This window comes from Helianthus annuus, chromosome 4 (assembly GCF_002127325.2).
Source record: "Helianthus annuus cultivar XRQ/B chromosome 4, HanXRQr2.0-SUNRISE, whole genome shotgun sequence".
NCBI lineage: Eukaryota > Viridiplantae > Streptophyta > Magnoliopsida > Asterales > Asteraceae > Helianthus > Helianthus annuus.
Genome location: NC_035436.2, coordinates 100,778,490 through 100,850,578, shown reverse-complemented (window position 1 = coordinate 100,850,578; position 72,089 = coordinate 100,778,490). Strand labels below are relative to the sequence as shown.

General features: G+C 38.5%; 2 long non-coding RNA genes across 2 annotated transcripts; both read right to left on the bottom strand.

Annotated features, from left to right (window-relative positions):
* Nucleotides 1-29,451: 29,451 nt before the first annotated feature.
* Nucleotides 29,452-32,371, bottom strand: LOC118491322. The gene is made up of 3 exons (XR_004891275.1): nucleotides 31,947-32,371; nucleotides 30,055-30,121; nucleotides 29,452-29,491 (listed from the first exon to the last, which is right to left on the bottom strand). It is a non-coding gene; the product is annotated as an uncharacterized LOC118491322 (long non-coding RNA).
* Nucleotides 32,372-39,407: 7,036 nt separating this feature from the next.
* LOC118491368 lies at nucleotides 39,408-42,025 on the bottom strand. Its single transcript, XR_004891486.1, has 3 exons — nucleotides 41,904-42,025; nucleotides 40,011-40,077; nucleotides 39,408-39,447 (listed from the first exon to the last, which is right to left on the bottom strand). It is a non-coding gene; the product is annotated as an uncharacterized LOC118491368 (long non-coding RNA).
* Between the last annotated feature and the right edge of the window lie 30,064 nt (nucleotides 42,026-72,089).

The window sequence follows — 72,089 nt, the reverse complement described above, 5'->3', positions numbered from 1 at the left end:
ACTACACTCTTACCATTAGCTAACTCTACGACATGTTTGGTGTTTAGGGGTGTTGGTGTACGTTTTAACATTTTACTCACTTTTAACGATATATAACTTGTATCAGCACCCGAATCAAATAAGACAGTAACATAAATATCATCGAGAAGAAACTTACCCATAACCACATTGGGATCATTCATTGCATCTCCTCGACCCAGCACAAAAACACGACCCCGAGCTTCGTTGCCATTGTTGTTGTTGTTTCCCCCGTTGTTGTTGTTCCCATTGCCCTGGTTGTTGTTGTTGTTATTGTTATTGCGATTCTGGTTCTGGTTCAACTGGGAACAATCACGCTTGAAATGCCCTTCAGCCCCACACTGAAAACATCCCTTGTTACCCCGCTGTTGCTGCTGCTGATGCTGGTTCTGTGGAGCTGGTGGTGGGTGTTGCTGATTCTGATTCGCAGGCCGTGGACTCCTACAGTATTTGGCCTCGTGACCCATCTTGAGACACCTTTGGCAACGACCCTTGTTGCACTGGCCGCTGTGATGCCTGTTGCAGTTGTGACACTTGGGGTGAAATCCTTGATACCTTTTCTGCCTGTGACCACCAGAAGATTGCTGACTAGGACTCTGGTAGTGATCAATCTTCTGCTGTTGAACCTGAGACTGAACTGAAGCTGATCCCTTGCTGGAATCCCCATCCCACTTTCTTTTGTTGTCACTGGGAGTAGCAGAAGTAGTGACAGCAGTAGTGGTAGCACCGATGCGTTTAGGCAGCCTGTTCTGATCCACTGCCTGATCTGTGAGACGATGAGCGAGGCGTTAAATAGCCTGAATGTTGTCAAGATTAGCCGATGTCACATGGCTCTGAATCTCTGGCGCTAATCCCTTGAGGTACAACTCAATGCGCTTGATTGGAGGGTCCACCATAGTTGGGCACAACACGGCCAGCTCGTTCCACCGTTTAGTATAAGCTTCGATCTCTGACCCAACCATTTTCAGATGATACAACTCGTCTTCCAACTTGTGAATGTCTTCACGTGTGCAGTATTCCCTTTTTATCAGTTCCTTGAAATCATTCCAAGGGGTGGCGTTAGCAGCTGCCAACCCTAGGATCTGCACTTGTGCGTTCCACCAAGTTAACGCAATCCCCTCTAAAGTACTAGTGGCATACTTGACCTTGCGAGCCTCAGGGCATTCACACATTTCGAATACTGATTCTAGCTTCTCAAACCAATGGAGGAGTCCCACTCCCCCTCGGTGCCACTTAATGTGCTTGGACGACAGTCCATGAAGTTCTTGAAAGTACAAACTGGCTGATGAGCGTGTTGACCTAATGTGTACGAACAGCACGAGGTTAAACATAAGAGTTGTTTAGGAACGTAGGATCTAAAGATCCTAGAATGAGTTACGACTGCAGGGTATACCTCCTGCGTTTGCAGCTGCAAGTGCCGCAGCAACTTGTTCATTGATAAGGGTCGTCAACTGGGCTTGAGTCAAATTGATACGTCCGGCCATTGATCTTCACATCAAAGGCAACATAAGTGAGAAAAGTTCGCGAATAGTGCGATGACAGAAGAGTGTAAGCACATAGGTGTTCTCATGCAATAGCAAGTAATGAGCAGTGTAATCTAAGCATACTACGAGCAAAGTTCTATGCAATTCTAGCATGTAGGCAATAAATATAAACCTTATTACCTAGGATGTTGAGTCTTGCACGTGGAGCAAAGCGTCGTTGTGGATCGTTGAGAGCACTGTACTGGTTATAGTCTGGTTTTAATAAAAACGTTTTCCCATATTAAAACCAAGTTCTCTATAACCAATGGCTCTGATACCAATCTGTCACACCCCCAAAATCCGCCTGCGGAATATCACCGCTTGGGAGCGTGACTGACCAGGATCAAGCCACCAATCATATTGAACAAGTAATTAATATCAAGTAAAAATAAATGCAAACCAATCATTCAATACGATAGGTGTTCAAAACATTATTATGGTTTCAAGTGTAGCGGAAGCATAAGTAAGATAGTCCAAAATATATCGTAGTTCAAATGTTTAAATGTTTAAATGTTTTAACATGGCATCCACGATCCATGCTCCACAACGACCTGCTCCTCCCTGTGCAAGCTCCATGTACCTAACGACCTGCAAGGCATGCAGCAAAGAGTCAACAACTAGTTGAGCGAGTTCACAGAAAGTAAGTTCGTAGCATTAATACGTATGTTCATTTGGTGGGGGCTTCCCACGTTTACATTTATTTCCAGTGGGGGATTCCCACGTTTAACCTTACTAATGGGGGCTTCCCATGTTTATACTTACTAGACTATTTGCAACCATGTGTTCTACTTAATCCGAGAACAGGAATACGTACAAGGTCACGTAGGATTTACGTGAGTGCCCTTCCCCGAGGACAGTGGTACGTGTGGGGTTTACGTAGGATTTACGTAAGTGTCCTTCCGACCCGGAAGACAGTAGTAGGTATAAGTTTACGTAGGTTTTACGTAAGTGTCCTCCCGACCCGGGAGACAATGGTAGATACTAGTTTACGTAGGATTTACGTAAGTGTCCTGACTAACCTGAGGACGATGCTCTATAGTCTAGCAATAGTGTAAGTACGAGTAATTATCCAATTCAATTCTTCCAACCCAATTCCCACCCGGGAATCCCATGCCTTGGCTGTGTGAACTCACCTTGGTTTGCTCGGTATGTTAAACTATGTGCTCACGAATAATCAATCACGTCCTATAGTATGCATGTATACACAATCAGTTAAGTTCTCAAGGATTTCGCATGCAATATATGTCACGAAGTGTCTTTAAGCAATCATCGTCATGCAACACATAACAGTTATATTTCACGTTCATCCAATTATGCATCATATGGCGGAGTTCTTGGTCAATTCTAACGTAGTTAATCAATAACACACTTTACGGATCATCAGGCTAAACAACAGTTGCATGCTTAACATATCTGATGAATATAACACAGTTAACACTTAACAGATTCAATCATGCAATAACATACATTCAGCTTCACTTTAACATCACACAAAGACAGACAGACAGGCCTTGCCCTATCTAAAACTCGGACAAAGAGTGAGGGGGGGTTTCCCCTGTTCAAAACTCGGACAGGAGTCCATTGGCACAAACTCGGATAGAATCAAGGGGCTTCCCCTTCTTAAAGCTCGGACATAAGTGTTGGGGGTAACCCCTTTTTAAAGATCGGACAGTGTAAAGCATGAGAAAGTCGGACCCCCTACCTTTTTAAAAGTCGGACAAGTACTCACTAACAAACTCGGACAAGCTAGCACAATCTATGAAGTTCGGACCCTTACATCAATGATAAAACTCGGATCCTTAGGCAACATAAAACTCGGATACAATGCATCATATTATAAAGGTCGGACATGATGATTGTATTAGAAAACTCGGAACATAGGTGTATTCATCATGAAACTCGGACAGATGCTTCTTGTATTAAAACTCGGATCAAGGCCCTCCCTTTTGTTAAAACTCAGACATCACAAACATTAAGAATTCGGACCCCCCTTAACATACAAAAGTCAGACTCTATGTCTTATATATAATTCGGACCATGCATAAAATTATAAAACTCAGACATTGTTTAACAAGAAGAAAGGTCGGACAACATTATCACTTAAAACTCAGACCATTAAAATCAAAGGTCGGACTAACAACAAACGTGATTATCCAAGACAAATTCACAGAATTCAACAACAGTTACACTTCAACATTCGTACGATCAAAACCCTAATCAACCTTACATATTGCAGAAGTCATAAGAAATCAATCGATGATTACAACAATCATTATGTGAACAACCTTATCGGCATACAACTAATCATTCATCATAATCACAATAATCCAGAATCAAATCAAAATCACAGAATATTATATGAAGAACTAGGGTTTTCATGAACACATAATCAAGAATCAAGAATTGATGCAATCAGTTAATCAATAATCATTTACCTTGTGTTGATTCTAGAGAAAATGCGGAATCGAAAGTGATGAATAGCTTGCCAATGATGATGGTGATGATTGCTAGAGAGAACCAAAGAAGTGAAAGTACGTGCTTGGATTTTTGTGTGAGGTTTAGTGAATGATTTAGGGTTAAGTATCATATAAGTTTCACTAATAACTCTACACACCCTTAATTATTATATTTTACAATAGTACACCATCTCAAACAGTTTCACAGTTTCACCACCAAGTTTAATCTACTGTTTTATTGATTTATCAACGTTTACAGCTCAAACGTCACACCGGCAGCACCTCGGTATGGAATCCGTCAAACTTCTTAATGTTTCGCTTATGAGACAGCTATATATAGGTGTGAGGATTTCGATTATACATACATGTCCACACAAGCGGAACCACTTGTGCACATATAAGCGGAACCATCATGTCTGTTCAAGCGAAACCTTTATACCATGACCTTATAAGCGAAACCTGTTCACTCAACATGTATATTTTCCTATTTTCTCGTATATTGAGCCCTAATCTATACAATGCAATATTTGACTCGATCCAAGACGAAATCAACAGATGTAGTGCACCAACATCCTCTAGTTAAAATTTCGGGACGAAATTTCCTAAAGTAGGGGAGACTGTGACAACTGTGTTCTGTAATCGATGTACAATGTAAACAATGTTAATTATTAATAAAAAAATGTGTTTTAGTGTTATTATGTGTGTATTTGTGTTTGATGATTTTGCTATTTGATTCGATTCCGATTTCAAGCTTTAAATCGCTTTCTGGAAGGTTATACGCAAACTGGTGCGTAAACGCAGTCAGTTTAAAGCGACAAACACTCCGGAATAGTGACATAGGCTTAACATACCTAAAATAACCTTCACATAACTTAGAAATAAGTTTTGGATGGTTTGGTGTGTCAAAATCAAGTTTGTTCGATCGCAGGGACTATTGGTGTCAAACTGCGAAACTATACCGATTTGTATAGAAATGAACATTCCAAAACTTGATCATAAGTTAAACATACCCTAAATATCCTTTACATAGCTTAGAAATAGTCTTTGAAGGGTTTGGTATGCTAAAACAAACTTTATTGATCAATAGGGACTAAAAGCGTTAAAAAGTGCATAAGTTTGCATTTTTGCGCATATCTTACGTTCTGGATATATCCAGACATCCAAAAATTTATGTAATCATTAAAATATTTTATTTTAGTGATTGGCATGAAAAAAATTCATTAGTCGCTTAATTTGGATCGTTTTTGCGTTCGTTACGATTTCCGTCGTAATTAACCGAACAACGTAATCGTACGACCAAACGAGCCGACATCCGAGATGTTTTTGAGCATATTTTAAGTTCCCTATACTTTAACTTCATTTTAGAGCTTTGAAATAGGGTTAACGGGGCTTAAACGTGTCAAAAATGCATCGAAAACCAAGTTTGGGGCTTCAGGGACTAAATCTGCAAGGTCCTTACAGACCGTATGGACATATGCTTACGGTCCATAAGCAGTCCCCAGATCAGCAGAAATGCAGAAACATTAAATCTGGTCTATACCACTTGCTCTAATGGTTTTTAACCCCTGATTTGGATGCTATGGGCTGGTTTGTGTGATGAACAAGTCCTCCAATCATTCCCTAACAATTGTATGGCTTAGATCTTTCCCTCTTTAGTAAGGAATGATCTAAACGGTTTTGCGAAAACTATATAAAGCCATGCTCTTCATTCATTTCTGCTCACCCTTGATCTGAATTACACTCTAAGTTGGAGCCTTTGCTTCATACCTGAGTGTTATAGATCAAGTTCTCCCTAGCAAGGACCCTTTGTAAGCTTCCTTCGTTCTTTTATCGCTTTTCGAGCGTGAAAGTCAAACAGTGTTTGACTTTATGATTTGACCATGAGTTGGTCAACACGAAGTTCGTTTGAACTTCGCAACGTGAGCGTAATCACGATGGTTATAGTCCCTAGTGACTATACCTACTGATTACCACGTTGACTAGGCGTAGTGACGAGTCGTAGTTTCGGTCAAAATGCGCATTTAAGCGTATTTTGCAACCAAACTACTCTTGGTATCAAAACACTTTGTTTTGATATCAAAACCTATTTTCTAACTTAGTTAAGCATGTTTTATGTCACACCCCGGCCGCGTATAACATGCAACCGCGGCGGAAACGCCGGGGAGTGTTGTGGACAGAATTAATTGTTATACAACCATGGAAATTAAAGTTACATTTTATTTATTAAACAAGGGTAGTACATTGTCTTAAACAGGAAAACAAAGAGTTTATAACATAGTTAACTAAGTCTATCTTCAGTTTTAGTCTCTAAGGCACAGGTCCGCCCTAGTATCGTGATCAACATCCTATGCAACAGCTCCTGAAAACACATGTGAAAGTAGGTACGTCAGCATAAAAATGCCTGTGAGATACATAGGTTTTGTGAAAATGGGATTCATGACTTGAGTTTAAAGAATGTTTAATAACAGTCAGTCATGAACCTTGTAATTTGTCTTGCTTTGTAAACCATTTGAAAAACGATAACATCAGATGATATGTATAGATAAGTGTAAGGTTAAACGGTTAAACGAGTAACCAAGTAAAATGAGTTGAATAAGATAAGTTGTTTGTGAAAATAATGTCTTGCGAAGAATATGTTATTTGTGTAAAATGTAATGAGTCAAAACTGAAATGACTTAGATAACGCTACGATATGTAATACTATACAAGCATTTATATATAGGAAGTACCAGCGGCGTATCCACCATGTTTGTATCATATTACGTACGGCACGTTACTCAAACCATTTACCCAAACCAATCCACCATGTAAATTGTTCATGTATAAACCAAATGTCAAGTGTTATTGTGTAAACCATGTCAAATGTTATTGTGTAAACCATGTCAAATGTTTATGTTCAATGTAAACCACCAAATGTGTATGCCAATGTCAACGTGTTTATGTTCAATGTAAATCATGTAATGTGTATCCCAAAATGTATCATGTATGGTAAGCGAAATGTATCAACTTAAACCATATGTAAAATGCACAAAACAAGTCGTTGAAGTAAAACGTGGTTTAAATCAACGTTATGTTCTGTGGAAAAATGCATGCTCTATTGATATTAACATTTATGCGGTATTGTAAACTATGCATACATCCAAGCCTTGAGACTGTTGTGACATCTGTGCCTTCAAGACCATCGAACAAATACCAAAACAATGAAATATTGTATTTCATACTTGGAAATTGTATAAATATGTGTATCATTTACACATATCAATTCTCGTTCGATTTCAAGCTCTAAATCGCTTTCTGGAAGGTTATACGCAATCTGATGCGTAAATATAACCAGTTTAATGCAACAAACACTCCGGAATAGTGACATAGGCTTAACATACCTTAAATAACCTTTACATAACTTAGAAATAAGTTGTGGATGGTTTGGTATGCCGAAATCAAGTTTATTCGATCGCAGGGACTATTTGCGTCAAACTGCGAAACTATACCGATTCGTATGGTGTCGAACAGTCCGGAACTTGATCATAAGTTAAACATACCATATATAACCTAATCATAGCTTAGAAACAAGCTTTGAGTGGTTCGGTGTGCGAAAACATGCTTATATGATCATTCAGGGACTAAAAGTGTCAAAAATGGCGTAAGTTTGCATTTTCGCGCGTATCTTACGTTCTGGACACATCTGGACATCCAAAATTTTTGTACACACTAAAATATTTTTATTTTAGTGATCGCCATGCAAAAATTCCATTCATAGCTTAATTTTGGTTCGTTTTCGCATCCGTTTGAATTTCGTCGTAAATAACCGAACAACGCGATCGTACGACCAAACGAGCCGACATCCGTGATGTTTTCGAGCATATTTCAGGTCCCCTATGCTTTAACTTCATTTTGGAGCCTTGAAATGAGGTTAACGGGGTTTAAACGCATCGAAAAAGGCTTTAAACACGTGCAGGGACCATTTCTGCAAATTTTGAAACTTTGCTGAACCTGTTGCACGCTAGCGTAGCGCGAGCCCTAAGGCTTATGCACTAGCGCTACGCGAGTGCCTCATCTGGGCAGAAACATCATTTTCAGCAACAGTTTGTAATTTCAGGGGCCAAACTTGCAATTTCTTTGTGTGGTAACCAAGTTACCACCTCTCCAAGGCATGCTAGCTGTCCCTAAACACATGTATGGTTGTGATTTAATGCTTAATGACCAAGAAAACCACTTGTAATGATCCTAGAGCATTACCACAACTATAAATAGCAAGGCCTTTCACTCATTTCTTTGCTCATTCACTCATTCCTCTCTTCTAATCTGCTTTGGAGCTCTCTTCTAAGCAATTGGGACTTGTCTTCTTTGTAGAAAAGATAGCAAGGACTTGGGTGAGCCTTCTTTCATTCTTTTAGTTTCCTTTTTCCTTTTGTAGTGCAGAAAGTCAAACGTTTGGCCAACAGTTTGACTTTCGGTTTTGACCATCAATTGGTCAAGTCAAAGTTCAATTGAACTTTGACACGTGATTGTAATCACGATAGTTATAATCCTTCGCGATTATAACCGCTGATTACCACGTTATCTAGTTGTAGTGTCGAGTCAAAGTTTCGGTCAAAATGCGTTTTAGCACGCATTTTGCAACGGAACTACTTTAGGGTATCAAAACACTTTGTTTTGATACCAAATCAGTAGGTTAGACATGTTTTGACATGTCTAACTCGACACTATTAGTTTGTGCTTGTTTAGGGTCGTAAGATAAGCGGTCTAAACAACCGCTTATACTTCCGAACCCGACCCGTTTGGTCGATCTTTGGATCCGACCAAGCTTAGTTAGTGATCATAATTACATAGGGAATAACCACTGAGGTTATACCTTATGATCACGTAGGATCGGTTAGTCATTTGCTAGTTAGCTTGTATGCCCATAGTAAATGACCAAAATGCCCTTTTGAAGCTAGAATCCGTAATTTGACTATGTGAACATATTTTTGACAAGTAATCTGATTTAGTAACATGTTTAGGGATAATTGGGCATGTAAGACTTGGCATAGCACATAGATTACCATCCGAACATAGTTTTACGCTAACGACGCATTATAGTGGCTTATGTTACCATAATGGGTCGAAACGGGTCAAAAGCACTTAGGTAGGCCTTTCAATCAGAATGTTGGGACTATTAAATCATACCATATGAGTTCAAATACTCATTTGATTTATAGAACCTCATTCTATCCTATCTCCCGATTTAGGTGTCGATTTATTTATCTAGCAATCCGATACTAGGTACCACTTGATTCCTTGATTGCCCGTGCATCGATAGTTCACAAAATCAAGGATACCCTACAATCTCAAGTGAGTACATAGTTCCCCTATTTTACTGTTTTCGATTGTTTTGGGGTGATCCATATGTGTTAAATGATTTCGATGTTTAAACAATGGTTTATATTAAATTAATAACGATTTTGATAAGGTGAACAAGACTTGTTGGTTGTAATTACATAACGAATAACATTCATTAATTTGGCCAAACCGACCAGTATTAGGTTATGGTACCATAGGATCTGACAAATCCCGTTATCAGACTGCACCCATGGTTATGTGTGGGTTAGGTGGGTAGCGACCGAACCTGATGATTTTTAACTTACCCTTTGGTGGTTAGTTAATGCGAGATTGTTAACTTACCCTTTGGTGGTTTGTTAATGCGAGATAGGCGAGTCACGAAGGTTTGAATGTTATTAGCGAGCGACCAAAAGTATTTTCACTATTAAAACGAGTTAAACGATTTTGGGATGAGTTACACGATTTGAAACAAATTAAACGAGATAAACGATTTGGTTAAACGATTGGTTTTGGGATGTGAATAAATCATGGGACAGGTGTAGTATGATAGAAGCATGGTTGATACGCCGCTGGTACATCTTATATATAAATGCTCTTATCATACTACATTTTGTGTCATTATTTAGTTCACTGGGGAAACGATTTTAAAACGATGTCACACAACGAGGTTTTTGAAATGATATAAACCATACGAGTTTTATTAACGAGCTTTTACGAGATGTTTCCAAATTATTTTACTAAAACAAATGTTTTGGGTTAAGAATCATGGCTACGAGATTTTATAACAAACTATAACCAATTTGATTTGAGTTGGTTATTTATGTTGCAATACATTTTTCAAAACAAGGTTTGTATTTTGACTCTTGTAGTCTAACAAGGTACTGCAACATATAAACTAGCCATGAATCCGACACTCTCATAAAACCTATGTACTCGCCAGCATTCTTTGCTGACTTTGTTTTCACATATGTTTCAGGTATTGTTGATTGATGTCGATTGCTAGAATGCACACTCATATAGGACTGGACGAGGCCTTAGTGACTTAATAACAATGATAGACTATGTTTAACTTGTTTGTTAGATTTCAAGACGATGTAAACGTTTAATGTTTAATAAAACAAAACTTCAATATTCCGTGTGTTTTGAAACAATGATTCTGTTACAACACTCCCCGACGTTTCCGCCACGGTTTGTTGTTTTAACGTGGTCGGGGTGTGACAGAAAAGTTGGTATCAGAGCTCATGGTTATAGGGAATTAGGTTATTAGTAATGCTTTGACCTAGTCTATAACCTTCCTAGGACCCTAACGCGAGTTTACTTGCGTTTAGTCATAAAACAATACCGTCACTTATCCTTAAGTGACAACCACAATAAGAGCATAACTTTCGAATCCGCTTCGAAAATTAATCATCTGTTCTAGGATGATTGATTACTAGGTTTTGAACCCTCTGTTATACGATTTTGAACCCTTCCGGTTTGATTCATCTTTGGCTTTATGCCTTTTGAGTTTTCAAAATCTCGTCAAAGTTCGGGTCTAAATAATGTGAACACGTGCAAACTGGAAGAGTGAATGCCTGTACCCTGAGTTTTCTGTCTAAGGCTAGAGTGTTCGTACAAATCCGCAGTATCGGACCAGTCACTCTTACCTGGGAACTCTTGGGGTGAGTGTTCACTTATAGGCGAGCATGTCTTCAGTGATACATTAATATGACCCATTTACTTTGATTAGTCACCGTCTCATTTGTTTGCCTTAGGTAACAAACAAATGATCGCAATTTCTATGCATTGCCATTCTATTTTGATTACCCGGTAGCCTTTCATTCATTTCCCCCTTTGTCTTTCCTTCCTTCAAAATGTCAGTTCATCGCAACGACGCTCAGATGTCCGAACAGGCTACTAAAGTTGCCCAACGAGTAGGCGAAGTAATCTTGAAGACTGCTGAATTAGCTATTGCCATGTTCCGTCTCCAGGATGAAACCACCCGAGAAGCATCAAAGGAAGCAAAAGCCAAGCCTTCAAAAAGGTCAAAGAAGCGTAAGACCTTAAAGAATCCTCCAGCCGTTGCACCAAATCAAGCAGGACCTGGTCAGGTGGCAACACCACCAGCCAAGAAGCGGTACTTGGGAACTGCTCCTTTCTGCAATCAATGCAATAGCCATCATCCGAATCAAGAACCTTGTTTCAAATGTACCCACTGTGGGCGATGGGGACATTTGGTTAACATTTGCCGTTTTGTCATCCAAAACAAAGCTGTTGCAGGTCCTACTGTTACACGAGCACCATACAAAGGAACAGCCCCTTTGTGCCATCAGTGTAACCTCCATCACCATGCTAGTGTCAAATGCCAAATATGCTTCAAATGTGGACTTGTTGGTCATTTGGCAAGAAACTGTCGTTCAGTTGCTACATTAAACCAAACTATTCAGAACCCTATTCAACTTCAAGCAAATCCAGCACAAGCTCGTTTTCCTCCTGGAACTTGCTACTTCTATGACGAGACGAGTCATTTCAGGGACGAATACCCAAAGTTTGTCAATGCAAATCTGACCCACGGATAAGCACTAGGCTGATTAGAAGAAGCTGATGCTTGAAATAATTAGAAACTTATGCTTTTGTTTCTTTTGTTGAACTCTGAAACAACCTGTTTGGTTTATAAATAAATCGTTGATCACAATTCTGATGTACAAGTGTAGTTACACGTGTGTATGGCATACCCCTATAATACCTACACCAAAGAATTATGTTATTTACAAACTACTCTTGTAGTTCTTCCATTCATGTGATCGCTCATGATTTCCTCGAAAATTCTAAATACTCGTTTCAAGAAACGAAGTACCGAATACAAGTGACATTTGGAGTAATCACTTTAAATCCTTGGTCAGATAACTAAGGGTATTACTTTTTCAATCTTGTACCCAACCTCCAAATTCTGCTTCATATGTCGCCTTGGCATAGCTAGCACCTCAAATTCATGAGGATTCTTCCTCGTGTGTCGACCTAAGCACGTCTAGTGCAAGGTTTCGAAGCATCCCCTGCTATTCGAATTCCGAAATCCATATAGGATCTTATTATCTTTGCAATTAGATCCTTGTGGATGATTATCGCTCTAATCGGAACCTTTGATTGGATTCTTTGTACGCCTTAATACGTACATTAAAATTCAATAAGGACAAACCGAATTCCTATTAAGATCTTCCTATCTTCATAGTTAGACTCTTGGAAATATTTAAAGTGCCAAATAAAATCCACGGATTGGATTCCTAGTGTACTTTAAATACCCTATAACAAATTAAAGGTCGAATTAATCAATTATGCGATTTTGTGATTATGTGTTTATGTGTTCTCCTTTGTGTTTTGTGTGATTCGATTTTGTTTTCGAAATCCTCATAGAATCTTCCATATCTTCATATGAGGGATTCATAGTAGGATATTCAAAGGTACTACCTTAAATCCTTAATGGGCTTCTACGTGGTAGTTAAGACCCTTGGATTATATAAGTGCCATTTCATATTTCGAAAAAGACCCCTTGAGTGGTCTAGTTAAAGATTGATTCAACATCTGGTCAAGAATGATATGTGATATAGCTGGAAAGACTTCTAGGTAGTCTGTTTTAAAAGATCATTTATTGATCTAAAGGACTCAATGATGGTCTAGTCACGCTCATCACAGGTTCGTTCATTTGGTTCCTCCCTACACATTATCAAATACACTGTGTGGACTATGCAAGGAATTACGTAATTATGGACGCGTACATAATTATGAAATTCAGTGCACAGAAACCACAGTAAGATTTATCATGTGTAAGAACTGATAGTGGCAACAATGACGGAATGTGAACGATGTAATGAGGTACGGTGGACGCACCAATGACACTTCATATACTTGTATATAAGTGTCCCTCTCACACTGCAAGCATAATGTTATTAAAGTTACTAGAAGTTCAGAACCCAACCAGTATTGTCTTATCTTTCCGACTTCATGTTTCGAGCTCTCACAAGTTTCCTCTGATTAAATTTCGGGACGAAATTTCCTGAAGTAGGGGAGACTGTGACATCTGTGCCTTCAAGACCATCGAACAAATACCAAAACAATGAAATATTGTATTTCATACTTGGAAATTGTATAAATATGTGTATCATTTACACATATCAATTCTCGTTCGATTTCAAGCTCTAAATCGCTTTCTGGAAGGTTATACGCAATCTGATGCGTAAATATAACCAGTTTAATGCAACAAACACTCCGGAATAGTGACATAGGCTTAACATACCTTAAATAACCTTTACATAACTTAGAAATAAGTTGTGGATGGTTTGGTATGCCGAAATCAAGTTTATTCGATCGCAGGGACTATTTGCGTCAAACTGCGAAACTATACCGATTCGTATGGTGTCGAACAGTCCGGAACTTGATCATAAGTTAAACATACCATATATAACCTAATCATAGCTTAGAAACAAGCTTTGAGTGGTTCGGTGTGCGAAAACATGCTTATATGATCATTCAGGGACTAAAAGTGTCAAAAATGGCGTAAGTTTGCATTTTCGCGCGTATCTTACGTTCTGGACACATCTGGACATCCAAAATTTTTGTACACACTAAAATATTTTTATTTTAGTGATCGCCATGCAAAAATTCCATTCATAGCTTAATTTTGGTTCGTTTTCGCATCCGTTTGAATTTCGTCGTAAATAACCGAACAACGCGATCGTACGACCAAACGAGCCGACATCCGTGATGTTTTCGAGCATATTTCAGGTCCCCTATGCTTTAACTTCATTTTGGAGCCTTGAAATGAGGTTAACGGGGTTTAAACGCATCGAAAAAGGCTTTAAACACGTGCAGGGACCATTTCTGCAAATTTTGAAACTTTGCTGAACCTGTTGCACGCTAGCGTAGCGCGAGCCCTAAGGCTTATGCACTAGCGCTACGCGAGTGCCTCATCTGGGCAGAAACATCATTTTCAGCAACAGTTTGTAATTTCAGGGGCCAAACTTGCAATTTCTTTGTGTGGTAACCAAGTTACCACCTCTCCAAGGCATGCTAGCTGTCCCTAAACACATGTATGGTTGTGATTTAATGCTTAATGACCAAGAAAACCACTTGTAATGATCCTAGAGCATTACCACAACTATAAATAGCAAGGCCTTTCACTTATTTCTTTGCTCATTCACTCATTCCTCTCTTCTAATCTGCTTTGGAGCTCTCTTCTAAGCAATTGGGACTTGTCTTCTTTGTAGAAAAGATAGCAAGGACTTGGGTGAGCCTTCTTTCATTCTTTTAGTTTCCTTTTTCCTTTTGTAGTGCAGAAAGTCAAACGTTTGGCCAACAGTTTGACTTTCGGTTTTGACCATCAATTGGTCAAGTCAAAGTTCAATTGAACTTTGACACGTGATTGTAATCACGATAGTTATAATCCTTCGCGATTATAACCGCTGATTACCACGTTATCTAGTTGTAGTGTCGAGTCAAAGTTTCGGTCAAAATGCGTTTTAGCACGCATTTTGCAACGGAACTACTTTAGGGTATCAAAACACTTTGTTTTGATACCAAATCAGTAGGTTAGACATGTTTTGACATGTCTAACTCGACACTATTAGTTTGTGCTTGTTTAGGGTCGTAAGATAAGCGGTCTAAACAACCGCTTATACTTCCGAACCCGACCCGTTTGGTCGATCTTTGGATCCGACCAAGCTTAGTTAGTGATCATAATTACATAGGGAATAACCACTGAGGTTATACCTTATGATCACGTAGGATCGGTTAGTCATTTGCTAGTTAGCTTGTATGCCCATAGTAAATGACCAAAATGCCCTTTTGAAGCTAGAATCCGTAATTTGACTATGTGAACATATTTTTGACAAGTAATCTGATTTAGTAACATGTTTAGGGATAATTGGGCATGTAAGACTTGGCATAGCACATAGATTACCATCCGAACATAGTTTTACGCTAACGACGCATTATAGTGGCTTATGTTACCATAATGGGTCGAAACGGGTCAAAAGCACTTAGGTAGGCCTTTCAATCAGAATGTTGGGACTATTAAATCATACCATATGAGTTCAAATACTCATTTGATTTATAGAACCTCATTCTATCCTATCTCCCGATTTAGGTGTCGATTTATTTATCTAGCAATCCGATACTAGGTACCACTTGATTCCTTGATTGCCCGTGCATCGATAGTTCACAAAATCAAGGATACCCTACAATCTCAAGTGAGTACATAGTTCCCCTATTTTACTGTTTTCGATTGTTTTGGGGTGATCCATATGTGTTAAATGATTTCGATGTTTAAACAATGGTTTATATTAAATTAATAACGATTTTGATAAGGTGAACAAGACTTGTTGGTTGTAATTACATAACGAATAACATTCATTAATTTGGCCAAACCGACCAGTATTAGGTTATGGTACCATAGGATCTGACAAATCCCGTTATCAGACTGCACCCATGGTTATGTGTGGGTTAGGTGGGTAGCGACCGAACCTGATGATTTTTAACTTACCCTTTGGTGGTTAGTTAATGCGAGATTGTTAACTTACCCTTTGGTGGTTTGTTAATGCGAGATAGGCGAGTCACGAAGGTTTGAATGTTATTAGCGAGCGACCAAAAGTATTTTCACTATTAAAACGAGTTAAACGATTTTGGGATGAGTTACACGATTTGAAACAAATTAAACGAGATAAACGATTTGGTTAAACGATTGGTTTTGGGATGTGAATAAATCATGGGACAGGTGTAGTATGATAGAAGCATGGTAGATACGCCGCTGGTACATCTTATATATAAATGCTCTTATCATACTACATTTTGTGTCATTATTTAGTTCACTGGGGAAACGATTTTAAAACGATGTCACACAACGAGGTTTTTGAAATGATATAAACCATACGAGTTTTATTAACGAGCTTTTACGAGATGTTTCCAAATTATTTTACTAAAACAAATGTTTTGGGTTAAGAATCATGGCTACGAGATTTTATAACAAACTATAACCAATTTGATTTGAGTTGGTTATTTATGTTGCAATACATTTTTCAAAACAAGGTTTGTATTTTGACTCTTGTAGTCTAACAAGGTACTGCAACATATAAACTAGCCATGAATCCGACACTCTCATAAAACCTATGTACTCGCCAGCATTCTTTGCTGACTTTGTTTTCACATATGTTTCACGTATTGTTGATTGATGTCGATTGCTAGAATGCACACTCATATAGGACTGGACGAGGCCTTAGTGACTTAATAACAATGATAGACTATGTTTAACTTGTTTGTTAGATTTCAAGACGATGTAAACGTTTAATGTTTAATAAAACAAAACTTCAATATTCCGTGTGTTTTGAAACAATGATTCTGTTACAACACTCCCCGACGTTTCCGCCACGGTTTGTTGTTTTAACGTGGTCGGGGTGTAACAACTGTGGCGATAAACCCTTAAACAAATTAAAGGTTCATCTAAGTTATGTATATCGAATTCGGTCACTCCTTCCAGTCCTATCAAACCCAGGACTTCAGGAATGGGAGTTGTCAATTCCTATGGTACCACTACCTACTAACGAACGACGTAGCTAATGTTAATGAATGTATTGTCCCATGTTAAACAAACCAAATATCATAACAAAATGAGAGCATGTGATGTAAACAATTGTACTAAGTATGCTAAGTAAACATACGAAGCAGAAATGTTCATGTAAATCAATGTGTCCATATGCTGAGTAAACATATGCAACAGAAATGTTCATGTAAATCAATGTGTCCATATGCTGAGTAAACATATGCAACAGAAATGTTCATGTAAATCAATGTGTCCATATGCTGAGTAAACATATGCAACAGAAATGTTCATGTAAATCAATGTGTCCATATGCTGAGTAAACATATGCAACAGAAATGTTCATGTAAATCAATGTGTCCATATGCTGAGTAAACATATGCAACAGAAATGTAATGTAAATCAAATGTACTAAGTACGCACACAATGGGCATACATAGCATGAAATGTAATGAAATCGTGTACTATAATGTACTAACAACATAGCAGGCATATGATGTGAAAACATGGAAAGCATGAAAGTAACAGATAGGCACATGTGTTTCACCCCAAAACAGTTTGGAAAACAGTAAAAGATGGGGTTCTATGTACTCACCTGAGATTGCTTTGAGTTCTTGTATAATAACCAGATAATGCTAAAGATCACGGGATATCAAACGGCACCTAATAGGTAGCTATGTTAATATACCGGACCAAATCGGAAGGATCGGATAGTACGCGGGTTCGTAAACCAAACGAGTATGGATACTCGTGTAATATGGTTTAACAAAGCCTACATACCAAAATGAAACTTAACCTAAGTGCTTACGGCCCATCACGACCCGTTTAGGTAGCTTATGCTACCCTAACGCGTCGTTCGCGTAGAACGCGTTCGGAACGCCTAACATCGCGACCACAAGGTATAACCTCGGAAGGTTATAGCTATGGTCACCTAAGGTGTTTGGTCGGATCCTAATGATCGACCAAATGGGTCGGGTTCGAAAGTATAAGCGATGGTTTAGATCGCTTACCTTACGACCCTATATAAGCACTAAACTAAAAGTGACGAGCTAAGCATGTTAGAACATGCTTAACTAAGTTTAGAAAACAGGTTTGGCATCAAAACAAACGGCTTTGATGCTCGCGAGTAGTTTGGTTACAAAATACGCAAGAATGCGCATTTTGGCCGAAACTACGACTCGTCACTGAGCCTAGGTAACGTGGTGATCAGTAGGTATAGTCACTACGGGCTATAACCATCGTGATCACGCTCACGTTATGAAGTTCCATGAACTTCGCATCGACCATAAGCTGGTCAATGCAGAAAGTCAACAAAACGTTGACTTTCGGACTCGAAAAGCGAATAAAAGAGCGAAAGAAGACTTACGGAGGGTCCCCGAGTGCTAATCTAGATCAAATAGCTCAGGTATGAAACAATGGTTCCAACTTAGAGCCTTAAGATCAGATTGTGTAGGTTTTTGGAACAAAGGGGGGAGGGGGGTATTTATAGGAAAAGTGGAACCGTTAGGATCGTTTATCGAATATCGTGCCACGATCTCGTGCGTACACTTGTCGCAATGTTGTGGTAAGTCAGAAAATGCCCCTTGGCTCTTGATTGGGTGAAAGGGCATTGCCCCTTGATCGATCGAAAGGCCAAACTGCATTAAATGCAACATTTATTCTGTCTGACAGTCTCACGCGGCCCGCCTTAACATTCAGGCAAAACTCACGCGGGCCGCCTGAGGCTTCTGATCTGCACCACTTGCAGAATTTACACTTTTGGTCCCTGTTGCGTATTTAAGCCATTTTCAGCCCTTCTAAGGCCTGTAAAGCCAACTTTAAGGCCCTAAAATGATGCCTAAACATTGTGGACATGAAACATGCTCAAAAATGTGTCGGATGTTGGTTCGTTTGGCCGTACGATCGCGATGTTCGGTTAATTACGACGGAATGCGCATAAGCGCGAAAAATGATCCAAATGACGCGACGAATGGATTTTTCTTATGCCAAACACTATGGCATAATATAAGGATGCTTACATAAATTTTTGGATGTCCGGATGTATTCAGAACGTAAGTTATGCGCGAAAGTGCAAACTTGTGCACTTTTTGACACTTTTAGTCCCTGAATGATCCAAAAGTTTGTTTTAGCATACCAAACACCTCAAAGCCTATTTCTAAGCTATGTAAAGGATATTTATGGTATGTTTAACTTATGGACATGTTCCGGAATGTTCGTCACGGTTCAAATTGGCATACTTTCGCAGTTTGTCAAGTTTAGTCCCTGTAAGCGAATTAACTTGTTTTTGCCATACCAAAGCCTTCAAAACTTATTTCTAAGTTATGTAAATGTTATTTAAGGTATGTTGAGTATATGTTGATGTTCCGGAGTATTTGTCGCATTAAACTGAGTACGTTTAAGCACCAGATAGCGTATAACTCTCCAGAAAGCGATGTAGAGTTTGAAATTGAACAAAAGTCAAAATATGAAAAATGTAAAACACAACCAAACAAACATTGGGATCAAATAACATTATTTTATTGATAATAGAACTGTTCATGATGATTACAAGCACAAATGTTACAGTCTCCCCTACTTGTGGAAATTTCGTCCCGAAATTTATTTAGAGGAGACTCGTGGAAAGAGATGCGGATATTTTGCCTTCATTTGATCTTCGCGTTCCCAAGTAAACTCGGGTCCACGTTTAGCTTCCCACCGAACCTTGACCAAAGGAATGCGCTTACGTTTAAGCCACTTGACTTCACGTTCCATGATTTCCACCGGTTTCTCAACAAATTTCAGTGTTTTATCCACACGAATTTCGTCAAGCGGTATGTGGAGGTTCTCATAAGCTAAACACCTCTTGAGATTGGACACGTGAAAAGTTGGATGAACATTTCCAAGTTCAGGAGGTAACTCAAGTCTGTAGGCTACCTTGCCGATTCTTTCGACGATCTTGAATGGTCCAACGTATCTAGGTGCAAGTTTTCCTTTCTTTCCGAATCTGATCACACCTTTCCAAGGTGAGACCTTAAGTAATACACGATCACCGACTTGAAAATCCAAGGGCTTGCGTTTTAAGTCCGCGTAATTCTTCTAACGGCTTCTAGCTATCTAAAGGTTCTCACGAACTCTCTTAACCTTATCTGTTGTCTCTAAAATGAGGGCAGGTCCAGTAAGTTGAGCCTCGCCAATCTCATTCTAGCAGACTGGTGAACGACATTTTCGACCATAGAGAGCCTTGAAAGGAGCCATGTTGATGCTGGAGTGATAACTGTTGTTGTAGGAGAATTCAATCAATGGAAGATGCGAATCCCAACTACCACCAAAATCGATCACACAAGCTCTAAGCATATCCTCCAGTGTCTGGATTGTTCTTTCAGATTGACCATCCGTTTGCGGATGATAAGCTGTGCTCAAATTGAGTTGAGACCCCATAGCAGATTGCATGGTTCTCCAAAAATGAGAAGTGAAACGAGCATCTCTGTCAGAAATGATGTTCAAAGGAACACCATGTCGTGCTACAATTTCATCCACGTAGATTTGAGCAAGTTTGTCAGCCGAAAAATCCTCACGGATTGGCAAGAAATGCGCTGACTTGGTAAGACGATCAACGACTACCCAGATGGCATCATGACCTTTCTTTGTGCGCGGGAGTTTAGTAATGAGATCCATAGTAATGTTTTCCCATTTCCAAACTGGGATTTCTGGTTGCTCCAATAAACCAGAAGGACGCTGATGTTCAGCCTTAACCTTAAGACAAGTAAGGCATTTTGATACGTATAAGGCAATGTCTTTCTTCATACCAGGCCACCAATACTGTATACGAAGATCCTTATACATCTTATCTGAGCCAGGATGAATAGAATAACGAGACTTATGGGCTTCATCCATAAGCAAGGTACGAAGATTATCTTGGCTCGGGACCCACAAACGGTCCATGAAGTAATATGATCCATTGTCCTTCAGTTCAAGAGCAGGTGTTATGTGATAAGGAAATTCCTTATCCATCAAGCCTTGTGAAACACAAGCTTGTTGAGCCTGAGAAATACGGGCTTGTATATCAGTTTGAATAACAGATTGGACACGTACACAATGAAGCTTAGTACGTTCCTTGCGACTCAATGCATCGGCTACGACATTCGCCTTACCAGGATGGTAGCGGATCTCGCAGTCGTAGTCGTTTAGAAGTTCAACCCAACGTCTTTGCCTCATGTTGAGTTCCTTTTGATTAAAGATATGTTGAAGACTTTTGTGGTCCGTGAAGACCACACATTTTGTACCGTACAAGTAGTGTCTCCAAATCTTAAGAGCGAAGACAACTGCACCCAACTCAAGATCATGAGTGGTGTAGTTCTTCTCATGTATCTTCAACTGTCTTGATGCGTATGCTACGACTTTGTTTCTTTGCATCAGGACGCAGCCAAGACCTAATTTAGATGCGTCGCAATAAACGACGAAATCATCATTGCCCTCAGGCAATGTTAGGACAGGCGCGTCGCAAAGCTTTTGTTTCAAAGTCAGAAATGCTTCCTCTTGTTTGACTCCCCACTCAAATGGCTTGTTCTTCTGAGTTAGAGCAGTTAGAGGAACTGTAATCTTCGAGAAATTCTCAATGAAGCGACGATAATAACCCGCTAGACCAAGAAAAGAACGAACCTCAGTAGGAGTAGTAGGCGTATCCCAATCCTTAATCGCACTGATCTTGGAGGGATCTACATGAATACCTTGTTCGTTGACAATATGTCCTAAGAATTGAACTTCTTTAAGCCAGAATTCACACTTGGAGAATTTGGCGAAAAGTTGTTCTTTCTTTAGGAGTTCCAAAGTAAGACGAAGGTGTTGTTCATGATCAGCTCGCGTCTTGGAATATATTAAGATGTCATCAATGAAAACGATGATGAACTTATCTAAATAAGGCTTGCAGACCCTATTCATCAAGTCCATGAAAACAGCAGGAGCATTAGTCAAACCGAATGGCATGACTGTGAACTCATAATGTCCATAACGAGTACGGAACGCTGTCTTGGGAATGTCTTCTTCATGCACCCGAAGCTGATGATATCCAGATCGTACATCAATCTTTGAAAAATATGAAGCGCCTTGCAATTGATCAAAGAGATCATCAATGCGAGGTAGGGGATATCGATTCTTGATGGTAAGCTTGTTAAGCTCACGATAATCGATACACATCCTGAAAGATCCATCCTTCTTCTTTACAAAGAGAACGGGAGCACCCCAAGGTGAAAAGCTAGGACGGATAAAACCTTTGTCGGAGAGCTCCTAAAGCTGTTTAGATAATTCTTGCATCTCTGATGGTGCAAGACGGTATGGAGCTCTGGCAATGGGATTTGCACCAGGTACGAGATCAATACGGAACTCGACTTGGCGTGCTGGAGGTAGACCGGGTAACTCTTCAGGGAAAACTTCGGAATAATCCCGAACGACAGGAATATCTGAAATAGTCTTACCCTTGCCTTTATCTGCTGTAACATGTGCTAAGAAAGCCACATAGTGCTTTCACAGATATTTCCGAGCTTTAAAACAAGACATGAGTTTGAGACCACCGGCAGGCTTCTCACCACGAACCTGTAGGATCTCGCCTGTCGACAGCGGTACACGAACAATCTTCTCAGAACAAACTATCTCTGCGCGATGCTTGGATAACCAATCCATTCCCACTATAACGTCGAAGCTTCCAAGTTGCATTGGCGTGAGGTCAATAGGAAAAATATGGTCGTTAAGGTTTACCTGGCAGTTGCGTAGAACAGAATTTAGAACAATGGGTTCACCACTGGCAACCTCTACTGTCAAAGGTTTACCTAGTTTCGTTCTAGACACGCGAAGCATTGTCTCAAAAGACAATGACACAAAGCTCTTGTCGGCACCCGAATCAAAAAGAACAGATGCTGGCTGATTATTAATAAAGAACGTACCGTTCACCACCTCGTTGTCTGCTTGTGCTTCTTGTGCATTCATGTTGAAGACTCGGCCTCGAGCCTGAGCCTAATTCTGGTTTGCATTCTGGTTCTGGTTGGCTAGCCTTGGACACCGATTTCTGTAGTGGGTCAGATCCCCACAGTTATAACAAGCACCTGGTGGGTAGTTTGGTCATGCAGCCTGACCCTGTTGCTGAGCAACTTGTTGAGCAGGGTTCTGAGCTGCGCGATTCTGAGCAAACCGACAAACATCGGCAAGATGACCCGACTTCCCACAGTTAGTACAGAAACGGCACTGATATTGCGGCTGATGGTGACTGTTGCATTGATTGCACAAAGGTGCACTCCCTGAATAGGGCTTCTTTGCTGGAGGCTGGTTGGGAGCTGCCTGGTTAGCTTGGGCAGTGACAGCATAGTTTTGGGAAGCCTTACGCTTCCTTGACCCCCTTGAGGAACCAGAATCCTTTCCCTTCTTGTTTTGACCTTTCTTGTTATCTTCCTTGTCAGCCGACTGCTTCTTGCCCTTGTCACCCTTCCTGTGTAGCTTATTCTTTCGAATCTGCGACTCAGTCAGTGTCGCTGATAACTCGATTGCCTGACGAAGTGTGGTAGGGTTGCTACCAGTAAGGATGTCTTGTACTGAGTCAGGTAGGCCGTCGATGTACCTTTCGATGGCCTTATCGAGTGGGGTAACCATAGTCGGGCAAAGCAGACTCAACTCCTCAAACCTATCCGTATAAGCCCTGTGCTAGCCACTATCTTGCTTCAAAACATCAAATTCTTTCTCCAACGCTCGTTGCTCATGACGAGGACAAAACTCCCTCATCATAAGAGCTCTCAGTTCAGCCCATGTCTGAGCTAGAGCAACTTCTGCACCTTGATCTCTCATAACCCCATTCCACCATGTAAGAGCCCTCTTCTGAAACACGCTTGAAGAAAACTCGACCTTGCGATTATCCGGACACTGCACGTGGCGAAAAGTGTTCTCGATGCTCTCGAACCACTAAAGAAGCCCAGTTGCTCCCTCAGAACCACTAAACTTGAGTGGCTTAGCCGAATTAAAATCCTTGTATTTGCATGTACCATTGTTGTTGTTGTTGGCTTGGTTCCATTGAGCGAAGAGATTTGGGAATTGAGCAGCCATCTGCTGCGCAATAATCTGCGCCAGCTCGGCAGTAGCTATCTGGTTGTCGCGTCGAGGAGGCATTCTAGAAGAGAAAAACATGAAATGAAACGAGTGAGATGATTGGATGAAGAGAATGAGATGAAGCAAAATCAACAAAAGCAAAGATGGCGGTTATGCATCGCAAAGCAAATAAGTGACATGAAATGTCTAGTCAAAGTAAATGGGTCAGAATTAGTGTATCGCGAAGACATGCTCGCCTATAAGTGAACACTCACCCCAAGAGTTCCCAGGTAAGAGTGACTGGTCCGATTATGTGGATTTGTACGAACACTCTAGCCTTAGACAGAAAACTCAGGGTACAGGCATTCACTCTTCCAGTTCGCACGTGTTCACACTATTAAAGCCCCAAAACCTTGACGAGATTTTTGAGCATCCAAAGGGTTCAAAACCATATAACAGAGGGTTCAAAACCTTATAATAGAGGGTTCAAAACCTTATAACAGAGGGTTCAAAACCTAGCAATCAATCATCCTAGAACAGATGATTAATTTTCAAAGCGGATTCGGAACCGAAGTTCCCCTTGTGGTTATCACCTAAGGATAGGTAATGTGCATGTTTTAAACTCTAAACACAAGATAACTTGTGTTAGGGTCCTAGAAAGTTATAGTCTAGGTCAAAGCATTACTAATAACCTAATTCCCTATAACCAATGGCTCTGATACCAACTCTTCTGTCACACCCCGGCCGCGTATAACATGCAACCGCGGCGGATACGCCGGGGAGTGTTGTGGACAGAATTAATTGTTATACAACCATGGAAATTAAAGTTACATTTTATTTATTAAACAAGGGTAGTACATTGTCTTAAACATGAAAACAAAGAGTTTATAACATAGTTAACTAAGTCTATCTTCAGTTTTAGTCTCTAAGGCACAGGTCCGCCCTAGTATCGTGATCAACATCCTATGGAACAGCTCCTGAAAACACATGTGAAAGTAGGTACGTCAGCATAAAAATGCCTGTGAGATACATAGGTTTTGTGAAAATGGGATTCATGACTTGAGTTTAAAGAATGTTTAATAACAGTCAGTCATGAACCTTGTAATTTGTCTTGCTTTTTAAACCATTTGAAAAACGATAACATCAGATGATATGTATAGATAAGTGTAAGGTTAAACGGTTAAATGAGTAACCAAGTAAAATGAGTTGAATAAGATAAGTTGTTTGTGAAAATAATGTCTTGCGAAGAATATGTTATTTGTGTAAAATGTAATGAGTCAAAACTGAAATGACTTAGATAACGCTACGATATGTAATACTATACAAGCATTTATATATAGCAAGTACCAGCGGCGTATCCACCATGTTTGTATCATATTACGTACGGCACGTTACTCAAACCATTTACCCAAACCAATCCACCATGTAAATTGTTCATGTATAAACCAAATGTCAGGTGTTATTGTGTAAACCATGTCAAATGTTTATGTTCAATGTAAACCACCAAATGTGTATGTCAATGTCAACGTGTTTATGTTCAATGTAAATCATGTAATGTGTATCCCAAAATGTATCATGTATGGTAAGCGAAATGTATCAACTTATACCATATGTAAAATGCACAAAACAAGTCGTTGAAGTAAAACGTGGTTTAAATCAACGTTATGTTCTGTGGAAAAATGCATGCTCTATTGATATTAACATTTATGCGGTATTGTAAACTATGCATACATCCAAACCTTGAGACTGTGGCGATAAACCCTTAAACAAATTAAAGGTTCATCTAAGTTATGTATATCGAATTCGGTCACTCCTTCCAGTCCTATCAAACCCAGGACTCCAGGAATGGGAGTTGTCAATTCCTATGGTACCACTACCTACTAACGAACGGCGTAGCTAATGTTAACGAATGTATTGTCCCATGTTAAACAAACCAAATGTCATAACAAAATGAAGGCATGTGATGTAAACAATTGTACTAAGTATGCTAAGTAAACATACGAAGCAGAAATGTTCATGTAAATCAATGTGTCCATATGTTGAGTAAACATATGCAACAGAAATGTTCATGTAAATCAATGTGTCCATATGCTGAGTAAACATATGCAACAGAAATGTAATGTAAATCAAATGTACTAAGTACGCACACAATGGGCATACATAGCATGAAATGTAATGAAATCGTGTACTATAATGTACTAACAACATAGCAGGCATATGATGTGAAAACATGGAAAGCATGAAAGTAACAGATAGGCACATGTGTTTCACCCCAAAACAGTTTGGAAAACAGTAAAAGATGGGGTTCTATGTACTCACCTGAGATTGCTTTGAGTTCTTGTATAATAACCAGATAATGCTAAAGATCACGGGATATCAAACGGCACCTAATAGGTAGCTATGTTAATATACCGGACCAAATCGGAAGGATCGGATAGTACGCGGGTTCGTAAACCAAACGAGTATGGATACTCGTGTAATATGGTTTAACAAAGCCTACATACCAAAATGAAACTTAACCTAAGTGCTTACGGCCCATCACGACCCGTTTAGGTAGCTTATGCTACCCTAACGCGTCGTTCGCGTAGAACGCGTTCGGAACGCCTAACATCGCGACCACAAGGTATAACCTCGGAAGGTTATAGCTATGGTCACCTAAGGTGTTTGGTCGGATCCTAATGATCGACCAAATGGGTCGGGTTCGAAAGTATAAGCGATGGTTTAGATCGCTTACCTTACGACCCTATATAAGCACTAAACTAAAAGTGACGAGCTAAGCATGTTAGAACATGCTTAACTAAGTTTAGAAAACAGGTTTGGCATCAAAACAAACGGCTTTGATGCTCGCGAGTAGTTTGGTTACAAAATACGCAAGAATGCGCATTTTGGCCGAAACTACGACTCGTCACTGAGCCTAGGTAACGTGGTGATCAGTAGGTATAGTCACTACGGGCTATAACCATCGTGATCACGCTCACGTTATGAAGTTCCATGAACTTCGCATCGACCATAAGCTGGTCAATGCAGAAAGTCAACAAAACGTTGACTTTCGGACTCGAAAAGCGAATAAAAGAGCGAAAGAAGACTTACGGAGGGTCCCCGAGTGCTAATCTAGATCAAATAGCTCAGGTATGAAACAATGGTTCCAACTTAGAGCCTTAAGATCAGATTGTGTGGGTTTTTGGAACAAAGGGGGGAGGGGGGTATTTATAGGAAAAGTGGAACCGTTAGGATCGTTTATCGAATATCGTGCCACGATCTCGTGCGTACACTTGTCGCAATGTTGTGGTAAGTCAGAAAATGCCCCTTGGCTCTTGATTGGGTGAAAGGGCATTGCCCCTTGATCGATCGAAAGGCCAAACTGCATTAAATGCAACATTTATTCTGTCTGACAGTCTCATGCGGCCCGCCTTAACATTCAGGCAAAACTCACGCGGGCCGCCTGAGGCTTCTGATCTGCACCACTTGCAGAATTTACACTTTTGGTCCCTGTTGCGTATTTAAGCCATTTTCAGCCCTTCTAAGGCCTGTAAAGCCAACTTTAAGGCCCTAAAATGATGCCTAAACATTGTGGACATGAAACATGCTCAAAAATGTGTCGGATGTTGGTTCGTTTGGCCGTACGATCGCGATGTTCGGTTAATTACGACGGAATGCGCATAAGCGCGAAAAATGATCCAAATGACGCGACGAATGGATTTTTCTTATGCCAAACACTAAGTCATAATATAAGGATGCTTACATAAATTTTTGGATGTCCGGATGTATTCAGAACGTAAGTTATGCGCGAAAGTGCAAACTTGTGCACTTTTTGACACTTTTAGTCCCTGAATGATCCAAAAGTTTGTTTTAGCATACCAAACACCTCAAAGCCTATTTCTAAGCTATGTAAAGGATATTTATGGTATGTTTAACTTATGGACATGTTCCGGAATGTTCGTCACAGTTCAAATTGGCATACTTTCGTAGTTTGTCAAGTTTAGTCCCTGTAAGCGAATTAACTTGTTTTTGCCATACCAAAGCCTTCAAAACTTATTTCTAAGTTATGTAAATGTTATTTAAGGTATGTTGAGTATATGTTGATGTTCCGGAGTATTTGTCGCATTAAACTGAGTACGTTTAAGCACCAGTTAGCGTATAACTCTTCAGAAAGCGATGTAGAGTTTGAAATTGAACAAAAGTCAAAATATGAAAAATGTAAAACACAACCAAACAAACATTGGGATCAAATAACATTATTTTATTGATAATAGAACTGTTCATGATGATTACAAGCACAAATGTTACATTTTAACATGCTTAGCTCGTCACTTTTAGTTTAGTGCTTGTTTAGGTTAGGTTCCGATTTAGAATGTAGGCTGTGTTAAACCATATCACATGAGTTCCAATACTCATTTGGTTTACAAGACCTCATTCTATCCGATCTTTCGATTTAGGTGTCGATTTATTTACTAGTGATTCGATTATTAGGTGCTGCTTGAGTTTCCCTGGTTTGATTGAGCTTGTTGAGTTCTTTAGATTGAGGATACTTTGCACTTCGATGTGAGTACATAGATCCCCTGTTTTACTATTTTCAATTGTTTTGGGGTGATTCATATGTATTAAAATGATTTCGATATTTAAACAATGGTTTCAAAAATGATTAAGAAGGTTTATATTAAACTAATAACGATTTCGATAATGTGAACGAACTTGTTGGTTGTAGTTACATAATGAATGACATTCATTAATTTTGGCCGAACCGACCAGTATTAGGTTATGGAACCATAGGATCTGACAAATCCCGTTATCAGACTACACCCATGGTTATGTGTGGGCGTTATGTAGGTAACGACCGAATCTGATGATTGTTAACTTACCCTTTGCTGGTTTGTTAATGCGAGAAACGAGATAGACGAGTCACGAAGGTTTGAATGTTATTAGCGAGACGACCATAAGTAGTTTCACAATTAAAACGAATACGATTTTGGGACAAGTTAAACGATTTGAAACGACTTAAACGAGATAAACGATTCAATTAAACGATTGGTTTTGGGTTGTGATTAGATAATGGGACGGGTGTAGCATGATAAAAGCATGGTAGATACGCCACTGGTACATCTTATATATAAGTGCTTTTATCATGTTATACTCTGTGGCATTATTTAGTTCACTTGGGAAAGATTTGAAACGATGTCACACAACGAGATTTTCGAAATGATATAAACCATACGAATTTTATTAATGTCACACCCGCTCATAGCGGAAGCGCGAGGTGTGATCTGATCGGTTCTCATTGCATAACAATATAAGTGAACATACTAAATGAATAAAAACAAGCTCCAATGCCATTGTCATAATCGTTTCAAAAGAACGCAACATAAGTTAAACGTATTGGTTACAAACCATCAAATGAAAATAAGTTGTCATTGTTTTATACATCAAAATGTAAGTCTTAAAATGTTAAGGCTTTGACCACTATATCACCGCAAAGAGGCGGTATATAACGGGCAAACCCTTCAAATGGTGGCATGGAGTCTTGATACTTGCTTTCCTTGATTGAAATGTCTGCATGGTCCACTAATTTCCTGAAATACATGTTAAGTTTGAAAACATCAACAAAAGTTGGCGAGTTCATGCAGTTTAGTTGTATGAGATGTATCTGTAAAATGTGAGTTGTATAAAATGTATCTGTAAAATGTGAGTTGTATAAAATGTATCCATAAAATGTGAGTTGTATAAAATGTATCCATAAAATGTGAGTTGTATAAAATGTATCTGTATGTAATGATGTAGTATGTAAAGCGTCAATGAAATCGTTGATCATTAATGTTTCGCGAGGACATTAATATGTGTGACGAAAAAGGAAGCAATCCAACCCTAGACGATTTTATGCCGATTCCTATCGACTGGGACACAAAAGCACTCTTCCGTATGGGTCCACGACCAAGAGTGGGGCTCGCCAAAACCCATTAGATCTAACCACTTGTACCTAGGTCCAAACTGGATTAATGGTGCTTAGATGTATAACCCTAATTCGCACATGATCTAAGGTGTTTCATTCCCTAACTTTAACATACGTTGAACATGTATTTTCCCCGATAGTTGTAAAGTTGTAAAACATTTAAATGAACAGGGGACATGAACTCACAGAATTGCGTCCGTGAATGGTAAGTAACTGTGATCTGACGTACGGTCGTCCTGAATAGTATCACCACCTACAAACGTTCTATATTTGTTAGACACTTCGGTCTTGTAATGACTTGAGTACAAGTCTTTTATCTTGAATATGTGTTAAGAATTGTATGTCTTTGTTATTCATTGAACTGTGTCTTAGATGTATTAATTGATAACTGTTTAGTGTATATATTTCGCCAAATATATATTCTTGTATCTCGTGAGTTGTATCATCGGGTCTTGTCCTCTTGATTTCATGTCTTGTATGAATAAATTGTATAATTGTATTTTTACCAATTTATATGTCATTGGGCTTAGCCCAAGAATTCATGTTATTGGGCCAAAATAGTGTTGGGCTTCAATAGTGTTGGGCCTAAATAGTGTTGGGCCTAAATAGTGTTGGGCCTCAATAGTGTTGGGCCTCAATAGTGTTGGGCCTAAATAGTGTTGGGCCTCAATAGTGTTGGGCCTCAATAGTGTTGGGCCTAAATGTTATTGGGCTTAATGTTATTGGGCCTTGGCCCATATGTTGGGTTTTGGGCTTAGCCCATGAGTCTTGATATTGGGCTTAGCCCATGTATTTATGTTAAGCCCAATTAGGATGATAAGCTCTTTTGTAAAATAGCCCATTTGTATCATAAATAAGCCCATTTATATAAAATAGGCCCATATGTAAAATAATCCCATTTGTTATAAAATAAGCCCATGTGTTAAAAATACATTCTTTCATTTTTTATAAAAGTTACTAAGTATAGGCTTTTTAGTTAAAAGAATACATAATAGTTTTTGTAAGTTTCAAAACATCCGGATTTTGTTGTCGGTGATTTGTATGTATTCGCGTCGAAAGATCGCCTAAACGTCGTAGTAACTCCCTCGGAATGGCGATATGTTCATAGATTCGCCCGTCGTCCGTTTTGACCATAAGTTGTGTTCGAAAGCTTGGAATGTCCGTAAGGTGTTTTATAAGATGTATTTAAATGTAGTCTTGTAAGACTTTAGTCAAAATGTACATTGTGTTCATTTGTATCATTGTATTCAAGTTTCTAGTTATCATAAATATAACTAATACAAACAAATAACACATAGCACATAAGTTGTTAAGTTAACTAAATATATATTTTCTCAAAATATATATTTATATCAAACTTTGCTTTTATAAAAACTATTCTTTAGAATCTTTTAATCTAATAAAGATTTTGTCAAAAATAATAGTTTTTATAACTTATGATTTTTAAGAGAAAAAAAAATTACCATATTTTATTAGAAATATGAACTTTTCCATGTTTAATAAAAACATATCTTTTTCTTATAAAATCACCACTAATCTTCTCATAGTTTTCTTAATAAAAACTTATGAGATTTATAACATAAACTTATCAAGATGAACTCTTAATTATGTAGGGTTTTCGGTATGATCATTTCATATGTTTACTAGATTAAAATCCACGTTTACTTCTAGTTTCATCAAGTTTTATAAAAATCTCAACTTGTATGTTACTTTTCATAATCTTGTAAAAGTATTATTTTTAGTTAAAAACTTTATATACTTTAACAAAAACACAGATCATGATCATCCATCTAATCTTTTATGTTTAACAAAACCCTTAAACATTTTCATGTACACTTGTTAGATTATGTTTTTAAACATCATCTAACAAGTTATTGGTATGCTAATCATCAAAACTAGAGCAAATATGCAAGTAATCATCAATAAATCACAACATAAACACCCTTTTATATCATGATTATTATTTTGCTTCTTTATATCTTCATATTATTATGTATGATTATTTAGTTTTTTTTTTACTAGTTATAAAACAATCATAATCATAAATAAGTATGAAAAAAATAGATTTAGAAGCTTACTTCTAGCACTAGGCTAGGGATGATCTAGAGGATGATTAAGAACTAAGAAGATGATGATCTTGATGGTAGAATGCTCTTGAATGGATGAAAATACTTGCTTTAGCTTGTAAGTGCTTTAGATCATCTTTGGTTCCATAGAAAATCATCTTGATCATCAAAGAAATGACTAAAGTGAAGTGGGTTTTTATGGTGTTCTTGGTGAAATGGATGAAGATGATGAGAGAGTTTGTGTGTGAAAATGGATGGTTTAAAAGTTGTGATGAAATGGTTAGAAAATGAAGTAACTAGTTGTTAGTAATGATCATCTTTCACCACTTGCATCAACTTGCAACATGGAGTAAAAATATCTAGATATTTGTGGTAACTAGTTGAAAAAAAAGAGTAGGGAAGGGTGTGGGACCCACTTAAAAACGTTCACAACATGGGGGGGGGGGTCTTGAATTGTTGAAATGTTATTAAGTGTTTAAAGTGTTAGAAACTTTTAGCAAAGTTTAGGTGTTTTGGTGTTTAAATGTTTCAAGTGTATAAATGTGTTAAGAAGGTGTTAAGTGACCATTACTAGTCCATAATGATCCAATTAACACTAGATGGTAATTAAAAAAAAGATTTGGTATTGTTCGGGTATTCGTTTCGAATTGTTTCGGTTAGACGTTATTTGAACGCTAAGTTGTGTAACTTGTGTGAATTGATGTAGTTATTGGCTCGGATGATACCCGAATGTATCCTCACATGAATTCTATGTTAAATAATATTTTTACATGTCGTAAAAATATTAGAAAGCTGATTTCTGCGTAATTTCTGCGGAAAAGCGTTGAAATCGTCGCTTTTAGTGCTTTTCGGGCAATTTTTAGTGTAATCGGACTTCGGAAAGGTTTTAAATCAAACCCTTTCATTCCTAATTATGGTTTAATATATATTAGATGTTGGACTTTCGTCTGAGTCCTAAAGATGTCGTTTAGATGGTTTTTTTTTTTTTTTTTGCGGATCCTGCGTTTTCGTCAGAATACTAGTTTACTAGGTGCTTTTCTAGTAGTTTCGATGCATTGTTTAAACTGTGTCAAATGTACTTAATAAAAATGAATCATATGCATCCTAAGTAAGTATTCCATGAGTATTCTAAGTGTATGTCACGAAATACGCAGTTCGAGTGTAAAAAAAAATGCATAAAAATGTAACTAAAATGAGTACTTTAAGTGTAAGAAAGGTACCGAAAAGTGGCAGTTGTCACATTCTCCCCCTGTTATTGAGAATTTCGTCCCGAAATTCTAGCTGAGTCATCCTTTGCAGGAGTATTCTCGAACAGGCGGGGGTATTTTGGTTTTGATTTGATCTGCACGTTCCCAAGTATATTCAGTTCTGTGTCGAGAGTTCCAACGAATTTTTACTAATATGTTACGACTCCTTCATATTTTCTGGACCTTCCGGTCCATGACCTTAACAGGTGCTTTATGAATTGGAGTTTGTCATCAATGTGAACTTCATCCGCCGAGATGATAATTGTTTCTTGCGTTGGACTTTTCTTGAGATTCGACACATGAAACGTGTTGTGCACACTACTAAGTTCTTATGGTAACTTCAGCTTTGTAGGCAACGGTGTCGATCTTTTCTAGGATTATAAATGGTCCTACATATCGAGGGTTAAGCTTTCCAAGCTTACCAAACCTTGCTACGCCCTTCCAAGGTGAGACTTTCAAGAAGACTTTGTCTCCGACCTTGAAAGATAATGGCTTCCATCTCTTGTCTGCGTAGTCCTCTTGTCGATCCCGAGCCGCCTTGATACGGTCTCTGATCTGAAATATTTTCGTCGTAGTCTCTTGGACTAATTCCGGACCAATTAGTTGTTTATCGCCCGCTTCTGCCCAACATAGCGGAGAACGACACTTTCGACTGTAAAGAGTTCCAAACGATGCAACCTGTACACTTGTGTTGTAGTTGTTGTAGTAGGAAAGCTCAACCAACGGTAAGTGAGTATCCCAGTTGCCGCCCAAATCCATAACACACGCACGAAGCATGTCTTCGAGTGTTTGGATTATCCGTTCGCCCTGGCCTTTATTTTGTGGATGAAAGGCCGTGCTTAGATTTAAATGAGATCCAAAGGCCTCTTGAAATGACTTCCAAATTCTTGAAATAAAGCGACCGTCTCGGTCTGAGATGATTGAAATAGGCACTCCAAGACGAGCCACTATTTCCTTGAGATAGAGTTCCTCTAGTGTCTCTGTGCTATCCTTCTCCCGAATCGGCAAGAAGTGTGCGGACTTTGTCAGTCTATCAACGATTACCCATATCATGTCATGGCCTCTTGAGGTCTGGGGTAATTTCGTAATGAAGTCCATCAATATTCGTTCCCATTTCTAACAAAAAATATCGGGTTGTTGTAGCGAGCCCGAGGGTTTCTGATATTCGGCCTTGCCCTTCGCGCAAGTCAAGCATCTCAAAGGCCGCCAAAGAGTGGAACCCAAATTCTACCCATAAAGTATAAAGTTCGATCTTCTTTCAGCATGAATTGTTTTTATGTGACTCAAAGTGTTTCTGCTCGAATATGTTCTTCCTTGAGCGCTTCTTGTTGTGCATCATGAATTCGTGTGGTATGATCCGTGTGAATCGTCATCTCTAATGCTCGAACTCTCAAAGTTCTAACTCATTCCTTGCGGTTCAAGGCTTCAGCTACAACGTTTGCCTTGCCCGGATGGTACTTTATTCCACATTCATAGTCGTTCAACAATTCAATCCAACGTCGTTGACGCATATTTAGTTCTTTTTGATTGAATATGTGCTGAAGACTTTTATGATCCGTGAAAATCGTACACTGAGTACCATATAAGTAATGTCGCCATATTTTCAAAGCGAATACCACTGTGCCTAACTCGAGGTCATGAATGGTATAGTTTTTTTTTTTCATGAACTTTCAGTTGACGCGATGCGTATGCGATAACTTTCTCCCGTTGCATAAGTACGCAACCCAATCCTTGATGCAAAGCATCACAGTAAACTACGAAGTCATCGGTACCATCGGGTAGTGATAAGATTGGTGCATCGCACAACTTATCCTTGAGAAGTTGAAATGTTTCTTCTTGTTTCCCGATTGGGTGAGGGAGGTTAGCGGTTGAGAAAGTTTTAGAAAAATTCTCTATAAATCTCCGATAGTACCCTGCTAATCCTAAGAATTGTCGGACTTCCGTTGGAGTCTTGGGTGCTTCCCAGCTCTTAATTGCTTCGATCTTCGAGGTGTCTACTTGAATGCCTTTCTCGTTCACTATATGCCTGAGAAATTGTACTTCATAAATCCAAAACTCATATTTGGAAAATTTTGGGTATAGTGTCTCCTTCTTCGTGTAGTTGTAAAATGGTTCTCAAATGTTGTTCGTGCTCGTCTGCCGATCGTGAGTATATCAAAATGTCGTCAATGAACACTATGACGAATTTGTCGAAGTATGGATTGCACACGCGGTTCATTAAGTCAATGAAGACTGCAGGCGCGTTCGTTAAACTAAAAGGCACAACGAGAAACTCGTAATGACCATAACGAGTTCGAAAGGCCGTTTTCGGTGTGCTTTCCTCTTGAATTTGTAACTGGTGATACCCAGATCGTAAGTCTATCTTAGAGTAGAAGCTTGAACTTTGAAATTGATTGAATAAGTTATCAATCCTCGGTAGTGGATACCGATCCTGATGGTAAGTTTATTCAACTCTATGTACTCTATGCACATTCTGAACGTTTCGTCCTTCTTCTTCACAAATAGAACTGGAGCTCCCCAAGGTGAGTAGTTTGGCCTAGTGAATACTTTATCCAACAACTCTTGAAGTTTTGTGGATAACTCTTGCATTTCAGAAGGTGCTAATCGATATGGATATTTGGCTACGGGTGCGGTTCCCGGTACCAAGTCGATATGAAGCTCGACTTGTCGATATGGTTATAGTCTCGGCAAGTATTCAGGAAATATTTCAGGAAACTCTTTTACCACCGGAATATCTGTCAGTTGTGGCCCAACGACCTTCTTGTCGACAACATGTGCTAGAAAGGGAATACAACCTTTCCGTAAGCACTTCTGTGCCTTTTAGTATTTAGTGATCCTCAGTGGTGTGTCGTGCTTCTCTCCGTGAACAACAAGTGTCTCTTTGTTCAGTGGTGGTAGGCTAATGACCTTCTCATGACAAAGACTTCGGCTTGGTTATCGGATAACCAATCCATGCCAACCACTACGTCGAAACCACCCAACTCAACGGGTAAGAGATCGATACTGAATCTTCGCTCGCGAAGTTCCAAGGAACATCCTCTAACAACTTTCCCTGACTCGACTAGTTTATCGTATGTCGATTCTATAGAATGAGGGGACGTCAAGCTTACTTGGCTCTAGGCCAAGTACATTTTAAATTCTGTGTGGCGACGACTTCACTATAAAGTTTTAGGAACCCTATGTTTTAATGTAGGATAACCCAATCCATATGTTTAGATGTAGGATAACCCAATCCCTAATTGTAGCTAGGACATTCCCGTCCCTAGCCATGAAACTCATGTGTGTGAAATGTTGAGATGAAGCTAAAATTGGCACCAGTATCAAATAACATGGATGTGAAATGTTGGTTGATTGGAAACGTGTCGAGTAACTACTGTTTGAGTGATCGAGGTAGGGTGGGATAATGCGGTCATGCCTCGGATCTCTGGGGCTAAATCCCATATGTAACGCGCAATGCGTTTGAATTCGAGTGTTACGTAGTATGGAAACAACCCTTGAGATATCATGAAAGCCTCGAGTGTAACCAACAACATTGGCTCTAATCATAATCGAGTTCTAGAATTTTGTTTCCAACCTTTGAATTTAGATCTGCAAGCAATACTCCACTTGCATAAGATCTTTGAGTTCTTCCTCCAACAACCTCTTCACAGTATCACTTCCTAGCGTTTGCACTTGGAGATTCCACCAAGTTAAGGCTGCATTCAGCAGGAGACTCTCTGTGTATCTAATTATCTACTTAGGAGTACGTTTCCTAGTATGACTAACTGACTTCATTGTCTTTATTTGGCTGACAGAACCTACCGCACCTCTCATATTAATGAGGTCTTGCAGCTTACAGCCCGAAAAAGGCTTAAAATTAAGGCCTTGTGTGGTCGCATCTTCCGGCGTGGCATTGCCACTCGTTCCCAATCCATCGGGATTTGAACCACTTGAACTACCAGTACCACCAGTACCGTCACTAGTTTCGTCTCAATTAATCTCATGTTGTGCAATTTCTACACCCTTGTGTTGTTCCATAAGAACTTTAGTTTGACTGCGAGATGTTGATTAGTTAACCCCTTTTTGGGTGTAGACCATCCTCCTGGAGCCATGATCTTTTTAATATACAACATTAAAAGAATCTAGACATATATTCGGACAATATAGTCTATCATGCGCCCAAGAATGAAGAATGCAGTCGGTCATGGAAACCTCAAGATCGCATTGTTCAAACCTGTTTTGAATAAGTGATAATGTGGATAACCGCAACCAAAAATGCGTAGTGCCTCTTGCGTGTAATGGTCATATGTCTACGTGGAAAACGAAATAATTCGTTGAGGAGGGGAAACCAACCAGTGGCCTCCGTCCCTATAGTATGCATTCCATACTACATCGGCTTTGATCATCCGAAGTAGAGAAATTCCTTTTCGTACTTGTCCATGTGACGAATATGGTAATAGTGCTTGAGCTTCACGAGCTCCAACAAGATCATTAAGATCTTCATAGATGTCGAATGAAATGAGGGAGTTGTAGCAAGGCTCATGCCATACTATCCCTTTGGATATGACAAATGTCAAATGACGGAATTTGTTGTATTCATTTCAAATAAGTAAGATAAGGTGCCATAGACACCAAGGAACCAACTCATGTACAAGAATTCTAGAATGTTGAGGAAAGATCCTCCATGAGTGGTTAACAAGTTTTGTTTGTTTAGATGACTAGTCTCGAACAACTCGTATTATGGATCAAATGTTTAGACGCGAATGAATACGTATCATCTTCCTGTATTGTATTGTAGGGTGTTATAGTAACCATCTCGGTTAGTGTCCTACTGGATAGAAACTTGAACACTTAAGAATTTTGAATGGATAGTGATCATTAGCTTGACCCGCAGAGTCCACCAGAATTTCCATGCACTACAAGTTGTTATTACGTGGGCCCCCGTAATAATAAATTGTCTTGCATGGTCACCCTAGCATTCTCTCGTTCAAGGCAGAAAATCAGTCAGAGAGAGGACACTATTGTCTATGTTTAACACAGGAGGGAACTTCATGATAGTTCATGTGTCAACGTCCGTTGTCATTAATCGGAATGACACGACGTTAGATGAAATAAAAATAGAGAGATTTTGTAAAAATAACAACTGGAGGGGCACCTTCAAGATGAGTACTTCATCTTCCTTAACTGGACAAGAGTATCGTCAATCATGATTTGTATGAGCCATAGGGACCTCGTCCCACTAACGGAGTTGTTGTCCAAAGCTACCACCTCTGCCTCATCGTCACTACTGAAGTCAGGCATCTCAGCATCCGCGGGAAAGCAACCATCTTCCACGGGGTTAATGCTTTATGGTCTCACATAGGAGCCACGTACGCCACCATAATAGACATGAGGTCAACGTTCTCATAGAAGATGTATTGTATAGAATATGTCATGTTTCGAAATAGAGCATCATATCTTGTGTAAAAGATGTCATGGCTTAACCATGTTATGCGTGTCAAGGATGACAATGGAATTCGAAGTCGAAGGCATTTTGTTTTTGCCAAATATTTCATGCAACATATATATGAACAACCTATATATATAATCATGTAAAATCCTATCAATCAAGGATCTCTATCTTGTATAAGCTGAACTTGTAAACTGTTTATAATGTGTAAGCTGATAATGTAGTGTATTATAGGCACATAGTCTATTAATGTATTGTGTCTATTTCTCATAGACTTCACCCATGGAAATGTCCTCGCTTGATTTATATGAAGTGAATTTTTGTTGTAGTGGACTTTGAAAAATGTTTATGCAATGAAAACCTTTTGACCTGTCCAATTTTATTTATAATCTGTTCAACATGAACAAGAGGTTTTCGTGAGAGGTCCCTAGTGATTGTAGACTTAGACTCGAGAAAGAATCCTGGTTCACTACAATCGATGCTCTGATACCAATCTGTCACACCCGCTCATAGCGGAAGCGCGAGGTGTGATCTGATCGGTTCTCATTGCATAACAATATAAGTGAACATACTAAATGAATAAAAACAAGCTCCAATGCCATTGTCATAATCGTTTCAAAAGAACGCAACATAAGTTAAACGTATTGGTTACAAACCATCAAATGAAAATAAGTTGTCATTGTTTTATACATCAAAATGTAAGTCTTAAAATGTTAAGGCTTTGACCACTATATCACCGCAAAGAGGCGGTATATAACGGGCAAACCCTTCAAATGGTGGCATGGAGTCTTGATACTTGCTTTCCTTGATTGAAATGTCTGCATGGTCCACTAATTTCCTGAAATACATGTTAAGTTTGAAAACATCAACAAAAGTTGGCGAGTTCATGCAGTTTAGTTGTATGAGATGTATCTGTAAAATGTGAGTTGTATAAAATGTATCTGTAAAATGTGAGTTGTATAAAATGTATCCATAAAATGTGAGTTGTATAAAATGTATCCATAAAATGTGAGTTGTATAAAATGTATCTGTATGTAATGATGTAGTATGTAAAGCGTCAATGAAATCGTTGATCATTAATGTTTCGCGAGGACATTAATATGTGTGACGAAAAAGGAAGCAATCCAACCCTAGACGATTTTATGCCGATTCCTATCGACTGGGACACAAAAGCACTCTTCCGTATGGGTCCACGACCAAGAGTGGGGCTCGCCAAAACCCATTAGATCTAACCACTTGTACCTAGGTCCAAACTGGATTAATGGTGCTTAGATGTATAACCCTAATTCGCACATGATCTAAGGTGTTTCATTCCCTAACTTTAACATACGTTGAACATGTATTTTCCCCGATAGTTGTAAAGTTGTAAAACATTTAAATGAACAGGGGACATGAACTCACAGAATTGCGTCCGTGAATGGTAAGTAACTGTGATCTGACGTACGGTCGTCCTGAATAGTATCACCACCTACAAACGTTCTATATTTGTTAGACACTTCGGTCTTGTAATGACTTGAGTACAAGTCTTTTATCTTGAATATGTGTTAAGAATTGTATGTCTTTGTTATTCATTGAACTGTGTCTTAGATGTATTAATTGATAACTGTTTAGTGTATATATTTCGCCAAATATATATTCTTGTATCTCGTGAGTTGTATCATCGGGTCTTGTCCTCTTGATTTCATGTCTTGTATGAATAAATTGTATAATTGTATTTTTACCAATTTATATGTCATTGGGCTTAGCCCAAGAATTCATGTTATTGGGCCAAAATAGTGTTGGGCTTCAATAGTGTTGGGCCTAAATAGTGTTGGGCCTAAATAGTGTTGGGCCTCAATAGTGTTGGGCCTCAATAGTGTTGGGCCTAAATAGTGTTGGGCCTCAATAGTGTTGGGCCTCAATAGTGTTGGGCCTAAATGTTATTGGGCTTAATGTTATTGGGCCTTGGCCCATATGTTGGGTTTTGGGCTTAGCCCATGAGTCTTGATATTGGGCTTAGCCCATGTATTTATGTTAAGCCCAATTAGGATGATAAGCTCTTTTGTAAAATAGCCCATTTGTATCATAAATAAGCCCATTTATATAAAATAGGCCCATATGTAAAATAATCCCATTTGTTATAAAATAAGCCCATGTGTTAAAAATACATTCTTTCATTTTTTATAAAAGTTACTAAGTATAGGCTTTTTAGTTAAAAGAATACATAATAGTTTTTGTAAGTTTCAAAACATCCGGATTTTGTTGTCGGTGATTTGTATGTATTCGCGTCGAAAGATCGCCTAAACGTCGTAGTAACTCCCTCGGAATGGCGATATGTTCATAGATTCGCCCGTCGTCCGTTTTGACCATAAGTTGTGTTCGAAAGCTTGGAATGTCCGTAAGGTGTTTTATAAGATGTATTTAAATGTAGTCTTGTAAGACTTTAGTCAAAATGTACATTGTGTTCATTTGTATCATTGTATTCAAGTTTCTAGTTATCATAAATATAACTAATACAAACAAATAACACATAGCACATAAGTTGTTAAGTTAACTAAATATATATTTTCTCAAAATATATATTTATATCAAACTTTGCTTTTATAAAAACTATTCTTTAGAATCTTTTAATCTAATAAAGATTTTGTCAAAAATAATAGTTTTTATAACTTATGATTTTTAAGAGAAAAAAAAATTACCATATTTTATTAGAAATATGAACTTTTCCATGTTTAATAAAAACATATCTTTTTCTTATAAAATCACCACTAATCTTCTCATAGTTTTCTTAATAAAAACTTATGAGATTTATAACATAAACTTATCAAGATGAACTCTTAATTATGTAGGGTTTTCGGTATGATCATTTCATATGTTTACTAGATTAAAATCCACGTTTACTTCTAGTTTCATCAAGTTTTATAAAAATCTCAACTTGTATGTTACTTTTCATAATCTTGTAAAAGTATTATTTTTAGTTAAAAACTTTATATACTTTAACAAAAACACAGATCATGATCATCCATCTAATCTTTTATGTTTAACAAAACCCTTAAACATTTTCATGTACACTTGTTAGATTATGTTTTTAAACATCATCTAACAAGTTATTGGTATGCTAATCATCAAAACTAGAGCAAATATGCAAGTAATCATCAATAAATCACAACATAAACACCCTTTTATATCATGATTATTATTTTGCTTCTTTATATCTTCATATTATTATGTATGATTATTTAGTTTTTTTTTTACTAGTTATAAAACAATCATAATCATAAATAAGTATGAAAAAAAATAGATTTAGAAGCTTACTTCTAGCACTAGGCTAGGGATGATCTAGAGGATGATTAAGAACTAAGAAGATGATGATCTTGATGGTAGAATGCTCTTGAATGGATGAAAATACTTGCTTTAGCTTGTAAGTGCTTTAGATCATCTTTGGTTCCATGGAAAATCATCTTGATCATCAAAGAAATGACTAAAGTGAAGTGGGTTTTTATGGTGTTCTTGGTGAAATGGATGAAGATGATGAGAGAGTTTGTGTGTGAAAATGGATGGTTTAAAAGTTGTGATGAAATGGTTAGAAAATGAAGTAACTAGTTGTTAGTAATGATCATCTTTCACCACTTGCATCAACTTGCAACATGGAGTAAAAATATCTAGATATTTGTGGTAACTAGTTGAAAAAAAAGAGTAGGGAAGGGTGTGGGACCCACTTAAAAACGTTCACAACATGGGGGGGGGGGTCTTGAATTGTTGAAATGTTATTAAGTGTTTAAAGTGTTAGAAACTTTTAGCAAAGTTTAGGTGTTTTGGTGTTTAAATGTTTCAAGTGTATAAATGTGTTAAGAAGGTGTTAAGTGACCATTACTAGTCCATAATGATCCAATTAACACTAGATGGTAATTAAAAAAAAGATTTGGTATTGTTCGGGTATTCGTTTCGAATTGTTTCGGTTAGACGTTATTTGAACGCTAAGTTGTGTAACTTGTGTGAATTGATGTAGTTATTGGCTCGGATGATACCCGAATGTATCCTCACATGAATTCTATGTTAAATAATATTTTTACATGTCGTAAAAATATTAGAAAGCTGATTTCTGCGTAATTTCTGCGGAAAAGCGTTGAAATCGTCGCTTTTAGTGCTTTTCGGGCAATTTTTAGTGTAATCGGACTTCGGAAAGGTTTTAAATCAAACCCTTTCATTCCTAATTATGGTTTAATATATATTAGATGTTGGACTTTCGTCTGAGTCCTAAAGATGTCGTTTAGATGGTTTTTTTTTTTTTTTTTGCGGATCCTGCGTTTTCGTCAGAATACTAGTTTACTAGGTGCTTTTCTAGTAGTTTCGATGCATTGTTTAAACTGTGTCAAATGTACTTAATAAAAATGAATCATATGCATCCTAAGTAAGTATTCCATGAGTATTCTAAGTGTATGTCACGAAATACGCAGTTCGAGTGTAAAAAAAAATGCATAAAAATGTAACTAAAATGAGTACTTTAAGTGTAAGAAAGGTACCGAAAAGTGGCAGTTGTCACAATTAACGAGTTTTAACGAGATGTTTTACAAATCGGTTTACTAAAACAAATGTTTTGGGGTTAAGAATCATGGCTATGAGATTTTATAAACTATAACCAACTTGATTTGAGTTGGTTAATTATGTTGCAATACACTTTTCAAAACGAGGTTTGTACTTTTGACTCTTGTAGTCTAATGAGGTACTGCGACATATAAACGAGCCATGAATCCAATACTCTCATAAAACCTATGTGCTAGCCAGCATTTCTTTGCTGACTTTGTTTTTACATATGTTTCAGGTGGTGTTGCATGATGTTGATTGCTAGGAAGTGTGTTCACTTAGGACCTGGACGTGGCCTTAGTGACATAAAAACAATGATAGACGATATGTATCTTGTTTGTGTTGGTTTAAAGACAATGGACATTACTTAATAATTCAATAAAACGAAACTTTTAATTACCATGGTTGTGAAACGATAATTCTGTTACAACACTCCCCGACGTTTCCGCCGCGGTTTCGTTGTTTTAACGCGGTCGGGGTGTGACACATGGGGCTGTGGTCAGCCTTCTGTTTCTTGTTTTTGCTTGGGAAGATGTTGTCGAGGGGTCGGGCATGCCACGTTTATTCCTTTTCTTTGTATTTATGTTAGTTTTTGTTGCATATTTGTTTCTTTTGTTCATTAAGCTCTTTTGGTCCTGAAAATACAAAAGGAAGACAAAAGCACACTTTTTCCAACATCAGTACTAAAAAAGGGTTAGTTTTATGCCTCATTTGATGTAATTTATATGTTGCATTTTACACACATCAGTAGTCACTTACTAATGATATTTAAGTCTGTTAATTTTAATATTCCAATTAACTCATGACTAGTTGACTCTAGTTCCATACGTTTCCTTACCAGAATTAAATAAATAACTAACATGAGAGTTAGTGACAAAATTAAACGTTGAGGCTCGAAGAACTATCAAAGCTTTTCGATACCTTACATATTCTGAAGATTAGTCAGAATATATTATCATAATTAAGCTATGTTATGAAGGATGTGACGTTTGCATAGTCAACATAAAGTCACACTTACCTTAAACTCTCATATCTGGATAGAAACGTTAATAAGATGAAACTAGATGATACCTTACATTTTCACAACTTTTGTTATCATGCAAATGAGAATTTGACAAAAGGAAAATGAGACCTATAAATTTCATCCATTATAACCGAAATTCATGAGAAATCATGACATGGTTAATGAGGATGATAATCCAATTAATCTCATTCTAAATGATTTTAAATAATGATGTTAAAAGCCCTAAAATATGACTTGGCTTAAGGAATAAGTATGAGTCCATCATAAGTTATTCGTGGAACTTATTCCAAATGGAATATTCAGACATAATTCATTTATCATTTAAAAGACTATCAACTTGTATCTAAATTTTGTTGTATGTGGCCCACGGTCTTAGAAGAAGTCTATTCATATATATATGCTTAATAAGATTTCTATTAGATATGTCCCTGAGTATTCTTATGACATCTGGACACTAAAGAAATCAAATTAAGTCTAACGTATATGTGATAGGTTCCCACGTCACGTAGATCATTGAAACTTCTCTTGTAGCATTCTAGAGATATTAAAGATCAGTGAGAGCATTAAGTGTCTTAATAATAAATTGCAATAGTTGCAAGAGGTAGGGGAGTGAAAATTTTACATTACCTAAATTTACACCTCTTGTACAAGACACTGCTCCATCTTGACACTGTTCTATCATAACTTGTCTCCTTAAAATCTAATGCCACACTTACAAAAAATTTCATTGTTGCTTAATTGTGGGCGCACTTAGATTTCTTACCTAAACTAACATAATCCTCAACAAGAGAAACTACAACGACTAACGTCATTAATTTGTGTTTCTCTATCAGAATTTGTTGGTTGTTACATATTGACTCTAAGCATGCTAAGTTCCTAAAGATTTCTAAGGTCAGTGGGAGTAGTCAAAGTCCTTATCATGACTTGCAAGTAATACAAGAGGCGGGGGGAAGAGTGTCATTAAATTTCACTCTGAATTTAACTCCGATTACACCTCTTGTACACCATACTGCATCAACTCTTACAAACTTAGAATCCGGAGAATGATAGCAACCTAACCAAGAGCTAATCCATAAAACTGAAACTTTTAATAAACCCAATAATCAGCTTTGTGACAACTGTGCTCAGTAATCGATGTATAATATAAAACAATGTCAAATATCAATAAAACAATGTGCTTTGGTGTTATTATATGTGTATCTGTGTTTGATGATTTTATGATTTGATTCGATTCCGATTTCAAGCTTTAAATCGCTTTCTGGAAGGTTATATGCAAATTAGTGCGTAAACGCAGTTAGTTTAACACAACAAACACTCCGGAATAGTAACATACGCTTAACATACCTTAAATACCCTTTACATAACTTAGAAATAAGTTTCGAAGGATTTGGTATGGCAAAAACATGTTTATTCGAACTTTAGAACTAATTACGACAAAAGTACGAAACGAACGTTGGTCACCGCCCGGATAATATTTAAATCCTAAAAAAAATATTATGTTATGATTAAAATTTTATTTAATTAGGTTCGTGTTGAAAAATAAATTAAAACGCTTAAAAACGTTATTTTTCAAGTATAAGCGTGTACCGCGTGTTACTGCGCAACACAGTGCATATACTGCAAAACGCATACAACACAGCCAGTCTCGGCAACTGAAATTTATTTCAGTAATATTTTGGCGAGTTTATTTTTATAGAATAATAAAAATAATTTAGAACGCCATAAACCGGGACTTAAACGCTAGCTAAAATACCCGGTACCCAGTTAAATACCTGTTTTTATCTATTTTACCATTCAAAAATTTACACTTTACCCCCCCCCCCCTCTTTGGAATTCACGGTCACAATAATGTGGCCCCCACCAAATATATTTACTAGATCTTACATGATTCACTTTGATATTTCTTGGATTTTTTTGATATTATGCAATCTTTTCAAATCTTCCATATCTCTTATAAATCTCTACTATGTCTTTATATATCATCCATAATCTTTCAAAGATCACACCATATCTCCAAGATTTGATTTTTTTACTATTTTTATTAGATCTTGCAAATCCTATTTGATCTTTCTTGTGTACATCAAGATATTATAAGATTATGTAATCTATGGAGATTCACTAGAAGATCTTGGCCTATATATACACCATACTTCACACTTCACTTCACTCAACACTCCAAATCCTCACTCTCTCTCTCCCAAAATCGTAAGCACCCACCACCACTCCCATATTCATTCTTGCAACTTTGTTCTTCAAGTTTAAACCCCATTCCAAGCTATTTTCAAGTTGGTGTGAAGATCCAAAAGAGTTTCCAAGGTGATTTCAAGTGATTTCAAGCTCCATCTCATCAAAAACTCACTTGATTCTTGAAGGTATAAAGTTTATGTTTAAATCATATACTTGATTCTTGGTTGTTCTTGATGATTGGAAGTTTCTCTTGAATCTTGGAATTTTTCACAAACTTGAAATCTAAAAAGAAATGGGTCTTGATACAAAATAAAAATGGTGATGTATATGGGTGTAATTAACCGTACATATATATATATATATGTATGTATGTATGTATGAGCTTTGAAGTTTGATTTCTTGATAAGTACTTGTTAGGATGGTTGCTTGTTCTTGAATGATTGTTAAAATGCAAGTGTTGAATGATTTGTGCATGATATGATAAATGTTCAAATACATTAGCAGATAAACATGAATAAGTTGCATATTGGATGCATTTAGATTCATATAAAATGATGATGATATGATAGTGTGCTTTAGGCACGTATACATGAGAATACATGTTGATTTAAAGCTCAAGAAATGATAAAAAAAATGACTGCATGACAAAAATGTTTTAGAACATATTATAAACACTAAAAATAACATTATTTGGTATATTATAATGGAATGAAACTTTGACATAGGTTTGATAGCTTTGCATGTCGTAGATATAGCTTAAAAAGTGCTAAAATATGTGAAATTTGCATGATTTATGTGCTTTATGTGAGACCTGCACTATCATGAGTATAACCACTATTTTATTCAGTAAATAACATGGGTTATGTTAAAATATCAAGTCATTTCGATTTGGGATGGTTAGGGTAACGTTTGATGCAAAACTATGCGGTAAAACGGTTATAAATCGGCTTTTCGAAGGATTTTTATAAAACTGTCTTAGATCAGTAACCAAACTGATATTTTTGATATAAAAGTAAGTATTTTAACTTATATTAAGTTTACTTGGTGTTTGGTTAGTCATACGTGACTTCCGACGGCCAAAAATGTTACTGAATCGCTAAAATAAGTGTTTTTCGACATACACTAGAATGGGTTGTTCATAGGTAAATTTTATGTGTTACAATGAGCTATGTGTTTTACAATATGTGTATGATGACATGTTGATACTTAACAATATTATGTATTGCGATATTAGATCTACATAATGTTTGAGTATATATATTACGACGCGCAAATCGTAGATATATTGCTTATAACATGATAAGGGTCACCAATAAAATCTTTCAAGTCGCAAAGTTTTTAAAATATATATGTTAACTCATATATATACAAAAACACCAATATAATCAAAAAATAATAACTTTTTGAGAAAGATCTTAAAGTTATGTGAAAATTCTAAGTCTCGGAGAAACTTCGGTATTTTTGTGGGTTTTTGATTATTAAATCATTATTATTTAATTTAGGACGAATAAACGATTTGAGGGATTGTGTTAACATATAAAAACGCACCCAAAGGTGAGTACATAGATCCCCTCTTTTATTGTTTTCGATTGTTTTGGGGTGATTCATATGTATCAAAACGATTTCGATGTTTTAACGATGGTTTCAAAAAAAAAGGATTGAGATGGTTTATACTAAACTAATAACGATTTCGAAAATGTGAACGAACTTGTTGGTTGTAGTTACATAAAGAATGACATTCATTAATTTTGGCCGAACCGACCAGTATTAGGTTATGGTACCATAGGATCTGACAAATCCCGTTATCAGACTGCACCCATGGTTATGTGTGGGTTAGGTGGGTAACGACTGAATCTGTGATTGTTAACTTACCCTTTGGTGGTTTGTTAATGCAAGAAACGAGATAGACGAGTCACGAAGGTTTGAATGTTATTAGCGAGACAACCAAAAATAGTTTTCAGAATTAAAACGAGAACAATTTGAACGAGAACAATTGAACGATACAAGAACGATTAAACGATTTAAACAAGTTAACGATTTTGAAATGTTTTGAACAAGTTATACGAGTTGTATAAACGCATGTTTTTGGGTTAAGAATCATGGCTACGAGGCTTTATAAATTATAACCCGCTTGATTTGAGTTGGGTAATTATGTTGAAATATTATACTTTTTTCAAAACAGGGCCTTTAATAAGGTATTGCAACATGTAAACTAGCCATGAATCCGATACTCTTATAAAACCTATGTACTCGCCAGCATTTCTTTGCTGACTTTGTTTTTACATATGTTTCAGGTGATGTTGCTTAATGTTGATTGCTAGGATGCATAAGTCACATAGGTTCTGGACGAGGCCTTAGTGACATAATAACAATGATAGTCGATATATAACTTGCTTGTTCAGTTTCAAAGACAATGTTAATGTTTAATATTAAATAAAACGAAACTATTTTGTATCAATGGTTGAGAAACAATAATTCTGTTACAACACTCCCCGACGTTTCCGCCACGATTTGTTGTTTTACGTGGTCGGGGTGTAACAGAAGAGTTGGTATCAGAGCCAATGGTTATAGGGAATTAGGTTATTAGTAATGTTTTGACCTAGACTATAACTTTCTAGGACCCCCAATGCAAGTTGATTTGCGTTTAGATTTTTTAAAAACAAAACCATCACCTACCCTTAGGTGATAACCACAATGAGAACACAAAATCCGAATCTGCTTCGAAAATTAATCATCTGTTCTAGGATGATTGATTACTAGGTTTTGAACCCTCTGTTATAAGGTTTTGAACCCTTCCAGTTTAGCTAATTTTTGGCTTAGTGCCTTCCAAGTTTTCAAAATCTCGTCAAAGTTTGGGTATAATAATATGAACACGTGCAAACTGGAAGAGTGAATGCCTGTACCCCGAGTTTTCTATCTAAGGTTAGAGTGTTCGTTCAAATCCACGTAATCGGACCAGTCACCCTTACCTAGGAACTCTTGGGGTGAGTGTTCACTTATAGGCGAGCATGTCTTCGCGATACATTATTTTGATTCATTACTTTGACTGGTCACTGCGTGTCGTTTGTTTGTTCGAGGTAACAAACGAATGATCGCCTTCCTTATGTTTCGTCGATATTTTCAATACCTCTTTTGTTTTTCCTAATTATCGACCTCATTCGTTTCTCATATTTCCTTGTTAGACAATGCCTCCTCGATGTGATGCACAATCTTTTACTGCTGAAGAAGTCGCAGCCCTTGTCTCTCAGCAAATGGCTGTTGTGCTTCCAGGCCTTGTGACCCAAATCCACGAGCTATACACCAACAATAATAATAACAATGCACAATGTAATTTCAAGAATTTCAATTCTGCTAAGCCGCTAAAGTTTTCTGGGTCGCAAGGAGCAACTGCGCTCCTTCAACGGTTCGAAAGTATCGAAAGCACATTCAGACATGTGCAATGTGCGAATGGGCGTAAGGTTGAATTTGCATCAAGTGTGTTTGAGAAGCGTGCTCTTACGTGGTGGAACGGAGTGAGGCGCGATATGGGTGCCGAAGTGGCATTGGCACAAACATGGGAGGAGCTTCGAGCTCTCATGATGAAAGAGTTCTGTCCCCGTCACGAAATTCGCGCTTTGGAACGAGAGTTTGACGATCTCAAGCAAGATGGGGGAGAACACCGTGCGTATACGGATCGATTTGAGGAACTCAGTCTTTTGTATCCTACTATGGTTACCCCGTTGGAGAAAGCGATAGAGAGGTATATCGATGGTTTAACCGATTCCATACAGGATATTGTGACTGGCGTTAATCCTACTACTGTTCGTCACGCGATCGAGTTATCTGCTACCCTGACTGAGTCACAAGTCAGGAAGGGAAAACTTACCTGCAAGGGTGATAAGAAGAAGTCGGCCAAATCTATCAAGGAAAAGGGTAAGGGTAAGAAAGGTGAGTCGTCGAAGAAGTCGAGAAAGCGAAAGGGTGCTCAGAACTTTGCAGTTACTGCTCAGAACCCTCAGAACCCACCAGCTCAGCCGCCTGCGAAGAAAGCGTATGCTGGTACCGCACCTCATTGTGCTCGCTGCAACGGTCATCATGTTGCACAACAAGCTTGTAGGCAATGCACAACGTGTGGTAAGCTTGGGCATCTGGCCAACATCTGTCGTTTGGCTCAGAATCAGATTGTTCAGAATCAAGCTCCAGTTCAGGGGAATGCTGCTAGATTCCCACCGGGTTCATGTTTCAATTGTGGAGAGCCTGGTCACTTCCGCAACAACTTTCTGAGGTTGGCAAATGCAAATGCAAATCCGAACGTAAATGTCAATGTCGATGCAAATGTGAATCCCGCTCGTGGACGAGTATTCAATCTAAATGCAAACGAGGCTCGAGCCGACAACCTCGTCGTCAATGGTATGTTTCTTGTTAACAGTCGACCTGCATCTATTCTTTTTGATTCTGGTGCCAATAGAAGTTTTGTTTCATTGTCTTTTGAAACTTTGCTTGCGATACCTAGAACTAAACTGAGGAAACCCTTATCTGTCGAAGTTGCTACTGGTAAACCTCTTGTTCTCGATTCTGTTATTTGTGATTGTAGGATCGTACGCTGACCTGAATGAGTCGTTCAGAGGTAATCTCCTGTGTTTCAGATGCGGAATAATAAGAAACACAAGTAGAAATAGCTTGTTCTTCACTCTAACTGCTTGTTTTATTGATTTGACAGCTTTTACAATTCAAACGTCACACCAACAGAGCTTCGGCGTGGAATTCAACAACAACCATCCAGATCCGCTCATACAACCACCTATATATAGTGGTTTGGGTTCGCTTATAAGACCTAGTCCAATAAGCGAACCACCATTCGAGCGAACCACCTGATTGTCACTCGAGCGGACCACTACATTTGACCATTCGGGCGGACCACTAAACATGTCCGTTCGAGCGAACCTCTAAACTAATGGGCCTATGAGCGAACCTATTAGCCCAACTCTATACAATTTCGTATTTTCTCGTATTTCGTGCCCTAATCTATACATTATAACGATAGACATGATCCTAGACAATCCTAGACGAAATCAACAGATGTAGTGCACCAACAGACTCCCCCTCAGATGTTGATGGAGTCGACTATTGAACACCAAAACTGCGTCATCGCATCTTCAGTCTTGATCAGTCTCTGGGCTTTTCCTTCTCTCAATCTTCAGACTCCCCCTCTCGATTTACTGGCATTCTTTTGTTCTTCAGTAACATCTTCAGGATCTTTGTCTGGCTTTCCCTCTAACAGCTTTCCATCTTATCCTGCAAAAACTCTACCTCAAAGTAAATTTCTTTCACATATATATTTCAAACATATAACCCTGCACCAATTCAGACTCTCTTTCAAAACAAACACAGATTTTGATGAACCACTTGAAAGGTTAGATTATGAAAACATTTAATTTCACACAAACACTCCCCCTCAAATATTGCTCATCATGTTTAGCACTCGGAATTTTGAAAATCAGCTATTCAACATCAGTTGTCGAAAATCTTTTTGACTTTTTCAACAATTTATGCTAAAACACACTGAAAATCTTTTTGGATTTTGAAATGAAGAAAACTGTAATGTAGAAATGAAAATATTTACAGACAATATTTTTGTGAGTTCGTGTAAGAGGATCATATCAGTTTATGAGACATGTCACTAACACCGTTAAGCTTGATTGCATTTTCAGATCAAAACAATTCACCTAGATTGTCAGTATATCGGTCCACTGAAATTTTCACACAAAGTTCAATTGATCCGAGATACGATATTAATGTCTTAAGAACTTAAACTTATCCGTGTGTCCCACTACTTGAATATACTCCCGTATCCAGACCCCAATATTCAGTCTTACAGGTGAGTATACTACAGATGATATCTGTTCAGGGGTTAAATGCGAAACCGTGAGAGCTCAGGTCAGAACTTCCGTTCAGCAGAGAGATGACGGCTCGACTTTTGGTGTGTCCCCTTTAGAGGATCTTTTGATTACAACAGCAGCGACTATCAATTTTATTGTTTCATCAGCTTGCTGAGGGCAATGCTGTGTTTCAAGCATTTGCGGAAAGCATTATCCGGGGACTAGGTCAGTACTTCCATACAGCAGAAGTCCCGGGATAATACCCCAGATATCACTGAGCATAAAGACCTAGTATCTCAGAATAAGGGACCTATCAAACAAGATTTCAGGGGTTACCTATATATCCAAGTTTGTGTTAACCCACAGAACAAGCAAGTTTGATATTTAGTTTATATCTCGTCACAATTTACTAAATGTGTAAAAACCTACTGACATATCCTCAGTGGGATTGCTTATCACATTTTATCATTACATTTCTTTAGCATGTTGTGACAGTCTACTGATGTACTATCATTTCCTCTTTTCACAACGAAACTCATTTTTTATTTTTATCATGTTTTTGGCTTTTTCAAATTTTCAAATGTTTTTGGATTTTCAGAAATTTCCCTACTACGCTGACCTGAATGAGTCGTTCAGAGGTAATCTCCTGTGTTTCAGATGCGGAATAATAAGAAACACAAGTAGAAATAGCTTGTTCTTCACTCTAACTACTTGTTTTATTGATTTGACAGCTTTTACAGTTCAAACGTCACACCGGCAGAGCTTCGGCGTGGAATTCAACAACAACCATCCAGATCCACTCATACAACCACCTATATATAGTGGTTTGGGTTCGCTTATAAGACCTAGTCCAATAAGCGAACCACCATTCGAGCGAACCACCTGATTGTCACTCGAGCGGACCACTACATTTGACCATTCGGGCGGACCACTAAACATGTCCGTTCGAGCGAACCTCTAAACTAATGGGCCTATGAGCGAACCTATTAGCCCAACTCTATACAATTTCGTATTTTCTCGTATTTCGTGCCCTAATCTATACATTATAACGATAGACATGATCCTAGACAATCCTAGACGAAATCAACAGATGTAGTGCACCAACAGACTCCCCCTCAGATGTTGATGGAGTCGACTATTGAACACCAAAACTGCGTCATCGCATCTTCAGTCTTGATCAGTCTCTGGGCTTTTCCTTCTCTCAATCTTCAGACTCCCCCTCTCGATTTACTGGAATTCTTTTGTTCTTCAGTAACATCTTCAGGATTTTTGTCTGGCTTTCCGTCTAGCTTTTCATCTTATCCTGCAAAAACTCTACCTCAAAGTAAATTTCTTTCACATATATATTTCAAACATATAACCCTGCATCAATTCAGACTCTCTTTCAAAACAAACACAGATTTTGATGAACCACTTGAAAGGTTAGATTATGAAAACATTTAATTTCACACAAACACTCCCCCTCAAATATTGCTCATCATGTTTAGCACTCAGAATTTTGAAAATCAGCTATTCAACATCAGTTATCGAAAATCTTTTTGACTTTTTCAAAAATTTATGCAAAAACACACTGAAAATCTTTTTGGATTTTTAAATAAAGAAACCTGTAATGCAGTAAAGAAAATATTTACAGACAATATTTTTGTGAGTTCGTGTAAGAGGAGCATATCAGTTTATGAGACATGTCACTAACACCGTTAAGCTTGATTGCATTTTCAGATCAAAACAATTCACCTAGATTGTCAATATATCGGTCCACTGAAATTTTCACACAAAGTTCAATTGATCCGAGATACGATATTAATGTCTTAAGAACTTAAACTTATCCGTGTGTCCCACTACTTGAATATACTCCCGTATCCAGACCCCAATATTCAGTCTTACAGGTGAGTATACTACAGATGATATCTGTTCAGGGGTTAAATGCGAAACCGTGAGAGCTCAGGTCAGAACTTCCGTTTAGCAGAGAGATGACGGCTCGACTTTTGGTGTGTCCCCTTTAGAGGATCTTTTGATTACAACAGCAGCGACTATCAATTTTATTGTTTCATCAGCTTGCTGAGGGCGATGCTGTGTTTCAAGCATTTGCGGAAAGCATTATCCGGGGACTAGGTCAGTACTTCCATACAGCAGAAGTCCCGGGATAATACCCCAGATATCACTGAGCATAAAGACCTAGTATCTCAGAATAAGGGACCTATCAAACAAGATTTCAGGGGTTATCTATATATCCAAGTTTGTGTTAACCCACAGAACAAGCAAGTTTGAAATTTAGTTTATATCTCGTCACAATTTACTAAATGTGTAAAAACCTACTGACATATCCTCAGTGAGATTGCTTATCACATTTTATCATTACATTTCTTTAGCATGTTGTGACAGTCTACTGATGTACTATCATTTCCTCTTTTCGCAACGAAACTCATTTTTGATTTTTATCATGTTTTTGGCTTTTTCAAATTTTCAAATGTTTTTGGATTTTCAGAAATTTCCCTACTCCCCCTAAAATGCAAACACATTTCAAAGAAAATTCAAAAACTACTAGACTCTTGACCCACTTGAAAACATAGAAAACAACACAAACTGTACAGAAACTGACAACTGACGTCGAATCACATCAATTCGCCATTCACTCAGCATAAACAATCAGAACTCCCCCTATCACAAACCATTTTCTCATTTGGATTTCAAAACACTTAAGTTTGTTTTAATCGAAATGACTTTTCCGGAAAATGGGTTTATATTGATAAAAACCACTTGTAGGTTTATCATTTTTAAGTACGGGAATGTGGTTCATCATCTTGTCTATCTTTTACCCATATGTAGTAAATCATGTACAACTTAATGTCCCTGATTTACCATTTGCAATCAAGCAACCTCTAAACCAATTGTAAAAATAACCACTTGTAAAAACACACAATACCACTTGTAGGAATGTTACATCTACATCACCATTTTACCAATCAGGATGCCGATTCCTGCTTCGCACTTACCAACCTGGAAGCTCCGGCGTAGTCCTTTCACCTGTAAAATTCAAACACTATTCAAAATCTTTCAAACAAACTTTTCAAACACTAGAATGATGCTGATTCCTGATCCACGATATAAACTTGGGATCTCCGGCATAGTCCTAAGACTATCATGGAAAACAAACTTTTATCCAAGTCTTCTCAGACTTCATGGCTTTCAGCTCTTGAGCAGTAGGGTTGTATGTTGCCTTTTTAGTTGCGTAAAAATCTTTTACCCCTTTAGCTCTCCCACTCAACATTTTCCCAAAAATCTTTTTAACATTCCCGTTGAATGTTTTCTCAACATCAAAATCTTTTTCTTCATTGTAAAACTGATTTGAAATCTCAGTTTTTCCAATTTTCTTCTTAACTTCCTCAAATTTTAGTGACGGAAACTCTTCATCATTCACTAAAATTTTCTTCTCAACTTGTGGCTCTTCTGGCTTTGTGGAACCAGATTCATTGCCGACATTCACATCAACCTTTTTAGCAACCCACACTTGGTTGTCTTTCTCTTTCTTTTTGTAAAAATTCTTTTCCGAACACTCACCAACCTCATATTTAGAATTTTCAAAACATTTAAGTCTATCGGTTGGTGGTTCAATATCAACAACTTTTTCTTTTAGTTTCTGAGAAACTTCCTGTTTTGTTTTTGCATTTGCAGAACAGTTCCATGCAATGTGACCAGTTTCATTGCATCTGTAACAGGTACGAGTCTCCATTTGATAAAACATTTCAGTTCCATTCTTCTTTCGCTCAGCAAGAAACTCTTGGTTTGACTGTCTCCAGAATGGTTTCTTCTGTTCCTCATCTGAACTTCCACCTGACACAAATTTTGTTTTTGTTTTAGAATTTTATTATTTTTATAGTTTTCTGGTGGAACAAAACCTAAACCTTTCTTTTTATAGCTACGATTTTGGTTAGGTTTCTTTTGAAAACCAGAACCAGAATTGTAACCCTTTTTCTTGTTTAGACGTTGTTGAACTCTTGAAGTGTACTTTTTAGGTTTTTTAGTAAGATTTAAATCTTTTATTTCAGAAATATTGATTTCTGTCATTTTGAAAACCTTTTTTATCATGTCAAAACGAACACTTCTTATTGGAAAATTTTTGTCATAATATAATTTATCCGAATCATTTAAAGTGTATGCAACTTCAAATGTTTCATCATCCAAATTTGCTTTTGATAACAAAAATTCTTTACTGTAACACCGTTTGACCGACGAATTTTGATTGTTGACTGACGACTTTGACCCTCCAGACTCAGATTTCGACTCGGACTCCTCATCAGTATCCAACACCTGATCGACCACCTTTTTAATTAACTCAGACTCATGATCGGTATCGGACGAGGTAAACGTGACATCGATGTTGTCTGGTAAAACGTCAGTTGTGACGGTTTTTAACTTTATATTGACTGCTTTCTCAAGTTGCTCCTCATTTGGTTTCCTAGGAGAATACCCATCCCATTGGAGGCGGACACTTGTTATAGTTAACAGTCGGTTTCTTACCACAGTCTTTCTTCTTCCTTGGCTTCTCGTCTTGAAAAGCTTCCAATCCTGCAACAGTTGGGTAAACACGATCAATGAGATAATCAGAAGTAGAATAGCTTAACAATAACCGCCTAATTCTCTCATTTTCGATCTTTTCAGTTTCCAACTCTTGCTTCCATTTGGCACTCTCTTCAATGTAAAAATTGATCACTTTTTGTTTAGACATCAAAGTTGCATTCATCATTGTCAGTGCCTGTTCTCTTTCTGAGTTTATATTTTGGAGACCAGTTACTGTTTTGTTCAAGACATCGTATGATTCTTTCACATAATTGAGGTTGAACAGAAACTGCTCCTTCTTCTTCTCGTGCTCATCTATAATGTCGTCTTTTGCTGCACATTCCTTGCAAGCTTCCAAACACTTCTCACAAGGCTTGACGACTTCAACAATCTTTTCAACCTCGATTGTTTTCACAACTTCTATCACTTTTTAAGCTACAGTCACCTTTTCTTCTTCTTTCTCCACTTCGGTAACCTTCTCAGCAACATTTTCAACATTTTGAACATCACCTTCAGACTTCTCTTGTTGTTCTATAGCCTTCAGTCTATTCATGCGATCTGCAAAATAAACATGAAAACTTTTAGGAGAAAAATGAGATTCAGCAACATTTACATATTTTTCTTCTTCATCATCACTGCTTTTGTCAACCGGTGATTGATCAAACTCTACAGATTTTTCAGAATCAGCATCTGATACACAAGAATCAGACGGTGTTTTATCAAATACAACTGCTTTTTCTGAAACCACCTCATTCTGTACACTCTCATCAGAACTCGATAAACTCTCATCTGAACCCTCTGAAATTTCTCCAGATCTTTCTGAAAGTTCATCGGTACTTTCTGAATTTCCATCAGACGCAACAGACTTTTCATCCTCACTAGACACATTCACCCCAATCAATTTCATCCAAGTAGCAAACAAATCTGGCTCTCGAACGATCTTGGCAATGAAAGTTTTAAACTCTCCCTTCTCATCCACAAACATATCCCAACTAAAACCTTCTGGTAGTTTCTCATCATCTTGATCGATTATGCGTGCTGCTGTGCCTTCAGATGATATGTAATCACTCCAGCTAAAATCCACAAAACATGCTCTTTTGGGATCTTCAATCTTCCTCCCATGAGCCGTCTGTGGTTCTTGAGATTGACCAACTTGTTGATAGATAGCTTTGCGGTAGTAATCATCTTTCCTAAATGGATTCTGTGCTCCGCTAGCTTCTCTTCCCTTGCACTCCCGCTTGAAATGGCCTTTCTCCCTGCATCGAAAACAAGTAACTTTAGATTTATCAAAACCTAAAGTAGATACATGAGCATCAAGAAAGTCATTTCTCCCGGTGATGGTTTTGAACTTCTCAGCACGTCGAAGAACACTTGCAAGACACCATTTGATATCCATGAGTTCCATCTTTTCGGCGTCTATCTGATCGTAATCCTCCTTTGTAAGCATAGGATTTCCAATCCGACCAGCAACAAGACCTTCATAGGATAACAATACAGAACCAAGAAGTGCCATGTGGTCTTTTGCAGTGTCTTCTAAAAAGCTTTGACCTTCTGGAAGGTTGAGAGCTATGTTGCACCGAATCACGTATCCATTTCCTGTCTTTGTACCCTGAGACTGAAAGCTTGTATTTATCTCTTTAGGATTGACACTCGGAAATGATGAAAACCCGCTGCTACTCTTGTTTGAACCCTGATCAGCTTTATCTGATGAATCCCCAGCACTAAATGCAGTTTGAATTTTCGGACTTCTCTCAGACTCAGTGGCTGAAATGCTACCCCTGTAGTACATTTTCACATCTTGTTGACCACTCAGACTATTCATCCTGGTGATCTTTTGCTGTTCCAGATTCTGAGCCTCTAATTTTTCGATAAACTGTCCAATTGTCAGTCCGTCATAAACACCCGTGTTTTTCAATATCATCAAATACGTTCCCCACTCCTTCTAAGGCAACGCATCAGCCAACTTATCCACATACTCTTCACGACTTTTATCAACACCAATCATTGTCAATGATCGCACTAAGTGACAGTATCTTTCAATCAGCTTCTTAGTATCCTCTCCTAGTAAGCTGCTAAAAAGATCAAACTCTTTCTTAAGCAATGCCTTTTTGCTTTTAATCATACTCTCACTTCCCTCGAATTTGACTTTAAGAGCATCCCATATCGACTTAGCAGTTTTGTCGTGCTCTAACAGAATGAATATATCTTCTTTAATCGCTTGTTGCAATAAACTGATCATCATTTTCTCCGCTCTGTACATTGCACGTTCTTGATCTGTGAATTCAGATATCTGTTTGATAACATTCACCTCCGTTCTCGGTAACACATACTTCTTCAAGATACATTCCCATGATCTAAGATGATTTGCTTGAACCCAGTGTTCAAATCTATCCTTCCACCCGTAGTATTCTTCGATACTCATCAATTTCGGGGGTTTCTGGGTGGTTCCCGTCTCGTTTTCTAGATTCATGGCTTGAGCAATCGCAGCTGGTGAAGACGATGTTGCAAACGCGTTATAAAACTCAGTATCCATGATCACTTGACACGTTTTTCAAGACAGATGACAAATAAGCGGATCTGATGCCTTTCGAGCAAACTGATGTCTTTCGAGCGGACCAAAACAATTCAAAAGTGGATTGGATGACCTTGGAGCGGACCAGTTGATGTTGGAGCGAACCGGACAAACACTTGGAGCGGATCTGTTTGCAAATCGAGCGGACCGATGTCTTTGGAGCGAACCGAGCAAACACTTGGAGCGAACCAGCAATTCGAGCGGACCGGATTGAATATTTGGAGCGGACCAGCAATTCGAGCGGACCAGATTGAAAATTTGGAGCGGACCAGTTTGCAGTTCGAGCGAACCTGTTGCAATTCGAGCGGATCTCTAGAAGTCCATAAAAGCGAATCTCCAATCGAACATGTTTTGACCCATTTTTAATCCGTATTTTTGCATGAAACTTTCCAGGGTTTGTCTTTAACCTATTGCCCACAATCTGAGAAAATTTGAACCAATTTTGACCGTGAAATCTCTCCGAATCAAGAAAAGAAGGTGAAGAAGTAAGAAATGATGACGAATTCCAGCTATATTCTGCAGAAAACCTCCTCCCAGGCTCTGATACCAATTGTAGGATCGTACCCTGACCTGAATGAGTCGTTCAGAGGTAATCTCCTGTGTTTCAGATGCGGAATAATAAGAAACACAAGTAGAAATAGCTTGTTCTTCACTCTAACTGCTTGTTTTATTGATTTGACGGCGTTTACAATTCAAACGTCACACCGGCAGAGCTTCGGCGTGGAATTCAACAACAACCATCCAGATCCGGTCATACAACCACCTATATACAGTGGTTTGGGTTCGCTTATAAGACCTAGTCCAATAAGCGAACCACCATTCGAGCGAACCACCTGATTGTCACTCGAGCAGACCACTACATTTGACCATTCGGGCGGACCACTAAACATGTCCGTTCGAGCGAACCTCTAAACTAATGGTCCTATGAGCGAACCTATTAGCCCAACTCTATACAATTTCGTATTTTCTCGTATTTCGTGCCCTAATCTATACATTATAACGATAGACATGATCCTAGACAATCCTAGACGAAATCAACAGATGTAGTGCACCAACAGTGATTGTCAGTTAAACCTTGATAACCATCTTTTTCCCATTGACCTCACGCCGATGCAACTTGGGAGTTTCGATATTATCGTGGGGATGGATTGGTTAACCAAACATCATGCTGAGGTGGTTTGTTTCGATAAGATTATTCGTATCCCCCTTCTGTCTGGCGATGTTCTGGAAGTTCGTGACGAAAAACCGTCAGATAGTTTGAAGCTTATGTTGTGTACAAAGGCCCAAAATTATTTGCGAAAAGGATATGTTGCCTTCCTGGCACATATCATCGAGGAGAAAGGCAAGAGCAAGAGTATTCAGGATATTCCGATTGTTCAGGATTATCCAGATGTGTTTCCCGATGAACTGCCTGGTTTGCCTCCAGTTCGTCAAGTCGAGTTTCATATTGACCTTGTACCCAATGCCAACCCGATTGCGAAAGCACCTTATCGTCTTGCACCGTCGGAGATGCAAGAGTTATCGAAACAGCTTCAAGAGTTGTCTGATAAAGGATTCATCCGTCCGAGCTTTTCGCCTTGGGGAGCTCCTGTCCTCTTTGTGAAAAAGAAAGATGGATCTTTTCGAATGTGTATCGATTATCGTGAGCTTAATAAGCTTACCATCAAGAATCGATATCCCCTACCTAGAATTGATGATCTCTTCGACCAGCTGCAAGGTGCTTCATGCTTTTCCAAGATCGATCAGCGATCTGGGTATCATCAACTTCGTGTTTTCGAAGAAGATATTCCCAAAACTGCTTTTCGTACGAGATATGGGCCCTACGAGTTCACTGTCATGCCTTTCGGTTTGACAAATGCCCCAGCTATCTTCATGGACTTAATGAATAGGGTTTGTAAACCTTATTTAGATAAGTTCATCATTGTGTTCATCGACGATATTCTCATTTATTCAAAGTCTCGAGCCGACCACGAGCAACACCTTTGTTTGACCTTGGAACTTCTGAAAAAGGAACAACTTTTCGCTAAATTCTCCAAGTGTGAATTTTGGCTTAGAGAAGTTCAGTTTTTGGGTCATATAGTCAACGAGCAAGGTATTCATGTAGATCCATCCAAGATAGCGGCTATTAAGGATTGGAATACACCGACGACACCTAATGAGATTCGTTCATTTCTTGGTCTTGCTGGTTATTATCGTCGATTCATTTCTAATTTCTCAAAGATCGCGGTTCCACTCACTCCTTTAACTCAGAAAAATAAGCCTTTTGAGTGGGGACCTAAGCAAGAAGAAGCGTTCCAAACGCTGAAACGGAAGCTCTGTGATGCTCCTGTTTTATCTCTACCTGAGGGAATCAATGATTTTGTTGTCTATTGTGACGCGTCGAATCTAGGACTTGGTTGCATTCTTATGCAACGAGGTAAAGTCATAGCTTATGCGTCTAGACAGCTGAAAATTCACGAGAAGAACTATACAACTTATGATCTTGAATTCGGAGCTGTGGTTTTCGCACTTAAAATCTGGAGACACTACCTCTATGGAACGAAGTATGTGGTCTTCACAGACCACAAAAGTCTCCAGCATATTCTCAATCAGAAGGAGCTGAACATGAGGCAACGACGTTCGGTTGAACTCTTAAACGATTATGATTGCGAGATCCGCTACCATCCTGGTAAGGCGAATGTCGTAGCCGATGCGCTTAGTCAAAAGGAACGAGTCATGCTTCATTTTGTTTGAACTTTATCTGATATTCAATCTCATGTCCTTCAAGCTCAACGATCTTGTGTGTGACAACTCGAACTTTAGACTTACTTTGTGTAACAATACGTGTTTACGAGAACGTTATTAATTGAATAATTACTTGATATGGTTATGTTTATGTGCAATATAGGTGTATGTACGTTATGTGTTGCACGAACCCAAACCACACACTAAACCCGATCGCACAAGGCTAACCGGTCACACAAGCCCATTTGGGCCACACTTTGAGATCGGACCCCATTGGATAACCGAGTTGGGCTCGGCCCACTCCCCACTCGCAACACAAAACCGGAACTAGGGGTTTGTTTTACTACTTTTGCAAAACACCACACACACAAACCCTATTTGCTCTCTATCTCTCTCTCTCGGTTGCTTGGAACCCGACGGCAAGAACATCCTCTACTCGAATCACCTTCTTTTCCTTCTTTAATCCGGTTAGTAATTATGTTATTGGTTGTGTGTTATTGTTTGTATGTTGATAATTGCTTGATACCCGAAGGATTCTTGTTAACATGTTGTTTATGATAATAGTTATTATTGATTGTGAACCGGCTGCATGATTATTGAATTGGATTGGTCCGGATGTTGTTTGATAACCGGCTGTGATTAAAGAATTAGGCTGCATGTTAGTATGATGATATGATTATGATTCGGTTTAGTTTTGATGCTGTTCTTGAACATGATATGAACAGGTTGAATGTGTTTTGAAACTGATTAAATTATGAGTTTGATCTGATCTCCGAAACTGCCAAACTTGTTTGCTGAATTTACGGAAGTGATTGGAATAGAATTTAGGAAATCAGGAAATCAGTTACACACTGGGTTGCGACTCAGATTGCGAGTCGAAACCTCACGGTCACGACTCGAGACCACAACAGCACAAGCCGAGACCATGGTTGCGAGTCCCGTTGCGACTCGTAACCGGACCATGATGAGCCGAAATCACCATTGCGACTCGCAACCTCCTGTTGCGACTCGTAATCTCCTGCTGTGACTCGTAACTCTCGGTTGCGACTCGAGATCGCCGGTTGCGACTCGAGACCACCTTTGCACGTACACTGTTTTGGGCCTACCTTGTCACGGGCCCAATTCGATTGACTGCCAATTGGACTTATGACTGTTATGTTATCGGACTGCTTATCTGTTTGGGCCGATATGTTATTTGGGCTGTTTATCGTTCGGGCTTAGATATTTGAATCACACAAGTGGTGTTTATGACATGTTGACTGTTTACGTGCATGAGTGTATACCATGACTTATACGTGTATTACCTCAGTCAAAACCTGACTTGCATAATAACCATGATAGGACGTGGTTGACCATTTACTTGCTACCTGTACTCTTTGTGTATCTGCCGAGCAAACCAAGGTGAGTTCACACAGCCAAGGCATGGGATTCCCGGGTTGGGAATTGGGTTGGATATGTTGGATAAGGATTACTCGTACTTACGCATACTCTAGACTATAGACCATCGTCCTCAGGTTAGTCAGGACACGTTACGTAAAGCCTACGTAACTCAGTATGTTTGCCATTTGTCTCCCGGGTCGGGAGGACACGTTACGTAAAGCCTACGTAACCCAACACCATCCACTGGCTTCCGGGTCGGAAGGCCACGCTGCGTAAAGCCTACGTAGCCCCCACGCGTACCATGTCCTCGGGGAAGGGCACGTCACGTAAAGCCTACGTGACCCTGTACGTTTTCCTGTTCTCGGTAAAGAAGAACACATGGTCGGAAGTTAGTCTAGTAAGTACCGTTAATGGGAAGCCCCCACCAGTATTATGAACACAAGGTTTGGGAAGCCCCCCACCTTTAGTACACACTAGTCTGGGAAGCCCCCACTAGCTATACTTACGCACTATGTTATGAACTTACTTTCTGTGAACTCGCTCAACTAGTTTGTTGATTATTTGCTGCATGCCTTGCAGGACCTTAGGTACATTATGGAGCTTGCACAGGGAGGAGCAGGTCGTTGTGGGATACGGATCATGATCGTTATCTGAACTTATAATTATTTTGAGATACATTACTATGCTTCCGCTATTTAAACGATGTTTGGTTTTGGAACATCAATCATGTCATGATGATTTACATTGATTACTTTTATTATTAAATGCTATGTTTGATATGATTGATGGCTTGATCCTGGTCAGTCACGCTCCCAAGCGGTGGTACTCCGCGGGTGGATTTTGGGGGTGTGACATTGTGTGATCAAAGACTTACTGAAAAATGAGCTACCACTTCAACTTGAACTTAAACTCGAAATGAAGGACGATGGGTTGCTATATTTCAAGGATCGTTTGTGGATTCCGAAACAAGACGATCTTCGCACCTTGGTAATGGACGAATCTCACAAGTCTCGATATTCTATCCATCCTGGTGCTGATAAAATGTACAAGGATCTTCGTACTCAGTTCTGGTGGCCTGGTATGAAGAAGGATGTTGCCTTGTATGTATCGAAATGCCTAACTTGTCTCAAAGTCAAGGCTGAACATCAACGACCTTCGGGTTTGCTTGTACAACCAGAGATACTGGTTTGGAAGTGGGAGAACATTGCAATGGATCTCATCACTAAGTTACCACGTATGTTTAAAGGTCATGATGCTATTTGGGTTGTTATCGATCGTTTAACAAAATCAGCTCATTTTATTCCGATTCGCGAGGATCTATCTGCTGATAAACTTGCAAAGATTTATGTTGATGAGATAGTATCTCGACATGGTGTTCCTTTGGATATCATTTCTGATCGTGATGCTCGATTTTCATCTCATTTTTGGAAGACCATGCAATCTGCTATGGGAACCCAACTGAATCTAAGCACAGCTTATCATCCCCAAACAGATGGACAATCAGAGAGAACGATTCAAACTTTGGAGGATAAGCTTAGAGTGTGACATATGTGCTTGTAATCATTGTAAACAATTCAGTTATCAATGAAATAAAGTTATTTGATCCCAATATTCATTTGTTCATGTTTGATGTTTTTCATGTTTTGATTTTATTCGATTCCAAACTATATATCGCTTTCTGGAGAATTATACGCAAACTGGTGCGTAAACGCAATCAGTTTAACGTGACAAATACTCCGGAACATCAATTTATGCTTAACGTACCTTAAAATAACCTTTACATAACTTAGAAATAAGTTTTGAAGGCTTTGGTATGGCAAAATTTAGTTTATTCGCTTATAGGGACTAAAATTGACAAACTGCAAAAGTATGATGATTTGAACTGTAGCGAACATTCCGGAACATGATCATAAGTTAAACACACCCTAAATATCCTTTACATAGCTTAGAAATAGGCTTTGAGGGGTTCGGTGTGCTAAAATAAACTTTATGCTCATTCAGGGACTAAAAGCGTAAAAAAGTGCATAAGTTTGCATTTTCACGCATAACTTACGTTCTGAATACTTCCGGACATCCAAAAATTTATGCAAGAATTAAAATATTTTATTTTAGTGTTTGACATGAGAAAAATCCATTCGTCGCGCAATTCGGATCGTTTTTCGCGGTTGTGCGCATTCCGTCGTAATTAAGCGAACATCACGATCGTACGACCAAACGAACCAACATCCGGCATATTTTTGAGCATGTTTCATGTCCAAAATGTTTAGGCATCATTTTAGGGCCTTAAAGTTGGCTTTACGGGCCTTAAACATGTCGGAAATGGCCTTAAAAGCATGCAGGGACTGAAACTGTCATTTGTGAAACTTGTTGCTGAACTGTGACATTCAGGCGGGGCGCGTAAGGATCCATGTATGTCTTACGCGGGCCACGAGGCCTCCCCAGACCTGCAAAACCAGTTTACCCAGCTGTTAACAGCTGTTACACTCACACAAACCCATTGCAAATGGTATTTTTAAAACCATGGACTGAATCTATGGGTGCCCAAGGTTTCCCAAAACAAGGGGCACACATGGACGGTTGAGATTGAGGCACGTTTTTCGACGAACGATCCTAATGGTGGTCCATTCCCTATAAATACCCCCACCCTTTTCACCCCCAACTCACTTGAATTATGAGATTTTCTCTAAGTTGGAGTGGTTATCACTTCATACCTGAGAAATACTTGGAATTCAATCTTGCGGGGACCTTCTGTAAGTATTCTTTCGCGTTTTTCATTCATTTTAGCGTTAAAGTCAAACTGTGTTTGACTTTCTGCATTGACCAGTTTATGGTCAACGCGAAGTTCGTTTGAACTTCATAACGTGAGCGTAATCACGATGGTTATAGTCCTTGGTGACTATACCTACTGATTACCACGTTATCTAGACTCAGTGACGAGTCGTAGTTTCGGCCAAAATGCGTTTTCTCGCGTATTTTGTAATCAAACTACTCTAGGGTATTAAAACCGTTTGTTTTAATACCAAACCTGTTTTCTAACTTTACTAAACATGTTCTAGCATGTTTAGCTTGTCGCTTTTTGAATTGTGCTTGTTTAGGGTCGTAAAGGTAAGCGATCTAAACAATCGCTTATGCTTTCGAACCCGACCCATTTGGTCGATCATTAGGATCCGACCAAATACTTTAGGTGACCATAGTTATATAGGGAATAAACTTCCGAGGTTATACCTTATGGTCACGTCGTTTAAATAGTTGTATGATAAGTAGTTCTTATGCCTTAGGTAAATTACCAAAATGCCCTTTTTACGCTAAAATTCATTTTAAGCCTATGTAACATAATTTTTGGTATCTAATCTGATTTAACAACAATATTAAACATGTTAAGGCATATTTTACTTGTTATAGGACTAGTTAGGCTTTCTGAACGCGTTTTACGCAAACGACGCGTTAAAGTGGCATAAGCTACCTAAACGGGTCGTAACTGGTCAAAAGCACTTAGGATAGGTTTCGTTTTAGTATGTAGGCTTTGTTAAACTACACTACATGAGTTCCCACACTTATTTGGTTTACAAACCCTCGTACTACCCGATCCTCCGTTAGGTCCGTTTATTAATGTAGATACCTATATTAGGTGCCGTTTGAATCCGTGATCTTCTAGCTTGCTTGGTGGATATCTAAAGTCTATTGAGCAATCTCAAGTGAGTACATAGTACCCCTCTTTTACTGTTTTCAAACATTTTGGGGTGAAACACATGTGCCTACTTGTTACTTTCGTGCTTTCCATGTTTTCACATCTTATGCTTGCTATGTTCATTAGTACACTTATAGTACATGATTTCATTATGTTTTGCGGCGTGTGTTTACTTGACATGCTAGCACATTGTTTTACATTACATTTCTTTTGCTATGTATGTTCATTTAACATGCTAGCACATTGATTTACATGACTTTTTTACTTTGTATGTTTACTTAGCATACTTAGTACATTGTTTTCACATAACTTGTTTACATTTGGTATAACATTTGGTTTGTTTAACGGTTCTTTATTACATTCATTAACACCGATCATGCCGCTCGGTAGTAAGTAGTGGTACCATAGGACTTGACAAATCCCGTTCCTGACATCCTAGGTTTGTTTGGGTGTAAGGAATGACTGAATCCGAAAACATTTTACTTTGATAACCTTTACTCTAAGGTTATCCTGCTGTCTCAAGGCTTGGATGTATGCGTTAACTTACCACATAAATGTTTGTATCAATAAAACATGCATTCATTTTACAAAACATAAGTTTTGATTTATTTCAAATACTTGTTTTGTTCATTTTTACTTATGGTTTAAGTAGTCTCATTTTTACTTACCATACATAACTTTTGTTTACACATTACATGACTTACACTTAACTTGGGTTATACTATGACATTTGACTATTGGTTACATTGTTGGTTGGTTTGGGTGACTTGAATAACGAGGCATGTGTAATATGATACAAGCATGGTGGATACGCCGCTGGTACTTCCTATATATAAGTGCTTGTATGATATTACATATCGTAGCGTTATTTAAGCCATTCAGTTTAAACATGTTATTTTTACAACACATTTTCACTTAAACATTGTTTTACAAATAACTTGGTTTATTCAAACTCTTTTTCACTTGGTTACTCGTTTAACCATACGTTATTCTTTTACACATACTTATCATCTGATTTTGCTATCGCTTTTCAAATAATTTATAAAAGAAAACACTTAACAAGGTTCATGACTGATTTTTATCAAACATTTTCTTTAAACTCAAGTCATGAATCCTATTTTCACAAAACCTATGTATCTCACAAGCATTTTTATGCTGACGTACCTATTTTCACATGTGTTTTCAGGTGTTGTTGCTTAGGATGATCATGACATACTAGGGAGGACCTGTGCCTTAGAGACTTAAAATGAAGATAGACATAGTTTAATATTGTGATGTACTTTTGTTTCTTTTTATTTTAAGACAATGTGACTTGTTGGTTCTTGTTTTGAAACAATGTATTCCACCCTTGGGTGATGAATAAAATATTGTTTTAATTACCATGGTTGTGGAACAATAATTCTGTTACAACACTCCCCGACGTTTCCGCCACGGTTTGATGTTTTACGTGGTCGAGGTTTGACAGAAGAGTTGGTATCAGAGCCAATGGTTATAGGGAATTAGGTTATTAGTAATGCTTTGACCTAGACTATAACCTTTCTAGGACCCCAACACGAGTTACCTTGTGTTTAGATTTTTAAAACATGCACTTCACCTATCCTTAGGTGATCTCCAAAACAAGAACCCAGTTTTCTAAAATGATTTTTGAAAAACAATCTTCTGTTTTTAAATGATTTCTTATATGGTTTTGAACCCCTTTTTGATTTTTCAATTTGATTTTGAAACTTTATCATTTGTTTTTGAATGATCCTTTTGGGCCTTGTGCCTTCCAAGTTTTCAAAATCTCGTCAAAGTTTTGGGTTCTAAATAGTGTGAACACGTGCAAACTGGAAGGGTGAATGCTTGTACCCTGGGTTTTCTGTCTAAGGCTAGAGTGTTCGTACAAATCCACATAATCGGACCAGTCACTCTTACCTGGGAACTCTTGGGGTGAGTGTTCACTTATAAGCGAGCATGTCTTTACTAAGCATTATTTTTGGACCCATTTACTTTGATTAGTCACTGTGTGTCGTTTGTTTGCTTTGTACGGACAAATGACCACCATCCTTGCTTTTGTTGATTTTGTTTCATCTCGTTCTTTTCATCTAATCATCTCACTCGTTTCCTCTTATGTTTCCTCTTTTTAGCATGCCTCCTCGACGTGAAAACCCGTTAACAAATGCTGAAATGGCAGATATTCTGGCACAGCACATGGCTGCCGCACTCCCAAACATTATAGCTCAAGTGAACCAAGCCAACAACAATCAGAATGCTCCTTGTAACTTCAAGAGCTTCAATTCGGCTAAACCACTCAAGTTCAGTGGTACTGAGGGGGCAACTGGGCTCCTTCAATGGTTTGAGAGCATTGAGAGTACTTTTCGTCACGTTCTGTGTCCAGAAACCCGGAAGGTTGAGTTTGCTTCTAGTGTTTTTCAGAAGAGGGCTTTGACATGGTGGAACGGGGTTATGAGAGATTGTGGTGCTGAAGTTGCTTTAGCACAGACATGGGCTGAACTGAGGACTTTTATGATGAGGGAGTTTTGTCCTCGTCATGAGCTGCGAGCGTTGGAGATGGAGTTTGATGATCTGAAACAAGAAAGTGGTGAGCACAGGGCATATACTGACGGGTATGAGAAGTTAAGCTTACTTTGCCCAACAATGGTTACCCCACTTGATAAGGCTATCGAGAAATACATCGATGGTCTACCTGACCCCGTGCAAGACATCGTTACTGGTAGTAATCCTACCACTGTCCGTCAGGCAATCGAGTTAGCTGCGACATTGACTGAATCGCAGATTCGAAAGGGTAAGTTGCACAGGATGGGTGACAAGAAGGGTAAGAAGCAGGAATTTGACAAGAAGGATAGCAAGAAAGGTAAAAACAAGAAGGGAAATGATGCGGGTTCCTCAAAGGGGTCTAGGAAGCGGAAGGCTTCCCAAAATTTTGTCGTTACTGCACAGACACATCAACCTGCGCAACCGCTTGCCAAGAAACCATACTTTGGCAATGCACCTTTGTGCAATAAGTGTAACGGTCATCATCAACCACACCACCAGTGCCGTCAATGCACTAACTGTGGAAGACCTGGTCATCTTGCTGCTACATGCCGCATTCCTGTCAATCAGAATCGGGCAGCTCAGAACCCAGCTCAACAAGTTGCTCAGCCTCTTGCTCAACAACAAGGTCAAGCTGCACGACCTCACTACCCACCAGGTTCTTGTTATAACTGTGGGGATCTGACCCACTACCGTAACCAATATCCAAGATTAGTGAATGCGAACCCGGTTCAGGCTCAGGCTCGAGGACGAGCTTTCAACATGAATGCACAAGAGGCGCAAGCAGACAATGATGTGGTGAACGGTACGTTCTTTGTTAATAATCAACCTGCATCTGTCCTTTTTTATTTAGGGGCCGATAAGAGTTTTGTGTCGTTATCGTTTGAGCCTTTGCTTCGCGTGTCTAGAACGAAACTAGGTAAGCCTTTGACAGTCGAAGTTGCTAGTGGTGAACCCGTTGTTCTTGATTCTGTTCTTCGCAACTGCCAATTGAACCTTAACGACCATCTTTTTCCTATTGACCTCACGCCTATGCAACTTGGAAGCTTCGACATTATTGTGGGTATGGATTGGTTAGCCAAGCATCACGCAGAGGTAGTTTGTTTTGAGAAGATCGTTCGTGTACCGCTTTCATCAGGTAAGATACTACATGTTCGTGGTGAGAAACCTGCTAGTGGCCTGAAGCTTATGTCTTGTTCTCAAGCTCGGAAGTATCTGCGAAAGAACTATGTGGCCTTCTTGGCACATGTTACAACAGATAAAGACGAAGGTAAGTCTATTCAAGATATCCCTGTCGTTCGGGATTATCCGGAGCTATTTCCTGAAGAGTTACCTGGTCTACCTCCAGCACGCCAAGTCGAGTTCCGTATTGATCTTGTACCTGGTGCGAATCCTATTGCCAGAGCTCCATATCGTCTTGCACCGTCTGAGATGCAAGAGTTGTCTATACAGCTTCAGGAGCTTTCTGACAAAGGTTTTATCTGTCCTAGCTTTTCACCTTGGGGTGCTCCCATTCTTTTTGTCAAGAAGAAGGATGGATCCTTCAGAATGTGTATCGATTATCGTGAGCTGAATAAGCTTATCATCAAGAATCGATATCCCCTACCTCGCATTGATGATCTCTTTGACCAGTTACAGCGTGCTACCTGCTTTTCGAAGATTGACCTTCGTTATGGGTATCATCAACTTCGTGTACATGAAGAGGATATTCCCAAGACAGCATTCCGCACTCGTTATGGGCATTATGAGTTCACAGTCATGCCATTCGGTTTGACCAATGCTCCTGCTGTTTTTATGGACTTAATGAATAGGGTCTGCAAGCCTTATTTAGATAAGTTCATCATCGTTTTTATCGATGATATCTTGATTTATTCTAAGACGCGAGTTGATCATGAGCAACATCTGCGTCTTACTTTGGAACTCCTGAAGAAAGAGCAACTTTTTGCCAAATTCTCCAAGTATGAATTTTGGCTTAAGGAAGTTCAATTTTTAGGACATGTTGTCAACGAACAAGGTATTCATGTAGATCCCTCCAAGATTAGTGCGATTAATGATTGGGATACGCCTACTACTCCTACTGAGGTTCGTTCTTTTCTTGGTCTTGCGGGTTATTACTGCCGCTTCATCGAGAACTTCTCGAAGATTGCAGTTCCTCTAACTGCTCTAACTCAGAAGAACAAACCCTTTGAATGGGGTTCTAAACAAGAAGAAGCGTTTCAGACCTTAAAGCAGAAGCTTTGTAATGCACCTATTCTGACTTTGCCTGAAGGCAATGATGATTTCGTCCTTTACTGTGACGCGTCGAAATTTGGGCCTTGGCTGTGTTCTGATGCAAAGGAACAAAGTCATAGCCTACGCATCAAGGCAATTAAAGGTGCATGAGAGAAACTAC